At 40.3% G+C, this 57,384-nt stretch overlaps 3 protein-coding genes across 3 annotated transcripts; 1 reads left to right on the top strand and 2 right to left on the bottom strand.

The window, feature by feature from the left end:
- Positions 1–5,074: 5,074 nt before the first annotated feature.
- On the bottom strand, positions 5,075–8,368 carry LOC122038737 (EIN3-binding F-box protein 1-like). Its single transcript, XM_042598647.1, has 2 exons — positions 8,150–8,368; positions 5,075–7,737 (listed from the first exon to the last, which is right to left on the bottom strand). Exons 1-2 carry the CDS (start codon positions 8,172–8,174, stop codon positions 5,795–5,797), a joined length of 1,968 nt encoding a protein of 655 aa, XP_042454581.1. The 5' UTR covers positions 8,175–8,368; the 3' UTR covers positions 5,075–5,794.
- A 17,236-nt stretch (positions 8,369–25,604) lies between these two features.
- On the bottom strand, positions 25,605–27,513 carry LOC122013506 (1-aminocyclopropane-1-carboxylate synthase 7-like). Its single transcript, XM_042569782.1, has 4 exons — positions 27,255–27,513; positions 27,042–27,170; positions 26,785–26,945; positions 25,605–26,698 (listed from the first exon to the last, which is right to left on the bottom strand). The coding sequence occupies exons 1-4, from the start codon at positions 27,417–27,419 to the stop codon at positions 26,089–26,091; spliced, it is 1,065 nt and encodes a 354-aa protein (XP_042425716.1). The 5' UTR covers positions 27,420–27,513; the 3' UTR covers positions 25,605–26,088.
- A 21,384-nt stretch (positions 27,514–48,897) lies between these two features.
- LOC122038736 (dof zinc finger protein DOF3.1-like) lies at positions 48,898–50,872 on the top strand. Its single transcript, XM_042598646.1, has one exon. It carries the CDS (start codon positions 49,599–49,601, stop codon positions 50,262–50,264), a length of 666 nt encoding a protein of 221 aa, XP_042454580.1. The 5' UTR covers positions 48,898–49,598; the 3' UTR covers positions 50,265–50,872.
- The last annotated feature ends 6,512 nt before the right edge of the window (positions 50,873–57,384 follow it).

The following is a 57,384-nucleotide window of genomic DNA, read 5'->3' as shown; positions in this document are numbered from 1 at the left end:
GAAAATTACCTTAGAATTTTTTTTTTAACTTGACTTAGAAATGTTTTTAAAACTTGACTTAGAAATTTTTTTGCAATTTGCCTTAGAAATTTTTTTTCCCTTATGAATATTTTAAACTTAGATTTTTTTTTTACGCATAAGATTTTATTTGCGAATTTACCTTAGACTTGTTTAGAAACCCCATTTTTTATGTGATCAAAGGGGGAGAAGTATGTTAAGTTTAGAGGGAGGTATATAATTTTTCAATTGAAAAATATTTGAATTTATTTGCTTATCAACTGTTTTTTTTTTTGCATCTGTTTTACCCTAACTTAACTTGGGTTGTTCACATAAAAAAGGGGGAGATTGTTGGAACCCCAAGGTGTTTTGATGTGATCAAAAAAGTTAAGTTAGGTCCTGTGTTGTCTAACCTTTGTGTCTAAGTGTGCAGGAGCTTAGGAACACAGGAAGTCGAGCGGAAGACGCGGCTAGCGAGAAGGACGGCATGGGGAGAGGGCTCGGTGCGTCCGAGGGACGAGGTGACCGCGGAAGAGTACACCGGTGAACGAGAAGAACGTGCACGGCGTTTGAGGGACAAGAAACCGGGAAGGAAGGCTGCTCGAGGAGAAGGCCGGAACTTGGGTTCGGGTGAGCCCTATTCCGGATGGTCGAGATCACCCAAGCTAGTGGAGCCGGAGCGAACAAGACCCAGACCGAGACGAGCTGAACCGGAGATGAAAAATTCAACATCTGTTGACTTTGGGCTCCGGGGCGCCCGGACCCTCCCGGGCGCCCGGAGCCCTCCGGGGCGCCCGGAACCCTTCCGGACGCCAGGACCTGGATTTTGACCAGGATCGCGTCAAACACGATCTGATCGTTGGGGGATAAAATTTTATCCCCCCCCCTAGGACGCCCGGAACCCCTTCGGGGCGCCCCAACCAGTGCTATAAATATAACACTGATCTGCACAGTTAAAAGAACGAACTTGTAATTCATTTCCTTCTGTGCTTTCTATTCTTTTGTACTATCAACGCTGTAAGAGACTACTCCGCCCAGAGAAGAATCAGATAGTGCGTCATCTTTGCCTTGGATTAACAATCCTTTGATTGCAAACCAAATAAATCTTCTTGTGTCTGATCCTTTAATTTAGTCTCTTCTTTTTATTATTACAAATATCTGTTAATTAGTCGATATATCTGAGAAAGGTTTTTGGTTTTATTTTTGTAGGGCAATTCACCTCTCCCCTCTTGCCGACTTCCAAAGGGACTAACAAATATAAGCAGCTGACCCCCAGGGTATCAGATTACTTAATTCGACTTTCTACAAAGAAAGATTGGTAAAGTATCAAGAAGATTTTGTCTGTCTTGGTTTAATGAATTTGGAAATTGGTTAGAATATAGGATAAGCAAAGATGCTGCATTCTATTTGTCTTGCTACTTATTCCGACCTGATTTTGGAAAATAAATAGGTGGAGATTCATTTACTTCAGTTGGTTTTACTAATTGGAAAAAAAAGAAGAGATTTTTGTTAAACATGTTGGAAATTCAAATAACACACATAATTAAGCTTGCCAGAAATGTGTAGATTTGATGAAAGAAAGTCAACACATTGAAGTTGCTCCTACCAAGCAAACAGAGCAAGCTCACAAGCTTTACAGAGTCAGGTTAACTCTTCAGTTGATTGCATATGATTTTTGTTACGCCAGGGGTTAGCTTTTCGGGGGTATAATGAATCTGAAAGTTCATTTAATCAAGGTAATTTTCTTGAACTTTTGAAATTCGTTGCAAATCATAACGAAGAGATAAAGAATGTAGTTTTACAAAATGCTCCAGAAAATAATCAATTAACTTCTCCTGAAATTCAAAAAGATATTATAAATGCTGCTAGTCTTGAGACTACATATGATATATTGAATAAACTTGGAGATGAAGTGTTTGCCATATTAGTTGATGAATCACACGATATATCAGATAAAGAACAAATGACTATTATTTTACGTTATATAAATTTGAGAGGCATTGTTGTTGAACGTTTTTTTTGGGATTGTTTCATGTTGGTGATACTTCTTTCCTGTCACTCAAAAAAGCTATAGAATCACTACTTTCATATTTTGGATTGAGTATAACTAGAATTAAAGGACAAGGATATTATGGTGCAAGTAATATGCGAGGAGAGTTTAACGAGCTCAAAAGTTTGATTTTGAAAGATAATCCTTTTGCATATTATGTTCATTGTTTTGCACATCAACTTCAGCTTACTTTTGTTGCAGTAGCAAAAAATCATCTCCAATTTGCTTCTCTTTTTAATTTGGTTGCTATTGTAGTTAAAGTAGTTGAAGGTTCATGTAAAAGACAAGATATGTTTTGAGAGAAACGAATGGCTAAAGTTAAAAAAAACACTTGGAAATGGAGAAATTTTCAGTGGTCGTGGCTTAAATCAAGAATCTGGGCTCAAAAAAGCTGGTGATACTCGTTAGGGTTCACATTATGGTACATTGATGAGTTTAATTGTGTATTTTTCCACTGTTCTTAATGTTTTAGAATATATAGTGGAAGATGGTTCTCATTTAGAACAAAAGGTTGAAGCTACTGGTCTTTTGAATTCTTTAGAAATATTTGATTTTGTTTTCACTTTGCATTTACTGAAGAATATTTTGGGTGTTACAAATGAGCTTTCCCAGATTTTGCAAAGAAAGAATTAAGATATTGTCAATGCCATGATACAAGTTAAAATCTCAAAAAAGAGGTTGCAATTGATGAGAGATAATGGTTGGGATAATTTATTGAATAAAGTAATGATGTTTTGTAATTGCCATGGTATTGTAATGCTAGCCATGAATGAAGTTCGTGTTCTCAAGGGTAGATCAAGACGTAAAGCTCCCGTTGTTACCAATTTACACTACTACAAAGTTTGTTTATTTTATAAAGTCTTGGATATGCAACTTCAAGAGCTTAATGATCGATTTGCAAAAGTAAATACTGAATTGCTTCTTTGTATGGAATGTCTTAGTCCAGAAAATCTTTTTTCTATATTTAGCAAGAAAAAATTGCTTCAATTTGCTAAGTTTTATTCTGCAGATTTTTCATCAGTTGAGATTCTGGCATTAGCTAATTAGTTTGATAATTATTATATAGATATGAAATCCAGTAAAGAGTTTTCAAATTTGAAAGGAATAGAAAGTCTTGCGAGGGAATTAATTGAAACAAGAAGCGATATTGTATATCCATTAGTTATAAGCTTATTAACTTCACTTGTATTATCGGTGGCTACAACAACTATGGAAAGGATATTTTCTGTGATGAAGATTGTGAAAAATTGGTTTCGAAATCAAATGGGAGATCGGTGGATGAATGATTATTTGGTTACTTTTATTGAAAATGAAGTTTTTGATACAATTGACAATGAATTAATATTATGTCGTTTTCAAAATACATGTACTCGTAGAGAATTCTTGTAAAATGCTTTGTTATGTAATTTTTATATAAAATATTGTGCTTAAATATTTTGCCCCACTTGTTATAAGGGGCCTAGTTCCGCCCCTAACAAAGGTAATGAACTTAGTGCTAGTTTTTAAAAACTAGTAATAAGACGACAACTGGTGTATTTAAGCTGTGATGCTGATTTTTAAAAATTAGTATTACAGTGGTTGTTATATGCAATCATAAAGATAGAAAAGAAAACTTTATTTTGTTGTATGCAAATGAGAGAGAAAAAAGAAAAAAATTATCATAACACTATACTATATCGCCCTGGGCAGGATCTCCTGGATCACTTTTTGTGGTCCAGGGGATGTGTCACTCGCATTTACGGTCGGATCGCGGTCGCGATCCGGCTGCAAATGGATACGATCCCTTCCTGAGTTCACCGTCCCCGCCAGATTATAGTTTTTGTTCAGAGCGGGCGGCCGGAGGTCGTCCGGAGGACACCCTCGCTCGACGTCCAGTAACCTAGACACTTATCCACCACCGGAGGCCTTCGGACGACCTCCGGCCGCCCGCTCCGAATAAAAACTATAACATGGCGGGGGCGGTGAACCCCAGAAAGGATCGCAACCATTTGCAATCGGATCGCGACCGTGATCTGGCCATAAGTACAAGTGATACATCCCCTGAATCATTAAAAAAATGATCCAAGAAATCTGTGTTCATATCGCCCACGTCGGATGTCACACAAGGTGTACCTTATATATATATATATTTTTTTTTTTTTTGAATATTCTATGAAGACTTTTTACGAGCCTCTGATCGCACTATCAAGTGTGGTCCAAAAGCATAGTATATTTTAATTTCTAGGTGTTATTTTCATAATAAATCATAAAAAGATGTGACTTTAATAGCTTAAAAAAAATAAAAGTCTGTTTTAATTATTATCATAAAGAAACATTTAAAATTACCAGCAGCCGCTTAAATGAATAAAAAGAGAGTAAAAATTAAGATGAGCCTTAAATGAATTATTCAGTGTTAATTTACTTGTAAATATATTGATTTTTATAATATTGTAAATATGAAAAATTGAGAACTACTCTTAAGAAACAAAGATGAGTTTGTTTTATTCACATCCAAATTAACTAAGTTATATAGTGATGTATCGTACCATTCCATTCTAGTAAAAGATAGTTAGATTCATATTAAATATTTTTCATAATACATCCTTAAATTATATAAAATATGATAAATAATAAAATCAACTTATAATCCACCAACAAATAGTTAAAATAAAATCAACTTATAATCCACCATCAAATAATTAAAAAAAAAAAACCTAAGGACAAAAAAAAAACCTAAGGACATACGTCCATCAGAAATTTATATTATATATATCTGAACATCCCGCAGGGACACCACGACTACATTCTATCACTTTGCGATGGAGTATCTAAATTGCATAGATGTCATCAAATTTCAACGGAAATAAGACAAACATGATCGTAAAAAATATATAATTAATAATGTTTCATTATAGTTCTCCAAAAACCTTAGTATAGCACCACAGTGAAACCAGGAACAACACAAACACAGAATCAGCTCACAAGTAGCAAAGCTAGAGAAGCCGAGCAATAATCATTTATTAAAGGGCAGCCTTACCATAGTAACCATTATTAAACAACTTAATTTCATTATATAATAAGGATGCACAGATTACAGTTTTCCATCAGCCTAAAAAAACAGGTTTTGGCGAACAAAAAAACAACCAGACAAGGTTGTCATGGCGTGCGATAATTAAGAATTATCACAGCCATAGCCAATCCCCATAAATTCAGGCATCTGAAAACACTGCAAAAGCAACCAAACAAGACCAGCATTACAGACTCCAGACCAAATTACACAGAACGTAAGCCCACAGCTAGACATCACTCGGACTGACTGACCTGAAACTTGCTGATGCAAGTCCAAGACAAACATTACCAATATGAAAACTTGGCGAAAACACCAAGAGAAACCATGTATCCAGGTTCCTTGGTAATCCGAACCATGATCGCAGAAAAAAAAAACATCAAGAACATGAGATAACAAGACTCACGAGAGAAAAACTAGGATAGAGGCTCCATGTGGTGATCACCAGAACCAAGGCCAAAATCAAGGAAACCAGCCGTTGAGTGCCTGCTAAACTCCCCAAAACAGAGTTCCTTCGTTAAGAACATCTGTAAAAACGATCGGCCATAGATCCAGGGAAGGTGACCAAAAGTTGCCCAACTCCAGAGAAGAATGGACTAAAAAACAAACTGAAACGGACTTATGTTATCCGTAGTCTCTGGTACTGAAGAACGTGAAAGCTTGGTTATTCTGAAAACTACCTAGCGCGTGCTTCTCTTCATCTAGGAAATGATATCACACGACCACAGCATCTCCTCAAGCAAACTGATTGCACAAGGGCTGATCAAGTGGCAGTGCTGCAGATTTAGACCCACCATTGACTGGCCCATGTTTACCAAGAATGGCAGACTTTTCTGAGTGACCTTTGTGCAATTTGCAAGAGAAAGCATACGCAAGTTAAGCTGCCTTGCTGATGCAAGGATTGCCACACCATAATCGCCTATTGAGCAACATGATAAATCCAGTTCTTCGAGCACGAGACAGCCCTGTGCAATTGCCATGGTGCTTCTATCAGTGATTTTCCTACAACCATCAAGACTAAGCGTCTTCAGAGTGCTTCCGTGCGCCTTAACCAACATAGTGACCAGGGAATCAGAAACATTAACACACCCACTTAAATTGACATCCACAAAACCTGCCTCAGAGCTCTGGATCAGTGGAACAAGTGAAGCATCAGTAACTCCAGATTGACCACCAAAGTCGAGTTTCTGTAACTGAGGGCAGATTTTCCCAACCATTTGTAAGCTAGCACTAGTGACACCGGGACAGTTTCGAATGGTCAAGGACTCAAGTGACTTGCATGATGGTAGTTGGGCTGGTGCAAAGTCTATATCTTTGATGCCCAAGCATCTGACTAGAGATAGTGACTTCAACTCTGGGTTGCATGTTAGAAGAGCACCAAGGACACCCATCAGAGTCAACTGGTGGCAATCCTCAATATGTAAATTCTCAAGTGCCCTTGCCTTTTCAGTAAAAGAAACCAAACCAGTATCAGACAGGTCACAAGATTTGTGGACAGAGAGCTGCTTCAAAAGAGGTGAACCTTTTGCAATAGCTTGCAAGCCTATGTCGGAAAGCCCATTGCAGTAGTTGATCGTGATGGACCTTAACTTCTGTAACCCACAAGTGTTGCCCATGACCCAAAATCCTTTTTCTCCCACGTTCTTCAGACTAATCAGAGACAGATCCATTACATTCTTTCCATATTGGCCAATAACTGCAAGGGCTAAGTCAGAAATGTTCAAAGCCTGAAGTTTTACCCTTTCCAGAGAAGATGAGGGAGAAGAGACCAAGCTTGCGATCCCTTGATCACCAACTTGTGGGCAGTCTTTGATAGTAATATACTTCAATTTAGAACAGCAACGACCAACAACCTGAAGAGCTTTATTACTTATGCTTGAGGATGCCTCAATAGCGAGCGATGTCAAGTTGGGGCATTTCTGAGCAACACTTATCAAGCCCTTGTCTGAGATCTGTGGGCATTGGCAAAGATCCAGCTTTTCCAACAATGGGCATCCGTCAGCAATCTCTGCTATACCAGCATCGGTGACCAAGGGTACCATGCGCATAGATAAGACCCGTAGGGAAGGACATGCATGAGCAATTGCAGAGAGCCCAACATCAGAGACCCTAGTCGAGTCACCTCCTTGGATGAAAAGCTTGCCCAGTCCACCACGGCTACAAGTTCCAAGTGCAATAGAAGCAAGTCTGATATCAGTAGCTTCCTCTGCGACCAAGCGTCTGGTAAGAAATCCATTGTTCTCAGTTTCGTGCTCAGTTGCAGGTACATGATTGTTTAGATCTGGCAAGGTCTTCTTCAAAGATTTGACGCTAGGTTTCATCTGAGCTGCAAGCTCAGAAGAACGGATGCTGCTCAGAATCGTAAGCCAACGCTTAGACACACAAGCAGAGTTGCTCCTCTCCTTATCACCTGACAACCGTCTAAGGATCTCAAAGAGGCATTCATCAGGAAGGGTGTCGATTGAGCGGGGTCGCTGTTTCACATCTGCAACTCTCCCTCCAACTCCGAGGACGAGAGGAGCAATGACCCGAGGCCTCTTGCGAGGAAGGCAGTGACCATCAACGGAACGAACAAGAGATACAAGAAGTCCCTGTTCCATGAGATTTGAGAGGAAAGGGCCACAAGGGGAGATGTCATCACTGACTGCAAAATCCAAGTTACAAACCCCCATCAGTCCCAGTGGCTGAGCATACGAAAGGATGAAAAGCAATGGAACACAAAGTGAAAAGCAGATCTCAATGGAAACAACAATCCTAGAGTAGAACCATGATGCAATACAGAAACTCTTCCCAGTACGTTTGAAGTCATTGACAAAAAAAATCTATGATTCATGTTTTCTTCTAAAAAAACGAATCTGAAGAAAAATTAATCAATGATTCTGTAATACATCAGTTTCATCGAGTTTAGCAGTTCAAAGCAAATAATTCCCGTTATGAAGAATACTTTATAGGAAAAACCAGAAGCCAAACAGATCCATCCCCAAATTTGCCGATTTCCGACAAACAACATGAACGACCAAGGGAAGGCAAGCTAGAAAAGAGCCGATAAGATTTACCTCGGCGCTTGACAAGAGCTGCCATGAGTGCAGACGAGCAAGGAGCAACCCCGACGAAACGAATCCGGCCACCACGAACCACAGCAGAGAGAGTAGCGACAAAAGAGATCCGATCGAAGAGAAAAACAGCACCTTCAAATCGACGCAAATCTCAGAACGCATCAGAAGAACATCCCCGACGACGGAGAGGGAAAAACTGCGGAGAGGGAGAAGAAGGAAGGGACGTCGCCTCATAAAAGAAGTGGGGGGAGCGGAAAGGACGAAAGGAAAGCGACAGGTGATGGACGGTCGCGATGAGATGGGTAAGACGATCTGGAGGATGGACGGACCATGTGCGCCAAACCGAGAGCAATTTAATCACGCTTTTGCCATTGGGAATTTGGGATGCATTGCATCCGTCTCCGCAGAGGCGCAAGTGGAGAGAGCAAGTGGAGAGGAAGTGACGCGACAATTGCCAGGGGGGATGAACGAGATAATAATAATAATAATAATAATAATAATAATAATAATAATAATAATAATAATAATAATAATAGACTTCGATCTGTGTGTCAACCTAAACCTCTGCAATAAACTTAACAAAACTTTAAAAAAACACCCAAATTTTACCAAGCATCAAATATCAAATGAGGCCCTCTAATAATTTTATTTCAAAATTATGGACTCGAGACTGTTATAAAATTTATCGGATAATTTTTACACATTGTAAATTTTGATATAATATTATATAGATATTCTAAATTCATATTAAATATGTTTTAGTAGTTACTGGATAGGTAATCTATTCACGAAAATAAATAAAATAATCATATTTCAACATTTAATATTTGCCAATGTGAAAAATAAATTGAGCATTCATATTTTTTAATATCATTCCACTTTGAGTTGGATTAAGTATACGAACTATTCGAACATATTTAAATATCGACTTGGATGTTATATATTTTATCCGAGTTCTTTTTCGATATTCATGCCTTATATAATAAGCAAGAACTCGAGTTTAAATTTTATTTTTTTATTAATTATTAAGTTACGTTTTAAATTTAAATTTAAAACGAAGCTTAATAATTAATAAAAAATAAAATTTTCAAATAATTAAATAATCTTAAATTAATTATTTAATAACATATAAATAAATCAAACTCAAACTAAATTTAAATTAAATTCAAATTCATAAAAAAAAAATTGAACCAAATAAAATTTGAACCATCATTTTAACCCCTTAATTCTTTGAACTCGACTTTTTTATCTTATAAGTTTCAACATCACAAATCTGAATTCGGCTGGACTCATTTACCGTCCTGGCCTGTTCACAAGCTTGTTTCTGACTCTCTCTCTTTCTGTCAGACCATGCAATGCATGCACCTGGCTGTGGTTGGTCCCATGCGTCTTCTCAGCTTGAGTGCGCGTAATCCTCATTTAGCTCATGCATAATCAATCGAGCGCGGCGGCCGAGATGAACCAGAACAAATGCATGCATCTGAACCAACCCCTTAAAGCTAACACCGTAAGACATGAACAAAAATAATAATCGAAAGATACATCTGTACGCAGCCCATCACCATCGCCACTTGCACATTTAATTAATTTGTGATAAGATAATGGAAAGATATATATATTAATTTGTAAGAACGGAGGCTAAAACCTCTAGCAAAACATGCATGCATAACCTTTAGATGCCAGGAAACTTTATGCCCTCTCCTTCGCATCTCCTCTATCCATCGGCTGCTAACCCCGTGACAAAAAGTGAAAAAGTGAAATCGTTCGTTCTCAATATTTTCGTCACACCCGGCTTCAGGTCATAAAGAGGGAAATAAATCATGACAGTCAAGAAGATAAGTGGTGATGAAATGTGTTGTACAGAATTCAGATATTTACGTCCTAGTAATCCTAGGATTCGACCCCATAATATCATCACTTATCATGACGTATGAAATTTCATCGCTGCTAACCATGAATCGTAAACCATGAACCATGAACCATGAATCATGAACCATGTGCAGTGCACGCTCTTTGTTTTTTTTTTTTCTTCTCCCCTGCGGGCGGCTTTGAATAAATTAAAATTTTACAATTTATATTATCATTTCATCAGTTATTGGATGGTGTTGGGCATGAAGAATTAAGTATATATTGCGTGTTATGCATGAGTTCAACTTTTTGGATCGGAGATCTATAAACGAATATAATAATTAATTTAATATTCACAGACAAAATATAAGGGATGTTTGATTTAGGAGAATAAGAGTGGAGAATGAGAATGAGAATCATTGATTGTCATTGTTAATGTTTGGATTATAGGAATAATAATATAAATAAGGGAATGAATATTTGAAATTAGATAATAACTTATTCTCATATTGTTGGTTAGTCCTAGGAAAACGTATCAATTCCACTGTACAAAATTTTTTATAAAGTGTCGAACCTTTCCTTAAATAACATATTGTGTTCTTTAGAAGTTAAATTAGGAATCACAGACGGAACTTAACATCATTGATTTCAAATTTAACTTATCTGTTCTTAATGGTTTAAATTTGAATCGCAATCGGAACTTAACACTATTGATTCAAATCCACCTATGTTATTAATTTCATTAAATATTAATTTCCAAAATTGACTTCCAGACTGCATGGCGAAGTACATAGTCTTCTTGGATATAGGAGCAACCACCACCGCCTAGACAAAGTCTTTTAAGGAAAGATAATATTTAATTTCCTTAAATAACTCTAGGTTAACCAAAAAGAACAATCGAATCATAAATTCGAAAACAAAGAAAACACAAACTCGAAAAACTAATTTGAAATACTAGATTTAATGTTTCTTGTGTTTGGAATTCATATAAAGAAAAATAACTATCATGATGCGGAAAACAATTGCTAATTATACATTCTCTTTGTATGGTAATGATCTTGAGATCTTCTGCCGTATTCCTCGCCTCGCTTTGGACGTCGTGTGGGCGACGATCTTCCAAGATGAACACCACCCAAAAACTTTCTTCCTCTTCCTCTAAAATTCTGCCACCACCACCACCACCACCAAGGAGAAGAGAGCAAAGGGAAAGGGAGAAGAGAGAGGGTCGGCCACACCAAGAGATCCTCCAAGTAAGAGAATAAGAGTTGTGTCTCATGAAGCCTCCCCACCCTTTCTTTTATAATACTTGCCCAAGCAAATAAGGGAAGAATTTTTATAAAAATTAAAATCTTCCTCTAGTTTTTCCTTTTCCCTTTTAATTTTCCTTTTCTTTCCACTTGATTGAATCAATCACCAAATCAATTTAGATGATGATTTATTTTATTTTCTTTTTGGCCGGCCACCTTGCTTGGACACCAAGCAAGGATGGTCGACCCCCTTAAAGAGGAAGAAAATATATTTTTATAAAATTTTACAAGAAGAAAAACTCTTATAAAATTTTACAAGCTCTCTTTCCTAAAGTAGGAGTTAAAAAAGGAAAGTTCTAAAAATTAAAAACATGTTTTAAATTTTAAAATTTCTCCTATAAAATTTCCTTTTTTAACATGATGATAGAAAATCTAAATTTTAAAACTTCTTTTCCTTTTTCTTCTAAAGCATGAGGATGGTTAAAAAAGGAAAGTTTTAAAATCATTTAAACTTTCTTTTAAAACATGTGGCCTAATTCAAATAAGGAAAGTTTTAAAATTTTAAAATCTCTCTTTTAAAACTTGTTGTTTTCTACAAAGAGAATATTTTAAAAAATTCAAAACACCCCTCCTTATTTGAATTATTGTGGCCGACCCCTACATGCTTGGGCACCAAGCAAAGGGTCGGCCCCACTATGTGAAAAATGACTTTTTACTTCGCCACAATTTACTTCGTCAATTTAAATATACGAAGTAAAAGTGTATAAGCAACTTCGCTGCAAAAACTGACGAAGTATATACAAATATAGACTTCGCGGATTTAAAAACACGGGCTTCGCTTTAAACTGAAATAAGCTATTACTTCGGAAATTTGTTAAATACCGAAGTAGTAACGTGTGAATACATTTTTTAGTGTTTACTCCGAAGTAATAGTACAAAGAGTTAACTTTTATTTTTACAAAGAGACTCTGACCACTTTTATTTCCCCCCACTTCCTTTCATTTTCTTGGGTTAGGGCTTTCGATGCTCCTCTTCTGAAATTGAGTTGTTGGACCTCCTCTTCCTTCCCCTTCATTTCAGTCCTCTCTGTTCCCCCTCGTTAGGGCTTTTGATTTGGAGTCTTAGGCAACAGAGACGAAGGTTTGCAGCAGTCAGCCAAAAATAAGGTTTGGCAACTTGAACTTTCTTACGCAGGGTTTAGGTTGCAAGTGTTTGAGATATACCGTATGTTTTCAATTTGACAGAGCTGGCGGAAGGCTGAGGTCCAAGTTTCTTTCCTTCAATTTCTTTTTCTTATTCTTCTTCTTTTTCTCCTCCTTTATTTTGCAAAATCATGTTTTAGACGGTCTCCAATTTGTTGTAGGTTTGGTGCTATTCTTCCAACAAAGACAAGTGTTTGGAAATTTTTTTTGTTTTTTTTTTCAGTCTCTATGTTTACGAGGTCATTACCTAAAGGGCTGATTCATGATGCTTTCTTAGAGTAGATACTTCTGTTTTCGGTTGTTCTTTATTTGGTTTGTTGTTGTGGATCGTGTATTGTGGGATTGATTTCTGTTGTGAAAGTTTATACCAATTAAAATTGTTGGTTTTTGATGTAGAAGAATGCATTTCAGCTGCACAAATATAGATTTTTATTGATGAGCACTGACTATACTTCATGAGATTTATGAGTCATCCCATGCTTTCGTTCTTTATATATCCACATATTGTACAAAATATGCATTATTTTTCTTCATGATGAGTAGAAAATATTGACAGCTGTTAGAATGAGTATAAAATACGAAACTGTGCTTGATATGAATTTGACTACCTTTTTGCAGTCTTATTCTAACTTTTGCTTAACATATATGTAGTATCTTCAGGTTTTGATCAAAGAACACATTGAGCTAGCGGTAAATAATTTTAACACGATAATTCTGAAGAAGTTTCTTGGGATTCTGTTGTACTATAATGGATAAATCCTGGATTTACTTAGATAGGAGGTCCAAAGAGTATGAGGAGGGTGTGGAACAATTCATTAGAAGTTGTTTGCAGAATCCACATATCGACCCCAATTTAATTCATTGTCCTTGTTGCAAATGTATGAATCTTAAAAAGGGAGCGGTATGTGGATTCGGGAGCATCTTTACTTCAATGGTTTTAATAAAAATTATTTGAATTGGATTTGGCATGGCGAGGCTGTGGAGAAGGATAGATTAAATTCGAGTGACAACCAAGAGCCAACTGATAATTGTCATGATGATTTTGAAACTGTTAATTTGTGTGAGGCAGCGTATGATAACCATACAGAAAATCCAGAAGCATTTATGAAGTTTTTGGAGGAAGCAGAGAAGCCACTGTATAAGGGATGCAAACGTTACACAAAGTTGAGCGCACTTGTAAAACTATACAATACCAAAGCAAGGCATGGGATGAGTGATGCTCTATTTTCAGATCTACTAGCAGATTTTGGGGACATGCTGTCAGATAACCACAATATGCCATCGTCAATTTATGAAGCAAAGAAGACGTTGAGTTGTTTGGCTTTGAGTCATGAAAAGATTCATGCTTGTTCCAATGATTGCATCCTTTATAGGAAACAATATAAAGACTGCGTAAACTGCCCGAAATGTGGCTTATCAAGATGGAAGCTAACCAAGAAAAATATTGAGAAGAAAGGTGTTCCTGCCAAAGTGGTTTGGTATTTCCCTCCCATACCAAGATTTAAGTGCATGTTTAAATCTTTAGAAACTTCCAGAAATTTAACATGGCATGCAGATAGCACAAGAGTTATTGGTCAGTTACGCCATCCAGTTGATTCACCGTCATGGAAATTGGTGGATCATATGTGGCCCGACTTTGGAAGTGAGGCAAGAAATATTCGCCTGGCACTTGCAGCCGATGGAATTAATCCTCACAGCAATCTTAGTAGTCGCTACAGCTGCTGGCCAATCATGTTGGCCACATATAATTTGCCTCCAGACATGTGCATGAAAAGGAAATTCATCATGCTAACGATGCTCATTTCAGGGCCGAAATAGCCTGGAAACGATATCGACATCTACCTTGAGGTTCTGGTTGATGATTTGCAGCTGTTGTGGGAAGGAGTTGATGGAGTTTATGATGCTTATCGAAGGGAGGTTTTCACTCTTAAAGAAGTTCTTTTATGGACCATCAACGACTTTCCTACATATGGTAACCTTAGTGGATGTACTACACATGGTTATTACGCATGCCCAATATGTGGTGAGGATACTTATGCAAAGCACTTACAAAATGGGAAGAAAATGTCATTTACTGGGCATAGACGATTCCTACCACGATTTCATCCATATCGGAGGCAAATAAAGGAGTTTAATGGCATGGAGGAACTTGGTGAAGCAGGTAGGCCATTATCTGGAATTAAGTTGTTTGACAAGCTTTCAGACATAACATGTGAGTTTGGAAAGAAAACAAGTGTGAAGGGGAAAATAAGGAAAAAAGCAAAGGAGAATACTGTGAAAGACATTGAAGAAGAAAAGTATGTTGGAGCTACAAATTTCAGTAAATGTTGGAAGAAGAAGTCAATTTTTTTCAATCTTCTATACTGGAAATACCTACATGTTAGGCATTGTCTCGATGTTATGCACATTGAGAAAAATATTTTCGAGTCTGATTAATACTTTGATGAACATCAAGGGAAAAACCAAGGACAATGTGGCAGCTAGGTTGGACATGGTTCAGATGGGAATTAGGCCTCAATTGGCTCCTAAAATTGGTGAGAAAAGAACATATCTACCTCCTGCAGCATGCTCATTCACAAAAAATGAGAGATTACAAGTATGTAGGTCATTAATGGATATAAAAGTTCCGGAAGGTTTCTCATCAAACATGAAGAATCTTGTCTGCATGGATGAGATGAAGCTGAGTAGCTTGAAATCACATGATTCTGATGTTATAATGCAGCACTTCCTGCCAATAGTCATACGCAATTCTCTGCCAAAATATGTTAGATATGCTGTCATAAGATTATGCTTCTTCTTCAAAGATATTTGTTGCAAGATTATCGATGTAGCCAAGTTATATAAGCTGCAATCTGACTTGATCGTTACACTCTGCTTATTGGAGTAGTATTTCCCCCCTTCTTTCTTCGATATCATGCTCCACTTAACAGTTCATCTTGTTCGTGAAGTCCAATTATGTGGACCAATGTACTTCAGATGGATGTACCCATTTGAAAGATGCATGAAGTTGTTGAAAAGTTACGTAGGCAGTCGAAAATATCCGGAAGGTTGCATTGTTCGGAGATATGCAGCAGAAGAAGCAGTTGAATTTTGTTCAGAATATCTCAATGACCTTGATCCTGTTGGGGTCCCTAAATCACTATGTGACCCAAACGCAAGCATTCCTGGATTCTCAGCAAGCAATTCATCAATCATCGTCCAACAAATTGATCTCCAACAAGCACACTTGACTGTTCTAGAAAATACAGAAGAAATATCTCCATACATTATGTAAGTGTACTGCCAACTGATAATTATATGTACTTGGCAGTCCATATGTATTCATGAAAATAAAACTTTAGAACTTTACTTCTTCAGTGAACACAAATCCTTCTTGAAGACAATGTTTCCCAAGAAACAGAAAGATGCAAGGTGGATACAAGATGCTCATAATAAGAGGTTCATTGACTGGTTTCGTGCAAAGGTGATGTAGAAGATGCTAACATACAATATTTGTTAATCATTGTTTTGATCACACTAATTAATAGGAATGCATGTTAGGTGGCTGCTGAAATCGATAGTTGCAATGGTGGAATGACATCGTCATTGAGATGGATGACCCATGGACCACGTGTGCGAGTCTTAAAGTGTGATAGCTATGTCATAAATGGCAATTTATACCAAACAAAAGAGCGGGATGATGAGAAAGTTTGTCAAAACAGTGGTGTTTCTCTACTTGCCAACATGATGCTTGTTTGTAGTGCCAAAGATAAGAATCCCGTGTTAGAGAATGTGACTTTTTATGGAGTTATTGAAGAAATATGGGAACTAGACTATCATCAATTTCATGTTCCTCTTTTCAAGTGCGCATGAGTATCAAATGACAAAGGAATACAATACAATGATGAATGTGACTTCACCTTAGTTAATCTGAACAAACGAGGCCACCAGAAGGATGAATTTGTGCTTGCAAGTCAAGTTAGACAAGTATTTTATGTTGCTGACCCACTAAACAAAGGGTGGTCAATAGTGATTCCAGTTCCAAATAGATGTTACGAGGGAGAAGAGGATCTTTGGACCAGAATTCCCGAAGCTCGACCAATTGATAATGTTGATATTCATTGTATTCCTACACGTGAAGGATACTTTAGATCTTCTAAAGAGAGTTTCTTTGTAACAAACAAGAAAAAAATGATGTTTTCCACTTTTATGTCATCTACATTAATATTTATTATTTTTACTAGTATTATTTTTACTTGTTCGTATGTGTTAATGTTATTATTTGTATCACGTCTTCTTTTATTATATTGTCACTGCAGACTTTATATACCGTTATCTCATCATTTATTTTCCTATATGCAGGGAAAAGAAAAATGTGTCCTAAAAAACAGCAAAAAAATAGCAAAATATGATGAGCCACGTGTAGTTGAGGACACCGAACTACACCAAGATGCTGATGGGTTAGCCGCTGCAGAGCTACGAGGAGAGACTGAAATAGAAGAACCTTCTATTACTGGGCAGAAGAAGACTCGGGGGCCTACATCAATGTGCAGACTTATTGCTGCTACAAGATGGGGAAAAAAGTCGACGATTGAATATGATGACATGGGACGACCTGTGTACAATGAAAATGAGAAGGCACTACAATCTTTTATAGGCTCTGTTGTTAGATCCATGGTGCCAATTAACATAAAGTCATGACCCACTGTTCCAAAGAACATGAAACAGAAAGTGTGGGAAGAAATATCGGTGAGTATAATCCAATAATACACTTCCTTATGAGATTGCTTATGTTTTTTTTTCATTGTGATTTTTTCAATATACAAACTGATAACAATTACTGCTGTGTGTTACAGAATGTCTTCGACTTAGCACCGCAAAGCGAGGCGGCAGTGATGAGTTCAGCAGGCCAGAAATGGAGAGACTTCAAAAACAAACTCAACAGTAGGTTTGTCTGGCCATATAGAGATAATCCTGAAAAACTGAGGTCACCACCGGAGCAGTATCAGATCCCATCTACAATTTGGAAAGCTTTTGTCGATGAGAGGCTACATCCATCTTGGAAGGTACTTGATGATATTATCATGTTATATTTAAATTATTATATGCACCAAGATTTAAAACATTTAGGGCATTTAATTAACAAAATGAAGTTCTGTACAGCATGAATATATATAATAAGTTCATGTACAGCAGGAATATATATAATAAGTTCATCATACTCCATCCTATTGTTTTTAAATTCTAGCCATTCTTCTATAAATTTACTTTTTTTTTACGTGACATAGGTCACTCATGAAAAACAAAAGGAACGGACGAGCAATTGTAAGTATCATCACAAAATGTCTCGCAAGGGTTACATTGGATTGGAGACTGAATTGGTAATCCATGGAACATTATATTATCCTTTTCATGTAGTACGTCATGTTTTAAATGATCATTTTTTGGAATTGTAGAGGCAGAGAAAAATATTCAGGGAGAATGAGGAAGTTGATAGGTCATTCCTTTGGCGTAAGGCGCGCGAGGACAAATCCGTAAACATTACAAATACAGAGACTGCTGAAGTTGCTGAAAAAATTGTATTATTTTAGTTTTATTTCAAGTTCATTCATAATAAGTGAAAAAAATGTCTTCATTGGATATTCAATGTTACCTCCATATTTTTAGGACGATTTGTTGGACAAAAAAAAGAGGGGAGAGTTCATATCTTCTGGAAGCAATGACGTATTAACTATTGCATTAGGGAGCCAAGAACATTATGGAAGGGTTAGAGGTGTAGGGGGGTTTGTGAAGCCCCAAGTCTACTTCAAAACTCCAAGGAAGAAGAGGGAGTTGGTGCCAAAGGCTTTGGCTGAAAACTTCAAAGAGCAAGCGGAGGAAACAAAGAGTTTGAAAGCTGAAGTTGAAAAACTCAAGGCTCTTCTTGCTCGATTTATGCCAGAAACAAGTGATCGAGTTTTTGAATGTGTAGCATCTAACAAGTCATCGCACATGGCAGTTCAAAGATTGGAAGATGATGTGGAAGTTTTTGAATGCGACAATTCATTCAATGAGGTTTTGTATTATATTTGGTACATTAAATTTTTTTCCTAGCTTCAGATATTAAAATATAATATCTTATTGTTCAGGAGAAAATATGTCATTTGACTCTGAAGAATAAGGGGAATGTGGTGGCATATGGCACGATAGTATCCGACGGAGGCCCAAATGTTATGCTGCACAATGCTCCACTTGGGGAAGGCAACTTAAAGGTGTCTGTTGATGTTGTTTTACAGGAGGAAGCGGAGGTTCCAATTCCACTTAAGTCGGGACCAACAGTAATGGTAGATGCTGTTGGAACTGTGGTTGAATGGCCAAAAGAGTTGGTGATATTTCCGACGACAAAGGTATTTCCAGTTCACTTTTTTGTTGCTATAGTTATATATTTTGCTATAATTATTTAAAATTACAAAAAAAGGAGAAACCTGCACCACCATTTGTTATTTTGGAGGTTCCTGATGAGAAAAATAAATTCAAGGAAGTTGAAAGTGCTCTACCAATACCATGCAAGTTTTTGTATTCTTATGTTGTTAGATTGATGACTAAGGAGGAGACCATTCCTATCAAATTTGATGAAACCATGTTTGGACGTAATGTGAGTACATCGTTGTTGAGAGAGGATGTCATGCGCTGTATGGAAATGAGAGAGATAGGGTCTAGGCAAATTTTGGTTTACATGGGGTAAGTTATGTCTTATATACAATTCTTCTCTTTGCATGAGTTCATGTCTTAAGTAACCATGTTTTTTATTACTTGAATGCAGTTACTTGTACAAGTACTTGAAGGAAACAAACATGGCTGAGTATGTGTTGTTTGTGGATCCCAACAAAATACCAGCCGCTCAAGATGACAGTACCTCTTCACAATACATTGCTAATCAGTTGAAAGCATCAAACGTAGACAGCATATGCCTTATCCCATACAACACTGGGTATATTTTTAATCCCTGCTCAATTCCTAATACATAGTAGCTTAGCTATATATTAACAATCGTGCAGGTACCACTGGATCTTGACCGTTATAAACGAGGACAAAGATACAATTTATTTGTTGGACTCAATGGGTAATAGGAACCGAGATAACGCTTGGAAAACTACAGTGTGCAAGTATGTTTAGATTATGTAGATTGTGAATAGATTGATTAGCAAATATGAAATGAAATAAGTTCTATTTTTATAATGTAGTGGAGTGAGAACGTACCTTTGTATGAGGGGTAATCCAAAACGACCAACTTTCAAACAGTTGACGGTATGTCTTATTGAAAACATGCATTTCTGGTTCTTATATATTTGGTTTTTCACTTTGCATTAACTTTGATTCATTAGGATAATCTAAAACAACAAGGTTGTGTTGAATGTAGATATTGTGTCATGCGGTACATGAAAGAGATTGTTGAATGTGAGGATATATAGTTGGAGAGGAAGATGTGTGAATTTCTTCCATTTTGAATAGGAATGCACATACTGAATCAAATCGATATAGTGTTGCACACTGAATCAAATCGTTCACGCTTTGCTACTGCTTTCTTCTCATGCTTTGATATGGCTTCTTTCGTTCTTTTTTTTCCTCGCCCTTAGATGACACCCTGTTTATGGTTTTATACAAAACTGTGTTATGCATAGTTCTATTAGTAGCTGGGGGAAATTAGTAACTGATTTGGGGCTAACATGCGTACTTTCCTATGGAAAGAGGGGAAAGGTGAATAGGGGTATGTTTTTTTGAGTTATTTGTCTATATAAAGTGTGTATGTGCTTAGTAATGGGGTGTGTGTGTGTGTGCTTAGTAATATTGTGTGTGTGTGTGGGGGGGTTGAATATTCTGCAAAATCCATTCCAAATCGGGCTTCTGTAGCCACTGAACTTACTTCAAGCATCCAAGTTGCTGGGTTATACTTCTCTTTGATTTTTAGGATTACAGAAATTGCCTATAAAACATAACAGATTTTTTTCAAAAGTTAGCTACAGATATGTTAAGCAACCTGAGCTTACTTTAGGCAGATTTTTTTTAGGATTCCAAAAATTATCTTTTGTGATAGATAATGCTTACTTCAGTTAGCTTTCTTCAAGTGTTGCTGGACTTCACACAACCTTAGCTTACTTCAGGCAGATTTTTTTAAAAATATTCTTTTGTGATAAACAATGCCTCAACTTTTAGACCAGTAAAATAATGAGCATGTAAGGCCCAAATTTATTTAGGCTTCTGTGACCCACATGTTATAATTCAAACAAAATTGTTACTATAAGAGTGCATATAAAAATACATATTTATTTGTCTTATCATGCTTTTGTTAATTTAATTCATGATTTTTTTGTCAACTTATTGTGTTTTTATTTAAAGTTTTCAGTTACAAAATATAACATGATGGTTCTTTCTAAATTGCAGTTTGCAGGTTGTGTGAAGAACCAGTACTATACGCAGACACAATATGATAAAGTGAGAATTGAATGGAGTGAATTTGTGTACTCGTTCTTGGAGTGAATTGCAGGTTGTGTGAATGAACCAGTACATGTTTTTGGTTTTTTATGGCTTATTTTGACCATATTTAGAGAGATTTGTTTTGTATAAACATATGCTGAAATCAAGGCTTATGAAGTTACCTTCTGTGATGCTCAAAATTACTGAAATCTAAAAATAATGAAGTAAAAAGAGAAAAAATACTTCACTTTATTCATAAAATCTGAAGTAAAATCTACTTATAACTTCGAAGCAATACAATTTGTTGCTGTAAAATAGTATCAACTACTTCGGTTATTACCAAAAATTCCGAAGTAGTATCTATCTATTACTTCGATCCAGAACGAAGCTAAATATAATTTAATCGATAATTACTTTAGGAATTAACGATATATGTCGAAGTAAAAGTAATCCATTACTTCATTTTTAACCGAAGTTAAAGTAGACATATTACTTCACAACAAATACTAAACGATGAAGTCGAAAAGGATTAATTACTTCGGTGTATTTAAAAACCGACAAAGTTAAATGCACTTTTTACTTCGTAATATGTCCGAACTCGACAGCCAATACGACTTCATTTTTCTGGGCCTACGACTTCGGAGTTTATTCGAAGTAAAATGAATCTTTTTACTTCACGCGTGTCTACTTCGGTAAAAACAGGTCTTTTACTTCAGGTAATCAACGAAGTAAAAAGTCGTTTTTCACATAGTGCCTATAGAAGAGGATGTGGTCGTTCCCTTGCTTGGTCACCAAGCATTGGACCGACCCCCTTCTTGGACACCAAGATGGACTTGTATTTTGATGGACTTGAGGCTTTAATGAGACTACGACAAAGACCTAGAGGAGAAATTGGTTTTGACCTTCCGATGAGCTTGAGTACCCCGTGTTCGCCCCGAACACACAACTCAAGTTCATCGATAATAACTCATTCCACTAGAGAGTTATTATCGCACTACCGCACCAATCCCAAATTACATTATGGGCTATTTCTTATCATGAGTGTGTTAGTCTCCCCGTGTTTAAGATTATGAATGTCCACTAATTAAGTAAGTTACTGACAACTCACTTAATTAATATCTAGCTCCAAGAGTAGTACCACTCGACTTCATTGTCATGTCGGACTAAGCCCACCTGCAGGGTTTAATATGACAATCCTTATGAGCTCCTCTTGGGGGCATTCTCAACCTAGATAACTAGGACACAGATTTCTTCTATAATCAACAACACACACTATAAGTAATATTATTTCTCAACTTATCGGACCTATTGATTTATCGAGCTAAATCTCACCCTTTGATAAGTCAAAGAAATAAATATTAAATATATGTGTTTGTTATTATATTACGATTAAGAGCACACATTTCCATAATAACTAAGGTATAGTTCTTTTATTAATTTAGTATAAAAATAACTTACCTAAAATGGTCCTACTGAATACACTTATAATGTACCAGTGTAATTTATTAATCAAGATAAACTAATACTTAATTACACTACGACTATTCCGATGGTTTGTTCCTTTCCATCTTAGTTGTGAGCAACTGTTTATAATTTATAAAGAACCGACAACATGATCTTCTGTGTGCGACACCACACACCATGTTATCTACTTATATAAATTAATTGAACAATTACATTTAATAAATAAATGTAGATATTGACCAATGTGATTCTTTTATTTCAACAAATAAATGTTTACAAAAGCTAGGCTTTTAGTATACACTCTAACACATGTACCTCTCCTTCAATGAGTCATTATCCTATTTTCATCAATCAAAATATTCCCTTATTCTAAAAATACCCTTGACCTAAAACTAAAATTTTCTCCCTTAATATCAAATATCAAAATATATTTATTTATTTTTTCTTTCATATCACTTCTCTCTCCTCGTTCTCTCTCATCATATTTTCTCTCATCATTTTATCACACACTTTCTCTTTCCTTAATCTCTCCTATCACACTCTCTTACTCTTTTTTTTTTCTTATTACACTTTCTCTCTCATCATACTTTCTCTCTCCTCATTCTCTTTCATTGCACTCTCTTCATTTTTTTTCTCATCATACTTTCTTTCTCCTCAATCTCTCCCATCACACTCTCTTTTTTCTTTTTTTCTCATCACATTTTCTTTCTCCTCAATCTCTCTTGTCACACTCCCTCTTTTTTTTCCCTCAACACACTTTCTTTCTCATCATACTTTTTTCTCCTCAATCTCTTTCATCACACTCTCTCTCCTCATTTTTTTTCTCATTACATGCTCTATCTTCATTCTCTCACATAATATTTTCTCTCTCATCTTCTTTCATCACGCTCTCTCCTATCACACTCTCTTTTTTCATTTTCTCTCATCACACTTTCTCTCTTTTCATTATTTCTCATCACATTTTCTTTCTCATCATACTTTCTTTCTCATTATTCTCTCTCATCATATTTTTCTCTTACATTTATCTTTCTCTCACATCTAATTTTTTCCTCTTATTTTCCTTTAAGGGTAAAAAAAGAAATTTTGATTTATTCCGATAAAAAATATGTAACTAATCAAAAATTACTTTTAAGAATGATATCCATATTCATACTCATTCTCATTCCATAATATAATAATTTTTATTTTTGATTTATTACTGCCTTGTAATGACACCATGCAGTCTTTTGCTTCTGGCAGTGTGCATGCATCTGATTATATCTGCAGGTTTACAATACTGGTCGATTAAAGACACCTCGTTGGAAACGTTAGACGGGCTGAGCTAGTAGGCCTAGTGGATTAAATGGGCCAATTGGGAGAGGGAGCTAGCTAGGTTAAGCAGAACAATTACACTGAATTATTCAAAAATAAATAATAGTCAAGTTAAATAGTTTTGGACGGGTTACATGAGCTGAGTGATCCAGACAAGTCAATCAGTCAGATGATCTATACAAGCTAATTAATCATGTCAAGACAGGTTGACAAGTTAAGCGAGTCGAATAAGCTAAACTGGCTGAGCCTGTTGACTCGATCGATCGACACACGGTCAACTCGTATTAATCTTCCACCCCCACTAGATTGAAGCTGGGAGCTGGAGGAGGGAGAGCTAGGGCATGTCCCCTCCCGGCCCTCTGTTTGTCGTCGTGCTTGGTAGAACCACTTGACTTGATACTTGATACGTCAATTATTCTCCGTGTTCTCCAGTACACAAATTTATTTTATTTTATTTCTGGCCTTATTCGAGGTGACATTGTTGACTCTTACAGCAAGCTAGATCCAGTTCAGAGTTTAACTTTAGCTTCTTCGTCTTCGTTCGTAGCCATTGCTTCAAGGACGACCTGTACGTCCATGATTGGAATCAAACAGAGACAAAACATTAATTAAAAGAGCACCACAATTTCTAAAGAAGACGACTCCGCGTCTGACTCTTCGAGTCGTAGGCTTCCTGCAGCAGTCAGACTACGTGTGGCCGTCGAACTCTGAGTCGATTTTCCGATGCCTGAGTTGGTAGTTCATCTGAAAAAGGCTTGGCCGACATGGAGCCATGGGTGACTGCATCGGTTGACTTTGGCGGAACACTACAAAAATTTTGCGGCCGTAGGTCCTCCTGCATGCCTACATGCATGCTTGGTCAATAGCCCTAGCAATTCCAAAACTGCACGTTGACTGTGTTTAATCTTTCCAACCACGTGGTCAAATCTTTGACGGCATTTTACTAGAGATAGAGAGATATATTTATGCTTTTGAATTACCAATCAACGCTCTATGCCAAATTAGATTGTTATATTCTCTTGAATATATACTTATGTTTTTTAGATGTCTCAGTACATTTGTGTTAAATTTACACCATCGCACTTTTAGATTCTCCCAAGTCAATCCATCACACTAAAGCTAATTTTAATCTGATAATTTTCGTAAAATCTAAGCTGCATGAATTTTAGACCATCAAAATAAGAATTCGAATAGAAAAAACAAAAACATATGAGCATGATATTCGTTTCATCTAAAACACGATATAAGGAAATAAATACTGTAATTACAAAGAACCTGAATGCAACGGAATTGTCATGGTTCTTCGTGCAGAGCTCGTCGATCCAACAATCTTACGGCAGAAGAAGGAGAAGAAGGTTGGCCTTCCGAAAGAGTTAGGGTTGACGACGTCGGATTCTCTTCGTCAATGGGGAATGAAGAGACGTCTCAAGATTACCCTAATCCTCTGGGACCAACCCATTCTATAGTGCACATCTATTATCATCTCATCGATGATAATAGATGTGGGACTATAAAATCCATATATACTAAATATCTATTATCAACAAATAGATGATAATAAATATATAGGTTCTAGATATATGAGATTCACATCCAATTACCCGAAACTCACTAGACATAAGTTAGATCATTTTAAAAGGGTTGGATTGTATTCACGTGTGTAACTTATAAATAAGCCCACTAAATAGGGATAATTTTATCCAACATAATCGATTAACTTGGGCAGTAATGGGTTGATGAATAAATTAAAAATATTTTAGAAAACTTACAAAAGCAGAAAATTAATTGGCCCTTGAATTAAATTATTAAATGTAAATGGTAAAGAAACCTCTTTCAACCCTCTTTACAACAACAAAAAAAAGGACATTTGAGTGGACAGTAATTGGTTCTCTGACGTCGAAGTACACTATTAAACAAAACTATATTATACATGCACATTGACTCTATTCATATATATATAGAATCAATTAGAATGCTTAATTATCTCAAGCACATAATCTTATTCTAATTCCTTACCAAATGCAAGGCTACAATCTTGATGAAGAAGGAAAAAAAAAAATTGAGAAGAGGAGAGGACATGCACCTCTCTTCCAAAAACATGACCTTCTTCCAAGATACAAAACAGACATAAATCTATGCGTGTATATATGAAAATTAATCTACGTCACCCTATTAATTCGTTTCGTTTGTTTGCCTCGATCATCTTGTTCATGAAATTCCCTAATCGTCTCAGGGCAGTCTCCAGCGTTTGATGGCTCATATTAGCAAAGCATACCCTGAACCAACCTACCTCCGAACAGTGACAGGAGGAGCCCGGCGAGATGTTAAGTTTCACCTCGTGCAGAATCAACTTCCAGAGCCTCAGCTCTCCTTCCCTTGTGGACTCTTTCAGCAACGGAGCCAGATTCATCCAACAGAAGAGCCCAGCGTTCCCTCACAAGCACTCAATTCCGTCATTCTTTAGCCCCTCGACAATGTACTCATGCCTCTCCTTTAGCCTCTTCCTGTTCGTCTCCAAGTAGTTCTCAATGAACTCTCTGTCGGAGAGCATGGAAGCCAGCATGTTCTGAGTCTGAGACGAGACCAGAGTGAAGCTGGACATCTTCCTAGCAGTCGTCACCACTCGATCGTTGTAGGAGTAAATGGTTCCGACTCTAAACCCAGGAAGGCCGAGGTCCTTGGAGAGGCTGTACACTATGTGCACTCTCTCACAGTCCCTGTATCCTCGCGCCTGGACGATCTCCGCCATGCTGACGAATTCGTCAGGGGAAAACACAGAGCCGGAGTAGATCTCATCCGATATCAAATGTATGTTCTTGCGCGCCGCAAAGTCGAGTATATCCTCCAGAGCAGGCCGGCGAATTGTCGTGCCTAGCGGGTTCGATGGATTGGTGATGACGACTCCTCGAACTCTAAACTTCTTGGATTCTGCTTCAGCAAACGCCACTTCCAAGTTTTGAGGAGTAATTTGGAACCCATTCGAGCTGTCGCAGTGGACCGGAATGATGTTAACGCCAGTTCTCCACCTCAAGTCCCTGTCAAATCTGCACATACAGAAACCGATTCGAATATATTAAGCTAATTAACCAGAAACATCTTCATTAATTAACAGGTTGAAACTCTTAATTACCCTGGATAATAAGGTGTCGGAATGAGTAAGCAGTCTCCGGGATTAGCTAAGATGAAGGTTAGTAGCTCATTTGCAGCAGTGGCGCCGGCTGTGAGGACTATGCGTTCAGGATCAAACTCTGCTCTTTCTCCTCTTATTTTCTCCATGAAAGTTGCCATTGCCTGCAGATCGAGAAAGTTTGTTTTGTTTTTTTGTTTTTCTTTTCACTCAAGCTAGCTATAATTACATTGCAAAATGTCTTTAAACAGATTAATTACCTGTCTAAAGCTTCTGAGACCATGGTAATCTTGAAACAAAGCGTTTTCTCTGAAGCTGGATATGCCACATCCCCAGCCAGTTGCCTCTGGATGCTGTTCTAAATACCTCTCCAATAGATCAAATGATACCTGCTGAGAAAAACCACAATTAGACAATGTTTTTGTTTTTTAATATGATTGATCATTTGCAGTGCTGCATGGAAGAGGACTTACTTGGTTTTCTGCCAGACCCATCTGAATGACTCCTGAAGGGTTTGTTGCAGCATCATAAGGGTCCTCATCATAAGCTTTCCAGCCAGCAAAGTAGGGGGAGTCCTCTCCGTGGGTGTTCGAGGTTGCAAGATCAGAAAGTAGTACTGGCACACAAGCCTTGACCATGGTTGCTAGTTCCAAGAAACAAGCAACAAATTACCATGTAAATGAGCAGGCTCTGGCCAAGTCCTGAGTTGACAAGGGAATGAATGGAGCAACGAAGCACTGGGAACCAATGAAAAGGCTTCCATAAGCATTCATATTTATAGTGTCAGAGAAAAGGGGAAGGAAAAAAGACACAACATGGAAGGCATATTCCAAATTCATCCAAACACTTTTGAATATTTCTTTTTCAATCCATTTTATTTTGATCCAAATAGTGTATCTCCTCTGTCTAAATCATGCATCCATCTACTTGAGAATTTTCTTAATTTTTCAGATATTTAAGAAATTAATTTTAATAGACGATTAATTTAAGAATATTGTTGGATTTATGGATCATCTTGTTATTTCCGATTTATCTAGTGGCTAATGGAAAACTTAAAAAACAGAGCTATTACTTATCTAACTTGGCATAAGACTTGAAAATGATCTTTTTCAACTAAAAACACTTAAATATTAGGCATTAATTAGACTGCTTTTAGTAATTTTTTTAATGATCTATTAATTAAACTCCATGGAAAATAAAAGATTACAGACGTATTTTAGAAAATCTGCATATATATATAATAAAATTGTGGCTGAACTGCAGCAAACTTGCCCTTTCCAAAAGGTGTCTGACCTCTTAGTACAGCTGTTTGCACACCCTTAAAATTTGTCATCCTCACAGGAGAATCCTTCCCCCGAAGAGCTTCAAGGATGGAGACAGAATATACAAACACTTTCTTTGCTGTGCAGGAAACATATAATAAATTAAATGACGGCATGCATGATCATAATCAACTAATAATTAATTGTGCCATTAATTAGTTCACTCTAATCTAGTCTTAGTGGGCGTGAAGCAGTAGTTTGCAATGATCACCCATGGCCTGAAACTGCACAAACTGAAGGAGATCATCATTGTGCGAAGAAGCAGCATGCAGCTCCAATGGCAGTTCGTTGGTTTTGCAGTAGCCAAAGTAAACAATGATTTTAATAAGAACTGCATGTTCCTCGCCAAGTACTATTTAATGCAGCAAGCTGTTGAAAGGTATATGAATAGTTTGTCTCTTCTTTAACGAGACTTATCAATTGTTTAGGTTTGTCGATCGTGCATGATATCTGTGCTAGTTAGTGTCCAGCAGCTAGCTACAAGTTAGCTAAATCTAATAGATTATTTGGGATATCTTTTGTTTATTTTCCTCCATTATTTGATATGCTCATATGATATGGAATTTGTGAATAATTTGGTGAGCAAATACAAATATTCTAGGCCTTTGCTTGACTTGCATGGAAGATCGATGATTCTGCATTTAGGCACACCAGTTTCTATCTACAGATGTTAGCATGCGGAGGAAGAATTGAATATCTCTCTAATTAAGCTAAGCAAGAGGGGATATATATATATATATATATACAACGCTGGGAAGATGACGCTCATGCTGACTGGATATAGACTGAAGATGACGTGGACCTCCGACGAACTACGCCTGTAACCACAAGTTGTTAGTGCCGAGCCGGAGAGGGATTTCCGGCGATGACCCTCCGACGCTCAAGTCAGTCACCGGCAACAAGCGAATGAAGTAGAGAAGAGAAAAGAGCAGCAGCGTAACTGTGGCTACAGTAGTCGTGAACATACCTTCGTCAAAGCCTCGGGATCCTTATATAGGGTTCCCAGGAGAGGCGTGCACGTTTCCCAAGGCATGCACGCTTCTCAAAACATACCTGGAAAGGACGTGTCAGAAAAGTGTGTCTGGCGCCATACCTTAACAACCCAAGCATATCCCTGACGTGACAGTGGAAGTTTCCACCGTACGATCCTCCGGGTGACCATGCCGCCAACCATGCCGTCTGTCGGTGACACTGGTCCGTAAGAAGATATCGCCAACTGCTCTTTTTGTCCATTATTGGGCTGAGCGAGAGAGCCCACTTGGCCAATCTGCCGTCCGGGTGACCTCATGGCCGGGCCGAGCGGGGGAGTCCGCTGTCTTGGCTCCGTCCTGTCAAGCGAGGGAGTCGTGCTTGTTTGGTCGGGGCTGTGTCCACTGTTCAACCAAGCGGGACGGTCGCTCGACCTTCGTCCTTCCATGACTGAGTTTTTTGAGTGTTGGAAGCTAAGTATTTGACCGAGCTATCGTAGTGCCGGATCGGGTATTCCTCGCACCGATCGGGAAGGAAGGGTCGCCCGATCAGATGAACTCCCGGGACGTTGATCACCTTGACCCTCTATCGGACGGGTCCCACCCTACCATCGGATCATATAACGACTACGTCAAATAACCCTCCCAGTTAAGACCCTGATTTACTATTAAGCAGAAAAAAGTATGACAGAGATAAAAAAAAATGGAAATAATAAGGCACAATATGTACAAGTAATCATGCAATATAATTTAAGTAATTTGGTTTTGAAGTTCATGTATATATAAAGCAAACTCAATAGAATAATTTTAATCAAAATTGTTTGATGAATTATAGTTTTTTCTAAAAAGAATATTTTTATAGATATAATTATTTAAAGTAAAGTGATATAATTATTTTATAATTTTTTAAAAATTACTATATGAATTATAAATTATTTAATATTAAAAAGTATTAAAAAATAGTCGTATAACAAATTTGTTCAAGTTATTTTTAACCAAAATTTAAATTTAAATATAAATATATACATGTACTCAGAAGATAATCGAAGTCCAACTGTAATTGAAGAGTAATCATATGATTAAAAATTCACCATGTAGACAAAAACTGTTATATGGTTATTTTTTTTTCCTTTGATTAAAATTTGAACATTTAAGAGGGCATTGGAATTTAGTACTCAACTTTCAGAATGCCCAAATAATTTAAAAATATATATGTAATAGTTTTAATTAAAACTATTATACGATCTTTTTCTACTCAAAATTTGAATCTATCTATAAGAAACAATTGGAGTCCAATTAAGCTTTAAGAGTGATCAAACGATTCAAAAATGGGTCTATAACAATTTTAACTATTTGTACCGCAGTTTAAAAAGTAATAAATTTTATCTATTAATTATAACCTCACTATTATGTCATAGTGTTAGACTTCTTTAATAAGTATACTCATTTATATTTATTTATTTATTACGTTGTGAATAAATATGCACATAAAGCGAATTGTATTGTATAGTTTTTAATTCATATTGATAGTGTAGTTTATTATTGCTTTTTTAAAATTTACATGACAACTCAATAAAAATATTGTTTACCTTAAAACATGATACCGTCATGTTAGCGATCCCATCACTACTACCTAATACCATTAAGATGGAGTTCAACAAAAACTCAAATTGACAAGTGCATAGACAGGACCCATAGAAGTGATTATTTTTTACCTTAACACCTACGATGAGTTGTATTCCTTTTCACTCAAGTCTTCATCTCCCTTTGTCATTACCTTTGCTTATTTAGGTAAACAAAATGCATGTCTTCTTTCCTCATTCTTTAAATGAGTCATTTATTCTGATGTGACAAATCATATGAAAGGTAATTCTAGTATTTTTTCTACTTTTCAATCCAAAATTAGCATTCCTACTGATCCTGTCCGAATATTGAACCAATGGACGTTGGGCACGAGGTGCTCTCCGATTGTTGACGTGGATCTTCGACTGGAGGCACGAAGCTCCGGCGAACCTGCACAGAAGTCGGGCCGGGAAGGGGTTTCCGGCGGCAACCCTCCGACGCTCAAGTCAGGTAAGCAAATGGTGGGAAAAGTAGCTCCAAAGCTTGTAGAACGCGTCCCTCCGGCGAAGAATGAGGGTCTTTATATAGTGCAGCGAAGAAGTGAGTGTACATCTACCGAGGTGTACACGTGTCCATGGCCCATACCCCAGTAAGGGCTTGTCAGTGAGCTTCCCTGACCCATACTGCTACAGTCCAAGCATGTCCTTGACGGGACAGCGGAATCTCCTGTCATAAGATTTGGAACATGGCCTACACGCGAAACATACCTACTGTCAGAAAAAGGCGTCCCTTGTCCTTTCCCCTTGGCTCCAGATCTGGCGTCCGGCCGGACAGCTCCCTCAACATCCGGCCGGACATATGCGGTGGTTTACTTGGGGAGATTCTCCATCACGTGCTATGTGGAGACTATTAGCAGTATGTTACTTTATGGCTTTGGCCGAGCGTGCAATCCGCTCGGCCTTGCAACCTTTCCCACTGAGCGCCGGAACCCTGATTTCAACAGGGCGCCTTTAACCATTAGTCAAACATCGTCCGGTCGGCCAGCCGATCGGACTCATCCCTCTCCGGACGTTCGACTCCTCCGGACAGCTGGCCGGCCGTCCGATCGGACCCGACCCTTTTCGGATGGACACCTACCACTTTGACTTCCATGTGGCGTTGACTCCACAGGGCGAGGCCCCCCGTTCTTACTACCGGATCACTTGCCTCCCCTTCAAGTCTAGTCGAAGGAGGCGAATAGTCCGACTGACTGGACTACGAATCTGGCCGAGCGGCTCCTCTATCCTCAACTCGGCCAACCATAGAGGTAGCCTTTAGCGAATCAACAATGACATTCACCGGATCGCCTCGTGTTCTGCGCCAATCTTCGACATTAAGGTAGAGCATGCTTTCATTAAATGCTCCGAATGATTGAATGCCACGTGGAGCGCTGCCATAGGCGTACGACGGCGGTGGCATGGTGTTTTGATGTGATCGAAGCGATTCGAAATGGATGACTCGATGCTTGCTTTGATTCCTGTGACCTGGATCCAACGGTGGAGGCCGCCCGGCCTCCACCCTATAAATTCTTTGTTTCCTTCTCTTCCTCACTTGCCTCCGCGATTTCGACCATTGCCCCCTGCGCTTCGGAGCTCCAGCAATCCGGTTTCTGCTCTCCGACGCTCTCCGGCGCCTTTCCCTTGATCCCTTTCCCCGCAGCGAGGTTTTACATCTTTCTTCCCTCTTTTCCGGTGTTTCCTCAGCATTTCTTTCTCAGTTTCGATCTTTGAAACTTCCTTTCGTTCGCTGTTATTTTTCTCCTGCCTTTTTACCTTTTGACCCCTCCCGATCGGCCGATGGCTAGCTCTTCCAATCTCGAAGATCAGTCGCTCGGCCCATGGTACACCACCATGCAGTCCCGATTCGAACAGCGGGACTTCGATATTTTGGCAAACAATTTCGAAATCCCAGAGGATTTCGAAATTCGCTTAGCTGGTCCCTCCGCTCGCCCTCACCGGCCGCCGCGCGGAGCTTTCTGTGTCTTCCGAGACCAGTTTACCGCCGGTCTTCGTTTTCCTGTACACCCTTTCATCATAGATGTCTGTAACTTTTTCGGTGTGCCGCTCGACAGTTTAGTACCCAATACCTTCCGTCTCCTCTGTGATGTAGTTGTTTTGTTTAAGATTCATAACATCCCCCTCCGACCGGAGGTCTTCTTTTATTTTTATTACCCCAAGCAAGTTGAGCCGGGCACCTTCATGTTCCAAGCTCGGCCCGGCTTGGTCTTTTTCAACAAACTTCCTACCTCCAATAAACATTGGAAGGATTATTTTTTCTACATCCGTATGCCCAATCAGGCAAACTTCCCGACCCAGTGGCAGGTCAGTCTGCCCCCACTCCCGAGTTGAAGAAGTTCAAGACCCGACCGGACTACCTCCATGCTGCAAATATACTGGCCGGTCTGCGACTTGACATCAACAAACTTCTCCATGAGGGAGTGATGTACATCTTCGGGTTGAGTCCTATACGGACCCCTCTTCCGGCCGGCTTCGGTAAGAACTTTGGTTGGGCATTTGCTTTGATTTCTAACTGATTTCTTTTCCTTTCTTTGCAGCGGACATCGTTATGGATTCGGTCATGGCCGGTGTTTTGAAGAAGAAGGCGGCCGCTCCGGCCAGAGAAATGGAAGCTTTGGGTATCCAGCCGGTCGGATCCCACGAAGGAGGATGAGTCGACCGCTCCCGCTTCTCAGCAAAACGTGGCCAGCGGAGCCACCCCCCTGGAGAACAAACCGCCCCCGAGGAAGGTTCCGCTCGGGCGGAGGAACAGCCTCAACAAAAGAGGCGCCGCGTGGAGACTCCCCTGCGCTCGGCTACCTCAGCGGTCCAACCATCCGAGCGGGCCACTGTCACCGATCGAGGCAAGGCGCCCGAGGTCGAAGCCCTTTCGTTCGACCAGACGCCTTCGGATTGGGACGAGCCAGCTGCTCCAGTGGAGGCTATTCCAATCAGCACCCTTCCGCCCGCTCGCCAACCAGTCAAGCGCTCGACCATTCACTCGCAGTTCTCTGCACCGACTTCTGATCCTGGTCGGACGATACCTGGTCACGGCCGCACAGTACGGGTCACTCTCCATCTCCCGACTGAAGAGTTGCTGCCAGAAGCTGACCGACCAACCGCGCCCGAGCACACCATTACTTTGAAGGGGCCTCTAGCCGAGATGTGGGCTGACGCTCGGGCGCGCATCGCGATGATTTCCCTCCGCAATTTGGCCAATAGCCATATGCAGGAGTCTACTGGGGTAAGTTCATTTTTTCCGAAATTTTGCGTGTATGTCTTCCGCTCGGCTTTTAACAACTTCTCCATTTTGCTTCAGAGATGGGTGGAAGAGATAGCAGTCTCCAACCGCCTGACTATGGTGGATGAAGAGCTGCGACAACTGAAGGAAACGGTTGGTCCGTCCGGCCTTCAGGGCCCTTCATATTCCGATCTGCAGAAGGAGCTGAAGAAGGCCCAAGATATGCTGGTGGCCGAACAGAAGAGAACAGCCGATCAGGCTCATCATTTGGCCGAGCTCGAGCGACAAGTCAAGTCGCTCGACCAAAAATTTACCCTGGCCACCACTCGGAAGAATACGGCCATTTCTGACTTGGAGAAGAAGAATGTGGAGGCTCGAGACCTGGAGCTGAAGGTCAAGGAGTTGATGGAGCAGCTCGACCAAGAGAAAGTGAGCCGCTCGGCCGACGTCACCAAGCATAAGGACGAGCTGACCACTTTGCAAGAATCCCTTGCTGCAGCTCAATCGGCCTTCAAAGAGTACCAAGAGGCTGAGCCGAGCCGGGTTGCAGCTTTAAGACAGGATTACATCCGCTCGCCCGACTTTTTAGAGAAAATCTGCGAGCGGATGTACACAACTTTCGACTTGGCCATGACCGCCACCTTGACTTATCTGAAGTCGAAGGGCCTTCTTCCAGAGTCTACCAATATCCCGGCCAGCGATCAGATGGCGCTTCTGGATAACATCCCAAAGACCCTTTATGAATATATTGAGTAGTTTCTGTAATTCGTTCACTTGACTGAACCCTACTTTTTTTGTAATTAGGCCGCTCGGCCTAAAATTATGACTTTAATGCAATGTTCTCTTTGTATTCGCTGCTTTTTCGCATATGTGTTTATCCATTTGCCCATAATCATTCCTCTAGCATTTGAAAGGGATTCTTACCAAGTTTTTGGAATTGCCCTTCCGCTCGGCTAAGCATATAATATTTCAACTTAATATTCCCCTTCGACAGCAGAGGTCACTCGCTATATACCAAGCAAGTACCTTTTGGTTCTGGGCCGAGCGGAACGTAGAAACGATACAACTACATTAAAGGCGAATCTCTGGGGTAATTGTATTGGCAGTCTTCCGCTCGGACGTTTATAGACGCCGACTCGTCTCTCAATTTTTAACGTCGGAGCTCGACGGTATTCCGCTCGGACGTTTATAGACGCCGGCTCGTCTCTCGATATTTAACGTCGGAGCTCGACGGTCTTCCGCTCGGACGTTTATAGACGCCGGCTCGTCTCTCGATATTTAACGTCGGAGCTCGACGGTCTTCCGCTCGGAAGTTTATAGACGCCGGCTCGTCTCTCGATATTTAACGTCGGAGCTCGGCGGTCTTCCGCTCAGTTTATAGACGCCGGCTCGTCTCGATATTTAACGTCGGAGCTCGGCGGGCTTCGCTCGGAAGTTTATAGACGCCGGCTCGTCTGCCGATATTTAACGTCGGAGTTCGACGGTCTTCCGCTCGGACGTTATAGACGCCGGCTCGTCTATCGATATTTAACGTCGGGCTCGGCGGTCTTCGCTCGGGCGTTTATGACACGAGCTCGTCTCGATATTTACGTCGGAGCTCGGCGGGCTTCCGCTGGAGCGTTTATAGACGCCGGCTCGTCTCGATATTTAACGTCGAGCTCGGCGGTCTTCCGTTCGGGCGTTTATAGACGCCGGCTCGTCTCGATATTTAACGCCGGAGCTCGGCGGTCTTCCGCTCGGGCGTTTATAGACGCGGCTCGCCTCTCGATATTTAACGCCGGAGCTCGGCGGTCTTCGCTCGGGCGTTTATAGACGCCGGCTCGTCTCGATATTTAACGTTGGCCTCGATGGTCTTCCGCTCGGGCGTTTATAGACGCGGCTCGTCTCGATATTTAACGCGTCGGAGCTCGGCGGTCTTCCGTTCGGACGTTTATAGACGCCGGCTCGTCTATCGATATTTAACGTCGGAGTTCGGCGGTCTTCCGCTCGGACGTTTATAGACGCCGGCTCGTCTCTACGCCGAGCTCGACGGTCTTCCGTTCGGACGTTTATAAACGCCGGCTCGTCTCGATATTTAACGTCGGAGCTCGGCGGTCTTCCGCTTGGACGGTTTATAGACGCCGGCTCGTCTCGATATTTAACGTCGGAGCTCGGCGGTCTTCCGCTCGGGACATTTAAGACGCCGGCTCGTCTCGATATTTAACGTCGGAGCTCGGCGGTCTTCCGCTTGGACGTTTATAGACGCGGCTCGTCTCTCGATATTTAACGTCGGAGTTCGACGGTCTTCCGCTCGGGCGTGTATTAACGCCGGCTCGTCTCTCGATATTTAACGTCGGAGCTCGACGGTCTTCCGCTCGGACGTTTATAGACGTCGGCTCGTCTCTCGATATTTAACGTCGGAGCTCGACGGTCTTCCGCTCGGACGTTTATAGACGTCGGCTCGTCTCTCGATATTTAACGTCGGAGCTTGACGGTCTTCCGCTCGGACGTTTATAGACGCCGGCTCGTCTTTCGATATTTAACGTCGGAGCTCGACGGTCTTCCGCTCGGACGTTTATAGACGCCGGCTCGTCTCTCGATATTTAATGTCGGAGCTCGACGGTCTTCTGCTCGGACGTTTATAGACGCCGGCTCGTCTCTCGATATTTAACGTCGGAGCTCGACGGTCTTCAAGGTTAATTTGGACGCTACCGATCGGTGAATCCATTGGCCATCCTTTGCATTAATTTTGCTTCCTGCATTACAAAGACCTGGGCGAATAACATACACCAAAATGATTTACATTCGTGCACCTTTCTTCCCGCTCGGTAAGGCTGGAGATGATTCGCACTCCATGGTCGATCCAGTTGCCGCCCGTCTTTATCCTCCAAATAATATGCTCCCGATCAGAGCTTCTCAATAACCTTGAAGGGGCCCGCCCAGGGAGCTTCTAACTTGCCGACATCACCGACCGGCTTGACTTTCTTCCAGACAAGATCGCCGAGTTGGAATGATCTGGGGATTACACGGCGGTTGTAATTTTGCTTCATCCGCTGCCGGTACGCCATCAGCCGAACAGACACCTTGGCTCGCTCTTCGTCGATCAAATCCAGCTCCATGTTCCTCCGTTCGGCGTTGCCATCATCATAACTCTGAATCCGGACGGACTCGACGCCGACTTCTACCGGAATAACCGCCTCGCCACCATACACCAAATGGAATGGTGTGACGCCCGTCCCTTCCTTCGGAGTCGTCCGGATGGCCCACAAGACGCCCGACACTTCATCCGGCCAACTTCCTCCCAAATGGTCGAGCCGAGCGCGCAGAATACGAAGAATTTCCCGATTGGCCACTTCGGCTTGACCGTTGCTTTGGGGATAAGCCACAGACGTGAAGTGTTGCTCGATGCCGTAGCTTTTGCACCAATCCTCTAACACCTTCCCCATGAATTGCCGCCCATTGTCGGAAACCAATCGGCGAGGGATGTCGAACCGACAGATGATGTGTTGCCAGATGAATTTTTTGACCATCTGTTCGGTGATCTTTGCCAGCGGCTCGGCTTCCACCCACTTGGAAAAATAATCGACCGCTACTAGCAAAAATTTCCTCTGCCCGGTCGCCATCGGAAATGGACCAACAATATCCATTCCCCATTGATCGAACGGACATGAAACGGTTGATGCCTTCATTTCCTCGGCCGGTCGGTGGGAGAAGTTATGGTACTTTTGGCACGAAAGGCACGTAGACACTGTTCGAGCGGCGTCTGCTTGTAAGGTCTGCCAAAAGTATCCGGCTAGCAGGATCTTCTTAGCTAATGCTCGTCCGCCCGAATGTCCTCCGCACGATCCTTGATGTACTTCTTGGAGGATGTAAGCCGAGTCCTCCGAGCTCACGCATTTCAACAACGGGCGTGAGAAAGCCTTTTTATAAAGCTGATCGCCGATGAGTGTGAACCGACCGGCTTTCCTCCTTAGCAGCTGGGCTTCATACTCATTGGATGGTGTGGTGCCCGAGCGGAGGAACTCTATGATGGGCGTCCGCCAATCGCTTGGAAATGTGAGGCCTTCCATCCGGTCGACGTGCGCCACCAACAGTACTTTTTCAATTGGCTGCTGAATGGCGACCGACGTTATTGAGCTCGCGAGTTTGGCTAACTCATCGGCTGCTTGATTTTCTGCTCTGGGTATCTTCTGGACAATAAATTCTCTAAAATCAGCTTTGAGCTTCTCGAAGGCTTCAGCGTAGAGCTTGAGCCGAGCACTATTGATTTCGAAAGTACCAGAGAGCTGCTGAGCGGCTAACTGCGAATCCGAGTGAAGTGTTACCTGACCGGCTCCCACATGCCGAGCTGCCTGCAAGCCAGCTATGAGGGCCTCATACTCTGCCTCATTGTTGGTAGCTTTATAATCCAGCCGGACGGATAGGTGCATCTTTTCTTCTTGAGGGGAGAGCAACAATACTCCAATCCCGCTTTCGAGCCGAGTGGACGACCCATCCACATATATTCTCCACATAGCTTCCGGCTCCGGCCTTTGCACCTCCATCACGAAATCGGCCAAGGATTGCGCTTTGATCGCCGAGCGGGGCTGATATTGGATATCGAACTCACTTAATTCAGTCGTCCATTTGATGAGCCGTCCAGATGCCTCTGGATTTAGTAGAACACGTCTGAGCGGACTATTGGTTTTGACAATTATGGTATGCGCCAGGAAATATGGACGAAGGCGCCGAGCGGCGAGGACCAGAGCGAAGGCTAGCTTTTCGAGCCCAGTGTAGCTAGATTCAACATCATTTAAAATGTGATTAAGGAAATACACAGGCTCTTCTCCGCTTGCCCTCACCAATGCTGAGCCGATTGCCTGCTCGGTCGAGGATAGGTAAATACAAAGCGGCTCACCAATAGTCGGCTTGGCTAATACCGGGAGCGAATTCAGATAGGCCTTTAAATTTTCGAACGCCCGGTCGCATTCTCTGTCCCAGTGAAACTTTGTAGCCTTGCGTAAGATCTTGAAAAAAGGAAGGCTCCGATCGGCGGTTTTGGAGATGAATCTGGACAGAGCGGTTATCCGACCGGTCAAACCCAGCACTTCTCTTGTACTTCTTGGGGGCGGCATGTCTTGTAGGGCTTTCACCTTGCTGGGATTTGCTTCGATTCCCCGCTCGGTCACTATGTACCCCAGAAAACGCCCCCTTTCGCTCCGAACAGGCACTTCTGTGGATTTAGCTTGACTCCATATTTGCGCAGCGTTCGGAAGGTTTCCTCCATGTCTTTGAAGAGATCTGCCGCTCGGATGGACTTAATGAGAATGTCGTCCACATAAACTTCTAGATTCCACCCGATCTGCTCTCTGAATACTTTATTCATCAAGCGCTGATATGTGGCCCCCGCATTCATCAGTCCGAACGGCATCACATTATAGCAATAAGTGCGGTCGGCCGTCACGAAGCTGACTTTCTCTTGATCTTCACGGGCGAGCGGCACTTGATGATAGCCCTGGTAGGCGTCGAGCATACAGATTAATTCGCAGCCGGCCGTAGAGTCCACCAGCTGGTCTATCCGGGGCAGAGGATAAAAATCTTTCGGGCAAGCTTTATTGAGATCCCGAAAATCTATGCATACTCTCCACTTGTTGCCCGGCTTGGAGACTAACACTACGTTAGCCAACCAGCTCGGGAACTGCACCTCGCGTATATGGCCGGCCTCCAGAAGTTTTTCCACCTCCGATCGGATGATGGAATTCTGCTCGGCGCTGAAATCCCTTTTTCTTTGCTTTACTGGCCGTGCGTCCGGTCGGACGTGGAGCTCATGCTGCGCGATACTTGATGAAATCCCAGGCAGTTCGTGTGTCGAACAAACGAAAACATCATGATTTCTCCGGAGGCATTGGATCAGCTCTTCTTTCTGCTTCTCCTCCAGATCGGACGCAATAAAGGTTGTGGCCTCCGATCGGGATGAGTGAATCTGCACTTCCTCTTTTTCTTCATAAATTAAAGAGGGTGGCTTTTCGGTGATGGCGTTTACCTCGATCCGGGACGCCTTCCGAGCGGAATTGGCTTCTGCTCGGACCATCTCTATGTAGCATCGCCGAGCTGCTAACTGATCTCCTCGTACTTCTCACACTTTATCCTCCACAGGGAATTTGATCTTCTGATGGAAGGTTGAGACGACCGCTCGGAATTCGCTGAGCGCCGGTCGTCCCAGAATGACGTTGTAGGACGAGGGAGAGTCGACCACCACAAAGTTTGTTGTCCTTGTCCTTCTGAGCGGCTCTTCTCCCAACGAGGTAGCCAGCCGGATCTGTCCGACCGGCTGAACTTCGTTACCCGTAAATCCGTAGAGCGGAGTTGTCATGAGTAACAGCTCGGATCGATCAATTTACAGCTGATCGAACGCCTTCTTGAATATGATGTTGACTGAGCTTCCTGTGTCAACAAATACGCGGTGAATAGTGTAATTAGCTATTACCGCTTTGACGAGTAGTGCATCATCGTGGGGTACTTAAACTCCTTCCAAGTCCCCGGGCCCGAAACTGATTTCGGGTCCATTCGCCCGCTCACTGCTGCAGCCAACGGCATGGATTTGGAGCTGCCGGACGCTCGCTTTTCTTGCTCTGTTGGAGTCTCCTCCGGTCGGCCCGCCAGCAATAACGTTGATCTCGCCTCGGGAGGTATTGCTTTTATTTTCCTCTTCCTGAGCGGACGACCGAGACCGTTCTCTGGACTCTCGGCGATTCTCCTGCCTTGGGGAACGGCGCCGATCAGGAGTCTGTTGTTGTCGCCTATCAGCTCGCGTCCGATCGGCTTCATGAATTCTCTGTCGCCTGTCGGCTGAGGGAGACCGTCGTCCGACATTCCGGGGTACAGGATGGGACACGAAGGAAAGACTTCGACAATCCCTTGTGTTGTGCGTATCCGTCCGGTGGAAGGAGCAGAACATCGGGGTCCACTTCTTTTTTGGCTTGGACTGGGCGGCGGCTACCTCTTGCACGTGGGACCTGGCATGGGGAGATCGGATTGCTTCAGCCCTTGGTCCTCTGGGCGGCTGATGGGTTGCGTGTTGTTTCCGCTCGGCCGGAGGAGCCCGCTCGGTTGGAATTTCTTTTTTCCTGGCCGCTTGTGCCTCTTCCACGTTGATGTATTTGTTCGCCTGGTGTAGCATGTGATCATAGTCTCGGGACGGCTTTCGGATGAGCGGTCGGAAGAAATCCCCATCCACCAGGCCTTGTGTGAAGGCATTCATCATGGTTTCCGAGGTGGCCATTGGAATGTCCATCGCCACTTGGTTGAACCGCTGGATGTAAGCTCGAAGCGATTCACGGGCTTCTTGCTTGATGGTGAACAGGCTCACGCTCATTTTCTGGTAGCGTCGACTGCTCGCAAAATGGTGGAGGAAGGCCGTTCGGAAATCTTTGAAGCACGTGATGGATCCGTCTGGCAATCTCCGGAACCACCGTTGAGCCGATCCCGAGAGAGTGATGAGAAAAACTCGGCACTTTACTCCATCTGTGTATTGATGGAGAGTAGCCGTGTTATCGAACTTACCCAGATGATCGTCTGGGTCGGTTGTCCCATTGTACTCGCCGATCGTCGAAGGCGCGTAGTGCTTTGGCAGAGGGTCTTGTAGAATAGCCTCTGAAAATTGGCGATTGATCCGCTCGGGCGATGCGTCCGCTCGGGGGGCTTTACCCTTTCTGTCATCTCGTCTAGGCCTTTCATCCGAAGAAGATCCCCTATCCCGGTGGGCTGTCACGGCTTCAGGGGTGCGGAACAGAGCCCGATGAAATGCGACGGTGGCAGGTGGTGCTTCCGCTCGGCCTCCAGACGCTGAAGTTGCTTGCTGCTCCGGCTGATCGACTGCTGCCTTCTGTTTTTGCTCCACAAGCTTGGCGGCCCTTATCTCGATCAGAGCGTTGAGTTCCTCAGTCGAAAGTGTCACCGCGTGTTGTCGTCCAGCCTCGTCCATTGTTTCCGATCGGATGCAGGAGCGTTCCCACAGACGGCGCCAAATTGATCCTGTCCGAATGCTGAACCAATGGACGCTGGGCACGAGGTGCTTCCGATTGTTGACGTGGATCTTCGACTGGAGGCACGAAGCTCCGGCGAACCTGCACAGAAGTCGGGCCGGGAAGGGGTTCCCGGCGGCGACCCTCCGACGCTCAAGTCAGGTAAGCAAATGGTGGGAAAAGTAGCTCCAAAGCTTGTAGAACGCGTCCCTCCGGCGAAGAATGAGGGCCTTTATATAGTGCAGCGAAGAAGTGAGTGTACATCTACCGAGGTGTACACGTGTCCATGGCCCATACCCCAGTAAGGGCTTGTCAGTGAGCTTCCCTGACCCATACTGCTACAGTCCAAGCATGTCCTTGACGGGACAGCGGAATCTCCTGTCATAAGATTTGGAGCATGGCCTACACGCGAAACATACCTACTGTCAGAAAAAGGCGTCCCTTGTCCTTTCCCCTTGGCTCTAGATCTGGCGTTCGGCCGGACAGCTCCCTTAACATCCGGCCGGACATATGCGGTGGTTTACTTGGGGAGATTCTCCATCACGTGCTATGTGGAGATTATTAGCAGTATGTTACTTTATGGCTTTGGCCGAGCGTGCAATCCGCTCGGCCTTGCAACCTTTCCCACTGAGCGCCGGAACCCTGATTTCAACAGGGCGCCTTTAACCATTAGTCAAACATCGTCCGGTCGGCCAGCCGATCGGACTCATCCCTCTCCGGACGTTCGACTCCTCCGGACAGCTGGCCGGCCGTCCGGTCGGACCCGGCCCTCTTCGGATGGACACCTGCCACTTTGACTTTCACGTGGCGTTGACTCCATAGGGCGAGGTCCCCCGTTCTTACTACCGGATCACCTACCATTACTTTAGCTAATGAGTCTTTATCTTGTGTTCGTGTGTCTGACACTATCAATCTTACCCATTTGATTTCTCTATCCTCTGTCTTATATTTACCTAATTTATCATTTAATTTTCTCTCTATTAGTTAACTAACTCATAATCTTAATTGTTCCATCTTATTTTTTTTCCTGATCATTGCTTATTTCAGGATCTTTTGACGAAGAAGATTGTTGGTAAAGGATATGAATTTAGAAGCCTCTACATTACACACCGCTTCCAAATTCTTTTGCTTGCTTGAGTGTCACTTCTCCTTTCGAGGCTCATTGTAGGTTGGGACATCTATTTCTACCTTTGCTCAAAAAGTTTTGTCCACAATATGGTAAGAAGTCTTCATTAAATTATGAGTCGTGTTAGTTTGCAAAATATCACCATCTTAGTTTGAGTTCTAGAGTAAATAAATGTGTTATTATTCCTTTTGAATTAGTTCATTTTGATATTGGGGGCCCTTGTCCTATTTTGTCTAAACCTTATTTTAGGTATTTTGTTACTTTAATGGATGATTATTCTTGTGTAACTTGGTTATATTTAATGAAAAATTATTTTGAGTTATTTTCTTTGTTTTGTGCCTTTTATGCATAAGATTAAAACTCAGTTCAATGTGTTCATCAATACTTTACGAAGTGATAATACCAAGGATTATACGTTCAGTTTATTTTAATTTTATATGGGTTAGAATGACATGAGACGCTATCCCAAAATGGTATGGTTGAACGTAAAAATACATATCTTCTTGAAATTGCACAAGCTCTTTAATTTCAAATGAATGTTCTCAAACATTTTTGGACTGATGCAATTTATAAGCATGTTTTCTCATTAACCACATGTCATCCTCTATTCTTCATAGTGAGATCCCTTACAAAATTCTTTTTCCCAATAAGTCGTTGTTTCCTATTAACCCTAAGATATTTGGTAGCACTTGTTTTGTTCGAGATGTTTGTTTACATGTCACTAAAGTAGATCCCTAGTCTTTGAAGTATATCTTTTGTGGTTATTCTCATCTTCAAAAAGGTTATAGGAGTTATTATCCTAGTATTAACAAATATCTTGTCTTAATTGATGTTACCTTTATGGAAGACATACCTTATTTTCTATCCTCACCTATTCTACTAGTCAAAGGGAGAATGATGATTTGTTGGTGTATTCTATCACATCTTCCGCACCCGTATCAGAATCTGGTCCTATCAAATCTCCTATTATTCAAGTCTACTCAAGACATCAACCTCTTGATTTATGTCTTGCAGCTACTGCTTGTCATCAGATCCAGTCTAGAGCGATGATCTTCTTATTGTGTTACGTAAAGGTAAACGCCAGTGTACTTATCCTACTTCTTCTTTTGTTTCTTATAACAATTTATCATCGTCCTCTTGTTCTTTTATTGCTTTACTTGACTCTAACTCTATTCCTAAAACTGTCTGTGAGATCATATCTTATCTTGGTCGGAAAGATGCAATGATAGAGGAAATGAATGCTTTAGATGACAATGACATTTGGGACTCGGTTGATCTACCTTCAGGGAAATAAGCTATTGGATGCAAATGAGTATTCACGGTTAAAGTCAATCCGGATGGGTCAATTGTTAGATGAAAAACCCGTCTTATCGCTAAAAGTTATGCTCAGACCTATGTTGTATTATTTTGATACTTTTTCTCTTGTTGCAAAGTTGACATATGTTTGATTGTTTCTTTCAATGTCTATTACTCATCATTGACTTTACATCTACTTGATATAAAAAATGTTTATCTTCATAGTGATCTTCAAGAGGAGGTGTATATAGAGCAACCTACTAGTTTTGTTGCTTAGGGGAAGTTAGGGCGAGTCTGTCATCTTCAAAAACCTTTGTATGGTTTGAAATATAGTTCTCGTGCTTGGTTTAGAAAATTTAGTGAAATTGTTGAAAAATTTGGTACGATGAAAAGCAAGTATGCCTATTCTGTGTTCTACAAGCAGTCAGGAGCTGATATCATTTTGTTAGTTGTGTATGTGGATGACATTATTATCACTAGAAGTGATACTATATCAATCTCATCTCTTAAATTTTTCATTCATACTCAGTTTTGACTTAGGGTTGCTGAAGTATTTCTTGCGTGTTGAAGTTACGAGATGAGTGAAAAAGGTATATTTCTATCCCGGAGAAAATATGTCCTCGACCTATTAATTGAGACAGGAAAATTAGGGGTAAAGCTTTATAGTGCTCCAATGACTTAGAACATGCACCTCATAGGAGATGATAAACTATTTGAATATCCTGAGAGATATCAACGGTTGGTTGGGAAGTTGAATTACCTTACTATGACTCATCCAAATATTGGATATTCAGTTTGTGTTGTCAGTCAGTTTTATGTCATCTTCAATTGTTCATCAATGGGTAGCACTAGAGTAAATTTTGTGTTACTTAAAGAAAGCACCAAAATGGGGTATCGTATATGTAAATCATGGGCACACTCATATTGAATGTTTTTCAAATGTAGATTGGGTAGGTTCTAAAATAGATAAAAGATCTACTTCTGGTTATTGTACCTTTGTTGGTGGAAATTTAGTCTCATGGAAGAGTAAAAAGTAAAATGTTGTGTCACGATCTAGTGCAGAGTTATAATATAGGGCGATAACACAGTCTATATATGAGATAATATAGATATATCAACTCTTGATGGAAGTAGGACTTAAAATTTTAGTACCAATAAAACTATGGTATAATAACCAAGCCGCTCTTCATATTGCATTGAATCTCGTATTTTATGAGCAAACTAAGCATATTGAAATTGATTGTCATTTTGTTCGTGAAAAAATTTAACAAAGTTTGATTTCTATAGGATATGTGAAGACTATAGAACAACTAGGAGGCATCTTCACAAAAACTTTAAATGAAGTTCAGATTGATTATAATATATCTGTTAATTAACTAATTATCAATTAGTCTAATTACAATTTCCTAAGATAAATTTCTAGTTTGTATATAAATATTTGTTATTCTTCAATAGAGATTATTAATTCTTTTTATCTCAAATAATATAAATATATATTTTTTTTATATTTCTACACTAGATTTTCATAGGGATCTACACTAGTTTTCAATGTTTCTATTTCCACCTATTTTTTAATTATTTGATCTTAAAATAAAAACGAGAGGTTTATATCTCAACCCAATGTTAATATATTCATATTCTAATTAACTTGTCCCCTTGGAATGAACAGTTTGACTAGTGTATGATGGTATTATCATCATGAAATCCGAGGATTAAATCTTTAGCTAATAGTTGGTTGCCTGCCCTCCTCATGCTTGTCTTTTGTCACCATATTCTAATTAACTTCTCGATCATTAATTTGTATAATTTTTATTTAATTCTTTGTAAAATAAACCAAAATATTTCTTTTTTCAAAAAAATGTTGTAGCGATGCTAGAGTGTGTAAATAAATTGGTCGTCAGAGGTTTATTTGCATGAGGTAAGAATAATATGAAAAAGAAGAGTGGAAGATTGTAGTCAATTATGTAATAGTGTCTTATGTTTAAAGTCAAGTTCTTACCATTTGGTTTAATTTAAACCCAAATGTGTCAAGAGTGTAATAGTGTGCTAAGTTCAAAGTCAACTCTTATTATGATCTTATTAGATTTCTTAACAAGAAAGGTCATACAAAATCCAAAGTTTATATCCTTATACTTGATCTATTTCATCAAAACTTCTCTTTAAACTATGATTAATTTTCGGTTCAACATAATCATACAAAAACCTCCTTGTCGTATATTTGGCACTAGTTTCTTAAGACATTGCAGTTACTTTTCCTGAACTTTTTAATTTAATGGCATCACTTGAATGATTTGTGTCGAATATGACTTTGAAAGTGTCAATATGCATAGCACATGAGCCGTAATTATTATGTGCCAAACTCTATCATGTGCAAAGCATTATAATATCTCTCACCAACTTCATCTTTTTCTATCACGGAACTTTATAAAAACATCTATGTCTCTCTAAATTTGAAATTTAGATTAAAGTTCTCATGACAATTTTTGAGAATTTCGGCCACTAGTTCCTTAATTAATTAACTTATCGTGCCTCCTTAACGACAATATCTTCAAGTAAATTAAGCAATGAAAATGTGATGAAGAGATGCTCTACGTAATTGAAGATCTTTGAGGACTTTTTCTCTTGGCCTTAAATTATCACTTGGATTCTATACATATATGAATGACACTGTTCAACCATTTCCTTCTCTTATATATATATATCTTCAGTAATTAATGTGTCTAACTAATCATTGCAGCCATGTTTCAGAATTTCAGGTGAGAAATACATTGGTCAAGAGGATCTGTAGCTGAAACTGATCACTTCCACCTAGATTTCTTAGCAGGAATGTTAAGTAACTGGGGAAGGTAGCTGGCTGCCATACTTCTGTTCAGCCACCTGCCGTTTAGATGGCAATCTTTTCTAGTTTTTGGTCAAGGATATGAAGATTGTCTCTTTGTTTTTTCTGTGCGAAGAGATAGATATGACGATCTTTGATTGCTTGCCTGCATGGATGCTGCGCCAATCTGTACAATTTTTGAAAAGGATAATATAAGAATTGTCTGGCATGTAGCTGCGTATATTCCTGAGTTGGATTCTAATTAGCTTTTATCTGATTGTTAATGTTCAAAAGGTGTGGTTGCCTTGCAGGCCGCGTTCAGTAATGTGGAATACGAGATGTAGATAGATAACTGTTATGGTACAGAAGCAGAGTAGATGTTATTCAACTAGTTGGGGCGGCCATAGAGAAATCCATTGGCACAATAGATAGACATGTGCATCAAATTAGGCTAATTTATGGTACAACCATTGTCTAAAGTTTCTTTATCAACCTACAATTCTTCATTTGGAGCTAAATTGGTACCATATTAATCTTCCCCTTTTGAGCCTTGATATTCCTATCAAAATCTAAAGTCCAACTGAAAGTCCATATTGGGGACATGGAGATCCAGAGATGGATACACTATTAATGTAGACAATCTTTTTAAGATCTCATTATGCTTTAGATTAGGTTCACAATTCACCATGTAAAGCTTGATGTCCTCATCAATTCTCCAATTCAACTTGCAGAACTTCATTCTAAGTCCAGATATGAACTTTTAATCGCCAAAAGTTGGAAAAGTTTTAGCTGTTTTGAGATTTTTTTTTAAATATGAAAAATAAATCACTCAATTTGGGTTGGAAGTAGTGTTCAGTGGTGTCCCAAAGATAGTGTAGACTATGCCTCCAAGACTTGTTCAGTAATGCTGCTTCCATTGCAGTGAATGGAACACAAACCAAAGCACAGACACACTTTTGACGAGCCCGAGGGAAAGTTTACTCCTTCCTTAGTTAGGTTGGGCTACTCCTTCCGTGCCTAACTGTGACCAGAATCTGCAGACTACAACCGAGGCAAGGGACTCAGCTCAACCGGTGATCATCTTCATCATTGAACTGTGTGCCATTTTGTTCAGTTAAGCTGCTTCCCTTACTCTTACTCTTCTCATTCTTTGCTTGAAATAAGCCTTGAAGACTAACCTGTCGATATTTTATAGAAACAGATTACGCTCGCCCCCAAAAGATTTTATAGAAACAGATCATAAGGTAGCTTGTCAAATTGATGTCTTCTCGTGTCTACAATTATTCTCACACTTTCCTGATAAGAATCAGTTCTTTCAACATGCTGATAGCCTAAAAATATCAAAGAATTGATCCTGTTCCTTGATTTGACTGGTTACGGAAATCTACTCCACAATGGAAACGCTTTGTCTCGATGTTCTTATCTCAAATTCCTAGATATAGAGAATCAGTTCTGTAGTATCAAGTGTTAAAAGAATCTTAAGTAGACAGTCAATGTAAGTTCCACTTCAAACTTCATATAGAAGCTGCCGCACCTGCAGTTGATGGAGTAGACCGGGCAAGTAGATCGACAGAGAACTCATAGCTCATAGCTGCCCTGTCTCATGTGTCGCCATTGATGGCAGAGCGAGGCGTACAAGCTCACAGCTGCTGCCTGTTTTTTCACTGAAACCCTGCCCTTTGCCGTGCAGCAGATGACTGTTAATTTTGACTGAAGGACACAAGCACTCTACGGCTCCCCTTTGCCTGTTTAATAGGAAGAAACATAATCAAATCAGCTCTCTTATATTAGAAACATGTTTGCCATTTGAATTGGATTAGTTGTGCACTGCTCGAAAATTTGCAGTGGAATCCTCTGGAGTCACACCTGAGCCAAGCTGCAATATATATTCCATACTATCAAATCAAATTGCAGAGAGAGAGAGAGAGAGAGAGAGAGAGAGAGAGAGACTTGGGTTGTTGGCTACTGCGCAGTTGGAATATGTTCTTCATCGACCACTCTGAAGACTGATCTCTGAACATGTCCTATCTTGCTCTACCGATACTATGCTTTTGTCCTTTGCGTTAGAGACGTCTACATAAGTTGTGTGTGTCTTTCACAATTTTGTTCAAACACTAGGGATGAATTCAGGGTTCCTCACTATTTCCTTTTTCCTCTCTTGTTGCGCGTAAAGTTCAAATCATTTCATTGTGTTTGAAGCATCGCTTTCGTTTCTGCTCTACTATAAGTGGAACGCAATGTTTACTACTCTTTAGATGTTCTCATCGACAATCTTGCAAGAGTTCTTTCTCCAGAGAAGAAAAATCACAACTTTGTTTTCTGCCGCGATCAAAATCCATCCTTTACGAGCTAGTTTTACTTGACTAGTTGCAGAACATCTTAATCGAGTCCTCTGCATCAAATTTCCTCCACTCAGCTCAAGATAACGAGAAGCGATTCGGTAAAAATCTCACCTTTTCGAAGACAATGCAGGGTTCGCCGGCGCCGGCAGCGTTTCCGGCGGTGAAGCTGACGTGTTGCGAGCAGGAGCAGAACCTGCGGTGCCCCCGGTGTGAGTCCACGGACACCAAGTTCTGCTACTACAACAACTACAACCTCTCGCAACCGCGCCACTTCTGCAAGAGCTGCCGGCGCTACTGGACCAAGGGTGGCGCCCTCCGCAACGTCCCCGTCGGCGGCGGAACTCGCAGGAACTCCAAGCGCTCCACCGCCTCCTCCTCTTCCTCCGCCGCATCCAACGCCAAACGCGCCAATCCGCCGAAGCCCTCTTCTGCGCCCTGCGTGTCGCCCAATCCGGAGCTCATCTCGACGACCTACCCACCGCCCGACCCAGATCGCCGCTTGCTCGACATGCCCGGAAGCTTCAGCTCGTTGTTGGCCGCCGAGGGGGCATTCGACGGATTCCTCGGCAGCTTCGCGCCTTTGGTCCCCATGCCGTTTTCTCGTGACGTCAGCTCTTCCTCGATCGACTTTCGCGTCGAATTACCGAAGCTGGTTTCCGGAAACAGCTGCAACGGCGACATGGTGACATCGGCAGCGGAGATCTTCGATAAGCTGGACGGCGATTCGGGAAGCTGGGCGTCGGGATGGACTGATCTCGCCATTTACAATCGCGGTTCTAACACGGACTGAAGAAGACTACTTAGCAAAAAGATTCCATTTTTCTTAGTGTTTTAGTCCTACAGGTGTGTTCCTGTGCAGTAATGGTACAATTCCTGAGAGATCGATACATGGAAGGATAGGATTTATGGTAAAACATGCTGATAAATGCATAATTTTGGGTTGTGAAAATGAAGCAAAGATCCAGCATCAAGTCTTAATTTCATGCTTCCTTCCATCAGTTTTCAGGGCACGTCAGTGGCACTTGGCTCTGAAGCATAAACCCTCAGAGGTGTCATGGTGCGTGGATCAGTGACGTGGCTTGTCTCCCCTAGCATGTGGTTAGCGTGAGACTGTATCTGTTCCCACTCTGTCTCTGATTTCATCAATATTCCATAAGCAACAACCATGCAGTGGTTCGCCTTGCGAGTATCATGAAGCAGCAGCACCATATCTCGTTGTTTATGAGGCAGTGTCATTCTAGGACAGGTCATTACGTTTATTCCTTCTGATTGTCCCTAGATTATACGAAGAAGAAATTTATTTATAAATTTATAACTGATGACAGCATCATGAACAGTTGTGATGATGAGATCACAATATTAGCTTCATTCGACTTTTTAGAATGACCAGAAGTATAGAATTTTGTAGAATGTTTTAATAGATAATCATATGAAGCATTCATGATCTGCAATCATCCCTCCCTCCATGTTGTAGCAATCTGCTGGAATCATGTTGTCTAATGTACCTTTTTGTTTTTTTTATTAGTGTTAAGAGAGGTAGTGGTCTCTTTGCTACTCGCTCGAACTCCTCCTTTCCAAAAAGCTCAATCGGCTTCCCAACACACAAGATCGGATATCTTGAGATGTAACACATATTAAAACTTGGGCCAACTTGTCGGTATGACCCCTTTGATGTTTAAGTCAGTGATCGAGCCAAGAAAGAACAAGAAAACTAAAGGAGAAAAAGAGTTTGGTCGAAAAGTGTTGCTTCTGCTTATAAGAATAAGAAGATCGACATACATCATACTTCATCTCTCATGGTGCTTAAATAGACATATGAAGGGAATCTCGGCCTCATCCACTTCCGCACCCTTTAACCTCTTCCTGTCTCAGTGAGAATGAGGTTTCTAATAATCTGTTATTATTCCTCTTCTCGTTGATTGCCACGTAGGTATGTATATATATATATAATTTAAAAATAGATTAAACATCTATATAGTCTCCTCCTAATATATCAATAAAAATAGTTAGTGGATTTTGAAAAAAATAAAATCTTTGATATATCTATATATATTATTTAATAGACAAGATACGACGTCTGGGTCAGCCAGCACTCGAGCATCCCCATGGACCACCTTCCGCTGATGACCTTCCAGCTGATGCTCCTCACGTGGATGATCCCGCTAGTTGATATGACTATTTTATGCATTGTACTATGAACACCTGCACTACCTATTCATTTTGTTAGATTTCCTTGACGGGTTATGTATTTACTTGCATGCTTAGTCAGTTTGATGAGTTTAGTACTACCCTGAGTTTACTCATCATTTTTTCAAATTCTAGGAAAAATAATTTTTAAAATTCCCAATTTCCTAGATTTTTCAAAATTCTGGATTTACTTATCATTTTTCAGATACTAGGAAAAATAATTTTCAAAATTCCTAATTTCCTAGATTTTTCAAAATTCTGGAATTAGCTTAAGTTTTCCCCTAGAAATCATGTTCCCCTAGATTTAAGCCAGAGCATCTCACAAACACCTAGGTTTACCTTGATTGAGTTTGAAAGACATAGAACGGCGTGAGATGCATAGGGTACAACTTGGACTCAAGAATGCTTATATCTGTGCATCAATATGAGTCTGGGCGTTAAATACGCAATATACATTAATCAAGTTGAGTCTTCCAGTTCTAGTTGAATCTAACTGGACCAAATCAACTTGACTTGACTAACCATGTGAAAGCTGTTGCCCTATAGGTAGTCAGCAAGGAGCTAAAGGTTAGACAGTTAGTAAAAGGACACTCAGTTTTTTGCTTAAGCATGTTTTAATCTTTAGGGCTCTGATACATAGTAAATTAATCTACTGATTATAACTCATGCTTGGACTTAAGGTCCAACTGAATTTTAATGAATAACCTAAACCAACTTTAAATATTTGTTCAAACTTAAAGTTTACTACTTCTAAAGATCTAAGCTAAAAACTTAATGATCAAATCCTTGCTGAACCTAGCTAAATTTGAAATCTAACATTGTAAATACCTGCAGAGTTCTTTTTATTTACCCTCAAAAATTACTTTTCTCCTAGCCTTTAAAATCTATCAAAAAGATACATCTTTTCACTTAACTATAAATAAGAACTGAATGTTAAGTATCTAAGTTATTCAAAAGTCTATTATTTTTTATATATGACAAAGGGGGAGAGTAGCAAAATTCAATAATAAAAGGGGAACATCAGTTAAGGGGGAGCAATAGCTAAGGGGGAGCATATAGTTTAGCAAATTTGCTTTGGTTAATGCGTTCACCTATAATTAGCAAATTTTCCAGTGTTAAATGGTTATCTATGCGTTTGTTTACTTAACTTTGAATTTGAGTTGCCATAATCAAAAAGGGGGAGATTGTTGGTGCGGGAAGCATCCGACGATCGAACTCGTGTTTTGATAATGGCAAAGAATTCAAAGTTAAGGTGTTTTGTATTCTAACAAGTCTACTTGAGGATTTCAGGAAAGTCCTAGCTGCGGTTAGGCAAAGGGATAAACCCTAGGGGGTGGTAAACCCTAGGTCATAGGGGGCGGTAACCCTATGGGAAAGTCTTGGCAGGTCGATGGCTTCAGGCAAAAGTCCTAGGGGGTGGTAACCCTAGGTGGAAAGTCCTGGTGTCGCGAACCAGGTGAAAGACTGGACTGCCTGGGAAGCGGATGTCCAGCAGAAAGTCCGGAAGCGTCGAGTGCTGAGCAAAAGTCCAGTCGATCTGGAGGATCGCACTGGCAACAGGTAAATCTCCTGAGTGGAGTAGGTGAGGACGCGTTCCCCGTAGAGGGAGCAGTAGGCGTCGGGTCGACCTAGGGTTTCCGGTCAGAAATCCGAAGTCAGACCCGGACAGTCCAGAGACTGTCTTAAACATTCTTTATTATCCATATTGTTATTTTGTGCTAACCTTGTGTTGCAGGATGTTGTTTGGGACTAACATATCTTGCAGGTACAAAATAATGAAGATTTACCTCGGATGAACAGTGTCCGAGGCGCCTCGGGTTCAAAATCCTGAGCTGGCGCGAAGAGCAGGCTTAAGGCGCCTTGGATGGGTTGAAGGCGCCTTAGACAGCTTAGGGGCGCCTTGAAAGGGTTTAAGGCGCCTTCAGGTCGCGGCAGTCAAAGGATTATCCCAGCGAGCAGATCGGGATAAAATTCCCAGTTAAGGCGTCTTGGAGCTTGTTTAAGGCGCCTTGAACACTGTTTATAAAGAGGATTCGACCAGCAGCTCAAGACAACAAGATTCAAGTCTTCCCTCTGCATTTAGCTACTAACGAACTCGTCCCGAAGTGCTACAACTCGACACCGACAACTCGAAGCTTCAATTTAGTATTTTCCATTGTCGGTATAAGATTACTTACTGCATTACTTGTAAATCATCTTTTGTATACTTTCGAACTTATAGTTGTTGCCCACCGGAAGCGATCAAGGATCGCGGGCCTTCGAGTAGGAGTCACCTTAGGCTCTGAACGAAGTAAAATTGACCCGTGTCTTTGTGTTGTTTGTTTTTATTCCGCTGCGTCTTTACTCGAGTGTTTTACGAATCGAACGAAATAGCCGCGAGCGCTATTCACCCCCCCTCTAGCACGGTCTCGATCCAACAATTGGTATCAGAGCGGGGTTGTTTTGAATTGATGCAACCACCATTCAAAACAGTTTTTTTATCGTGGTATTTTGTTTTGGAGTCAATTAGAAATTAGCTAATTAGCTAAAGTTCTAATTTTTTTTTAGTGTTGCTCAAAGTTGGTCAATACCACTTGAGCTCGTTATTTTTCTACTTCCTCCCGCACTACTAATCCAAGACACAGTCTTGGAATAGATCTTTTTGTTTTTGCTTATTTAGGTCTAAAATGACTCAACAAGAAGGATATTGCACTGTTCGTCCCCCACTATTTTCCGGAGAAGACTTCGGATATTGGAAGGGGCGAATGGAGATATATCTGAAGATCCAGTTCAACACCTGGATGATAGTCAAGACAGGACTCCAACTACCAACTGATACGGACGGTAAGCCTACATCCTATGAGAACTGGGAGTCAGCCTTCATCAAAAAGGTGGAAGCCGACGCCAAAGCTACCTGCACCATCCAGTGCGGTCTTACCAAGGAGGAGCTCAACAGAGTCGGTCCCTTTTCAACCGCGAAGGAACTCTGGGAAAAGCTGATCCAACTCCACGAGGGCACCACGGACACAAAAGTAAGTAAAAGAGATTTATTATTTAATAAATTGTATAATTTAAAAATACAGGAAGGTGAGACGGCGAGCCAGCTTCACGCACGCATCCAAGACATTCTTAACTCTCTTCATGCAATTGGACAGAGAGTCGAAAACTGGGACGTCATAAGGTACGCATTAAATTCGTTTCCAAGGAGTACATTGTGGGCATCAATGGTAGATGCCTACAAGGTCTCCAAAGACTTATCTTCTTTAAAGTTAGACGAGTTATTTTCTGAATTTGAACTTCATGAACAAACTCATGCACAACCATCCGAGAAGGGTATTGCTTTGGTTGCAGGTATGAGTCGAACACGGGAATCAAGAGTACGGCGAAAAATTGAATCGGAATCAGAAGACGAACCCGACTCAGAAGATTCAGAGGATGAACTAACCAGCGAACTCGTGAATCTTGTGAAGAAGCTCTACAAGAAGAAGAAGGGCTTCAACAAGAAAGATCTGAAGAAGGCAGTTCAGTCCAGGGAGGCCCAACCGAACTCAAAGGTAAAGTTCAAATTCACTTGTTACGGGTGCAACCAGAAGGGGCATATCAAAGCCAACTGTCCCAACCAAAAGGAGGCCAAAAAGCAAAGAAGAAAGAAGGCCCTGAAAGCAACCTGGGACGAATCTTCTTCAGAGGACGACGACGATGAACTTGATCAAACAAGTCTACTCGCACTGATGGCCCGGGACCAGATCATCGAGAGCGAGTCAGAAGCCGAGTCCGAGCAAAGCCACGGATCCGCATCCGTTTCAGAAGGGCCAGACTCCACTGTAAGCATTCCAAGGCTTAATAATTTAGTTAATTACTTACTTCGCAAACTAGCTAAATCAAACCTTAGGATTAAATCACTTCTAAAGGAAGTAGCCATCCTTAAAGAAGTGACAAACACTAATTCTTTACCTGATCAAGTTCAAACTGGAAATTCTACTCAAGTTCAAAAACTTGAGGAAGAAAACTCTAGTTTGAAAAATCAGGTAAAAGATTTAAAAAATACTTTAGAACGGTTTTCTCTGGGATCCAAGAACTTGGACCTAATTCTTGGAACACAAAGAGCCGTCTACAACAAAACTGGGCTGGGATATAAAAGTAAAAAGAAATATAGATCTTATTTATCCTTAATAAATAAACAAGGTAGTAAATTAGTCCAAGCATGGGTCCCCAAGTCTAAATTGATCAATCAAGTTGGACTTGGCCAATACTGGGTTCCGAAGGATCAAATACACTACCTCGATAGACCAAATCGAGGCTATGATCCAGGGAAAGCTAAAAGGAAAACGATCTTAAAAATTTAAAATTAAAAATTTGAAATTTTAAATTCTAAATTCTAAATTCAAAATCAAAATTAAAAATTCGAAATTAAATTTTAAATTCAAAATTCAAAATCAAAATAAAAATTCAAAATTAAATTCAAAATTCAAAAATAGATGGTGGATCCAAACTAGCTGGCACCTCCAACTGAACTACTCGACAAGGTACTGAACCTAATTTACCCGAAATGGGTAAAACAAGAGTAGATTACCCGGCAGGGTAATTAAGGCTAGTTTAAAAAGGGCTGAGTTTAACTTGAACCACAGTACCGGTGAAGTTTTTGGATGATAGTACGTTAGGGAAACTTGGGTATCGCTTGTCTAGGAAGATATGGCTTCGACCTGGTGCATTTGGCCAAGTGGAACTGACCGAAGCTACCCTTAAATGGATCCTAACTAGTTAGACCAAGGATTAGTATTAAGTTCAATGGGTAAGACTATTTGGAAAACCTCGAAGGCATGGTTACTTTAATGAGCTCCGTGTGACTCACCATAGCCCAGAAGTTTATCCAAAGAATGCTTACTTGTTGAACCCAAAGCTAAACCTGAATCTAACACAAAGTTAAACCAGACCCTTAAATTCAACAATAATTCATCTCACAATAATTATAGGATTCCCTGATTGACAATCTAGATCGGGTGAGATGACTAAGAAATTAAAATTAAATTAATTAAATTGTTTTAAAAACTTAAATTTTAAAATTATTTTAAAAACTTAAATTTCAAAATTATTTTAAAAACTTAAAGTTCAAAATTGTTTTAAAAACTTAAAGTTCAAAATTATTTAAAAAATCTAAATTTCAAAATTATTTTAAAAATCTAAATTTCTTAAATGTCAAAATTGTTTTAAAAACTTAAATTTCAAAATTGTTTTAAAAATTTAAATTTCAAAATTGTTTTAAAAATTTAAATTTCAAAATTGTTTTAAAAAATTTAAATTTCAAAATTGTTTTAAAAACTTAAATTTCAAAATTGTTTTAAAAATTTAAATTTCAAAATTGTTTTAAGAAAAAAATTAAATTTCAAAATTGTTTTAAAAACTTAAATTTCAAAATTGTTTTAAAAATTTAAATTTCAAAATTGTTTTAAAAATTTAAATTTCAAAATTGTTTTAAAAACTTAAATTTCAAAATTGTTTTAAAAATTTAAATGTCAAAATTGTTTTAAAAACTTAAAGATCAAAATTATTTTAAAAATCTAAAGATCAAAATTATTTTAAAAATCTAAAGTTCAAAATTATTTTAAAAATCTAAATTTCAAAATTGTTTTAAAAACTTAAATTTTAAAATTGTTTAAAAAAAAAACTTAAATTTCAAAATTGTTTTAAAAACTTGAATTTCAAAAATATTTTTTTACAAAATTATTTTACAAAATCCATTAAAC

This window comes from Zingiber officinale, chromosome 1A, assembly GCF_018446385.1.
Source record: "Zingiber officinale cultivar Zhangliang chromosome 1A, Zo_v1.1, whole genome shotgun sequence".
In the NCBI taxonomy this organism is placed as follows: domain Eukaryota; kingdom Viridiplantae; phylum Streptophyta; class Magnoliopsida; order Zingiberales; family Zingiberaceae; genus Zingiber; species Zingiber officinale.
This window is presented reverse-complemented; position numbering and strand designations above follow the sequence as displayed.

What these genes read in the sequence shown, in the direction of transcription:
- LOC122013506 (XM_042569782.1), bottom strand. Translation starts at nt 27,419, where the DNA reads ATGGTCAAGGCTTGTGTGCCAGTACTACTTTCTGATCTTGCAACCTCG. An exon ending in GTCTCAGAAGCTTTAGACAG is followed by an intron (nt 26,946 to 27,041) that starts GTAATTAATCTG and finishes CTCGATCTGCAG; the next exon opens with GCAATGGCAACTTTCATGGA. An exon ending in CCGACACCTTATTATCCAGG is followed by an intron (nt 26,699 to 26,784) that starts GTAATTAAGAGT and finishes CTGTATGTGCAG; the next exon opens with ATTTGACAGGGACTTGAGGT.
- LOC122038737 (XM_042598647.1), bottom strand. Translation starts at nt 8,174, where the DNA reads ATGGCAGCTCTTGTCAAGCGCCGAG. An exon ending in AGCTCTTGTCAAGCGCCGAG is followed by an intron (nt 7,738 to 8,149) that starts GTAAATCTTATC and finishes TGGATTTTGCAG; the next exon opens with TCAGTGATGACATCTCCCCT.
- LOC122038736 (XM_042598646.1), top strand. Translation starts at nt 49,599, where the DNA reads ATGCAGGGTTCGCCGGCGCCGGCAGCGTTTCCGGCGGTGAAGCTGACG.